A 72,089-nucleotide genomic window follows, 5' to 3' on the forward strand; every position below is an offset into this window, starting at 1 on the left:
ATATGAACAACGAGACCTTCTTTCAACATCTAAACAAAATTCAGAACTTGCTAACATCTAAATAAAATTCAGAACTTGGTATTGAACCCATTGAATTTGAATTATCGTATGCTGAATACTTTTGCAGATAGAACAAAAACAAAACAAAATGAGATAAAAAAAAAGGTTACTGAGAACAAGACATAATTAACAGATCAAAATATTCTGCTTAAACTTTGTTTAGTTTGACTTTGAGGGAAGGAATCTGATTTTAAATTGTGGTTTCTATTGTCGTTTGGTCATAATCCTTGATATTGCAAAAAACAGTGGACAAATGTAGTTGATGGGCGAACATAACTGTGATTGAAATATGATTGTGGCAATCGTAGCAGTAGATCGTTTATCAAACCTAGTGAATATCCCTCTATTTACAAATTTCTTCCCCCTCCTTTCATTCCCTCTTTAATTTGTTCCTAAAACTATTAAGAATTGTTAGGAACCTACAAATCCTAACACCACCTACTCTGCTATCAAAACAAAGTAACAAAGAGAAGTTTGGATTCCTTCACAACTGACACTAGGGTTAACAAAATTACACCCAAAAAGTGCACTCTCCTTTTCATTCTGGAAAATCCCTGTACATCAACCTAAAATATAAGCTGAAAAAACTCCACTACGACAGAGCCTATTTATTAGGTCAAACCGCACACAAACTAACCAGATACAGCTAATTACAATTTAGCCCCTTTTACTTTTTCCTCTTCTATAATAGATCGGTGAAAGTTGTTCCACTTCATTTTGGTCCTGTCTCCATTTCTAACAATACACCCTTCCTTTGAATCAATGTTGTCCTCAAGGATGAAATAGTGAAACTAAATACACCCTTCCTTTCATTCTTATTCATTGTTCAATTATTCAATGTTTGAATAGGCTGAAAAAATTTGTTGAACTCCCCCTGTAACTCTGTGGCAGTTCTGATTCCACTAGATGGTTCCCTTCAACTTTATTAAGTTCAGAAACATGGAACACAAGGTGAATCTGAGCCTGCTCAGGTAGTTGCAAATTGAATGTGACTGCTCCAATGTGCTGAAGAACAAAATAAGGTTCATAATATCTAACTACTAGTCTAAGGTCTTTCATAAACTACCAGTAAGGAGTGCAGTGTTTGCAGCACCTTGTTAAGTACTATTATACCAATACTCAGCCCATGCAATGAATTATACCCAACCTCTACGTTGTTATGAACAAAAAGAACTCAAATAGGTTTCCACTATTCTATTTGAAACTTTTGTTTGACCATTGAATTCCATTTGATTTGCTATTAGGGAAAGCAAATAAACATATCCACACAGGTACTTTCCAAACTCGTCCCAATTTTGATAAGGATTTCTGCATTGTCCAAATCCAAGAATGGATATCGGTAATACTGAATTTTTTAAATTGGATATATGACAGAAAAGGCCATTTACATAGCTGCCCTATCCCCGTCCTCATTCCTAAAACACCCTAGTTTATTAGGTAACCTAAAAAAACTTATATTCAATATTCTCTTTCAACTATTCAATCTCGAAATTCACAAAGTTCATTTAGATCCCCAAGATATTTTTCCTCTTATTGTTTACATATTTTTCCCTTTGTGTGTAGTTTCATCCAAGAGGTATATTGTATTTCAAAACACCAACCTCAGAATAAAAAAGTTTCTAGGACACATTTGATTTCTACTCCTTTTTAATATTTTCATTTATTGTTTATTTTTTTCACATGAAAATGTTTGATTCTCAAATTCAAATGGTCAATTGCATAAACCCTTAATTTATGAGTAACATTAAAAAACTTCTATTCTCGTATCTCTTTCGACCCTAGTTTTGTTTTATTTGAAGAACCTTTGTTTCACTAAAAAAAACCATTCTCTCTATGGTTCAACATATTTGTTATCCACCAAGTTTATTTAAATCTCCTAAGTATTTCACCCCTCATCACAACCTTGATCACACATTTTTTCTTGGTGTAATTTCATTCAAATTATGTATTGCATTTCAAAAACTGCAATCCTTAATTTCATCAAATCAACAAATTCTATCATTTTCACTCTTTTCTACAATTATTTGACCTTTATCCAATTATTATATAGTACTTTGATTTGATATTTACACAATTATAATTTCTTTTTTTGATATTTGACACTGAAAATGAATATTCAATATCATATTTAGTTTGCTGTGATTTTTATTTTTTTGTAAAAAAATATTGAATTAATATTTGGAACAATAAGTGGTTGAGAACAAACACAAGTCCAGGTATACTTTACAAATTTGTGTTTTAAGTTGTACCTTGTAACCTAAGTAATCCTTTCCAAAAGTGCCTCATAAATGTATGATCTCCTTAACAAAATCCTCAATAATCATTTCTTCAAAATCCTCATATATTCTCAATTTGTCCACCACCACTAGAACCACATCAAATCCTTTTGATTTTGGGAGTCCTGTAATGAAACCCATTCTAACTTCTTCCAGCTCGTATTTGGGATGGGCAAAGGATACAGCAAGCCCATGGGAGAAGATGCTTGGTATTTACTACTTTGACCCACTGACCTTTTTCTTCTTCAGAGGATTGATCAATCAGATTCACTAAATTATCCTCTTCCACATGATTTTTCTGATTATTGTCTCAAGAGTAACTTCTTGATATATTCAAGATTTGCCTTTTAGTTCTGAGATATCAGTTCTAGCTCACTAACCAATCTCTCTAAAGTTCCCACTCAATTCTCCATCATGATCAAATGCAGCAGGTCAGATCAATTGTTAGGAACCAAGAAACCAAAATCCTAACACAACACCAACTCTGCTACAAAAACAGAGTAACAGAAAGAGTTTGTATTCACAACACACACACCAGGGTAAAATAAATTACCCTCAAAAGAGACACTCTCCTTAGAAAACAGCAGTACATCAATCTAAAAAATAAGCTGAAACCCCCCCCACGACAACAGAGAGCCTATTTATTAGGCCAAACCGCATAATAACTACCCAGTTACAACTAATTACATTTAAACCCGTTTTAAGTTATTCACACTTCCTTTCCGTTTTGTCACCATTTTTAACACGAATAAATAGACATGAAATGTGAAGTACAAATCAAAACTTTAGTAAGTTAAATCTTACTTTTGGGATCTAATGAAGTTATCAATAAAAAATCATAGAATTTATTTTAAAAGCATAGAAATGATAATTACCTCATAACAATCTCCACATATAAGGCGAGCAGGAAATGTAAACTTTTTACGTCTCTGATGATGGTCAGCATCACCATTGTAACGTGTTCGACAGTCTTTGATCTGGAAAGATTGTTGAATTCAATAAGAAAATAGTGTGGACACATACATCATAATAACAATTAGTTTGACAAGATAAGGTATACAATGTTTCACCATGTAATGGGCATGGATTTGAACAATAAAATATAATTATAAGTGATCACCTAAAGTTGGGGAAATACATAACCAAAATGACAAATTTACTACCAATAGCAAAGGGATGATCTTAGGATCTAACTGCAAGGTCCAACTAGTGGATTACATTAGGAAGTTTTGATCTGTGGCTTATGAGCTCTTGATCTCCAAACTACAATGAATAGCTTTTGTCTATGAATGAAAGAAATGGGAATAATATCAATCTCAGACCACCTTCTTGAGCATCATCCATAAAGAGCACAGCTTCCATTTTTGGTTCATCAAAAGGCGATACTTCTATGTTTCTTATTGAAGCTGCTATATCTCATATTTGGCTACAGTTTTTCATAACTTTATTTCTTTGGATACATCACAGATACATACTAATGTAGTATTTGAGAGCATAGTTATAAATCTCAGATGGCAGTGGTAAACTCTGAAAGTGTAATGTCAAGGGGCGGGATGACTTTATTTTAAATAGTAGAACACAAACTTAAAAATTTATACTACACATGATAACACTAAAAAAAAAGAAAACCAAAATTAAAGAAATTCATGATAAATAATAGGGGACAAGTTTAATACACAATTACCACCAATCTTTGAACAACAAAAGAAAATAGTGATGAGATTAAAAAAAATGAAAGATGGTGGTGAAATTAAAATAAAAAGAACATAATAAGAAAGATAAAACTAGTAGAATGTGAATTGGGAAATCTAAAGGAAGAAGAAAAAATGTAACGGAATACATTAAAAAAATGGGTTTTTGATGCCTATATTATGGTAGCGCCACTATAGCAAGTGAAAAAGCTACCAATCCAATCCACTACAGCTCCAATATACCACGCTATTGACAACCATTATAGACAGTATTGGCATTGGATACACTAAGAAAATGCAAATATTGGTGTTTAATTTGCAAGATTGTACCCCTAATTCATCCCTATAAATGATATGATTTGGTGGAAGTCAATATGGAAGCATGATAAGAAAACCAGTGCAGGCTAATACTCACCGAGCCTTCGGCAATGTCAATACCAACATAATATCCAATTTTGGCCTTGTCCCATTTGATAAGATCACCACCCTGATAAACATTCATGAAACAAAAAAGGATGCTTGGCTAAGAAACTGGGAATGACTAGTGGCATTTAAACAACGACTGAAAACCCATTAACACCTTGCCACAGGCTAGATCAAGTACTGCATCTCCTCGACGAGCATAAAGCTGAATTAAAACGCTCTTAATCTGTTGAATGGAAGAAATTAATCTGCAATCATGTAGTAATCTGTGGGTAACACATGATATATTACAGAACACAAAACATACCCAGTTATTGAGTTTCTTCAAATGAATTATTGGACTGGCCTCCCGTTCTTCCAAAGTCTGGTTGGACCTTGCACTGTAATGATCAGCTACTTTCCGAGCAAAAATCTTCGTGCTTTCATCCTCAAGAAAATTTGCACCACCTAAACACAACTCATCAAACGATAATTAACACTAGAACCACAACCCCATATAAACCTGTTACAAGAAAAACATCTGCAATCACGTTTGCATATTCATCGTGATTCTTGATATTATAGAAAATTGTTAGCAGCTGATGCAGCCGCGGTTATAGTTGTGAACTAAGTTCCAGAACCTTCCAAAAAGTGGAAACAAATCCTCTAATGCCCACGATTGAATCATACAAACTCTTCTCACAATGACACGTCGCACCTCAAATTACTGTGAAGTTCATTTATATTTAATTGAGCAAGTTCATTGCAGTATTGCTTCAATCAAAATATGCAAGCAACTTTTTTTGAGCAATATGCAGTTAACAACCAGAAAAAACTCTACTTTTAACCACAATTCTCAAACTGCAACCCAATATTTCAAAACTAGGGGGGTGCACTTTAACTTCGTTCAATTGTCAATTGTTAACTCCGTATTTCAGACCAAACCCAATACAAAAGCCACAAAATTTTCCTTTAACCCCATTCCTCCACTTGGAAATTCAACCAACCTACAGTCTCAAACCCAATCAACCCCAGATCCACAAACCTTTCAAAACGGTGAAATAAAGATGAAAGAACAAATGGGCTAGTGCCAAAACACTAAAATATTTACCTTGAGGATCATGCCTAGCTTTGGATTGAGGTGGACCTACCGAGGTCGAAGGAGATTCCTGGTACCCACGTTTCATTGGGAGCAATAAATTGAAGAACAATGACACTCACTCACTCTGCGTACCAGAAGATGCTGCAATAATCGTTGAAGGATATATCAAAACAACAACCGAAACTGTTCCCAAGTTCTTCTTTCTTTCTTTTTTGCCAAAAACTGAGAGAATTGGGTGTGGCTTTTGCGTAGGGTTGTGTTCCTGTGGTTTATGTTCGATTTGAAGAGCGAAGAGTGGGAGTAAAAGTGAAAGATACTCAAAAAGCAACAAAATTTCTGGTCTGTGGAAGGATATATAGCGGTATGTTAATCGTGGTTCTGAAGGAGGCTGGGTTTCCTTCCCAACATGCTATTCAATTTGTGAATAAATTAATTAGAACCAAACCCTCAAATAAAGAAGTCAATTAAATAAAGATTAGTACTGAAGAAAATACCTAAATAACACAATTTATTAATTTTCTTATTTCCCCAATTTATCCATCATTTTTTTATAATAAAATAGTGCAATTTTATCGAAATTATTAAAATAGGTAAAATTTAAAAGAATATTAGAATTGGTATACTATGTTTTGGAAATTGTCTTTTTGTGGGCTCTATTTTCCTCTTATGATGTAAAATTAAACCAAAAAAAACATGTTTGAAAAAACTAAAGTGAAGTTGTTACGGACACACTATTTTAATTTTACTATTGCAATAAATTAAATTAATACGAAGAAAAATTGTTTGAATTTAAAGAATTATGACTTCAATTTTGTTATAATAATAAATATTATTACTAATTATAATAATATGATCAATTATAATAAAAATAATAATAAATATTACTGATAATTACTAATAATATTCATAATAATCTAATTATTATAAAATGTTTTATTATGTATAGCTATATATAGATAGATGTTCTTTTTAGATTTTACTTTCTAATATACAGAAAATTACCTTATTTATTTTTTCTTATTCTCTATGAAATGATTTAAAAGTGATTCTTTCTGTTGACTATTTCATTTGATTTCATCACTTTCGAAGTTTTCTTTTTTCTCACGTTCAAATTATTTTCTTTGATGGTTTCAAATTTTTCTAATTTTAAATTTAAATTGCTTAAATAATATCTTAAACTTAAATAAAACAACATAAAAATACATATATTACATAAATGGATATATTAAATTTAAAATTAATAAAAATAATATTCTTTTATACATATGCATAAATCTCTTTGTTTTCAGTAGTTATTATAAAAAGAATAATATTATTAATATTTTCTGTAATTAGTGATAATATTACTATAATAACTAATATTATTATTGTAATAAAACTGAAATTTTATGAAGATTATAGTTAAATTGAAATCCTACATGACTTCATGTAAGTTTTATAAAAATAAAAATAAAAATCTTTGAAATATTTATGAAGATTTTAGTTAAATTGAAATCTTATTAACCATGACTTCATATAAGCTTTATAAAACTAAAAGTAAAGATTTTTTTTATCGAAACATAATTTACATTTGGTAATATAAATATAGTTGATGAAAAATGTCAATCCTAAAATGTAGACTCTATGCTTGTTATATGTCGTTACTATTCACTAACCAAAGACTAAATAACTAGTTTAATCTCTAGCCTCTTCCCATAAAACAAATCTTCAACAAGAATTATGAGATGTCTTTTTCCCAAACCATTTTGGTTGATTTTATATTAGTTTTAAAAGGTTGTCTCTTTTATTTGACACTAATGTGATTAGACTTACCATAGTCAAATCACATGAACATTATCTTTTTCAAAAACTTTCTTACTCTTCAAATCATACATAAGACTAGACGTATCATATGCATATATTTGAAAATATAATGTTTAGAGCTTTAGAGATCTTAATAAACTTTTCAAATATAATGTTTAGAGCTTTAGAGATCTTAATAAACTTTTCAAATCGGCATGTGAATTGTCCTTTAAAACACTTAATTTTCTTAATGTTTGATAATTAAGTCTATTTTAAGGTTGACAATATTTTATCAATTGCAAGTTTATCTTTCTTGATGTTTTCATTTTCTAGAACCAAGATTTTAAATCTTTTCTTGAGTTTTAAGTATTGCTCAAAGATAAAGTTGTAACTATGGAAAAGATCCTCATAAGAGAGATAGAGTTGAACATTTCCTTTTATATTTGTCCTCACACTTAGGTCGCATGTTCATATGATACTAAGTCTCATCTCAAGTCTAAGTCTTCCCAAGTGATTATTAAACTCTTCTTTCTAAACTTGGGCTTTCTTTATAGCTTAGGACATTCAATTCACATGTGCCTAGGTTTCACTCATTTATAGTAGATGATATCTTGTAAATATTCATCTTTCCTTTGTCAAATGAAGCCTTCCTTTATCTTGTGAAAAATTTGCTGAAACTTTTAAGACATGAGTGATATTTCCTCATTGGTTGAGTTTTTAGACTCAACTTTAGATGCATCCACTTCTTACTCTAGAATTTTAAAGGCTCATTTCTTCGAACAGATGGTAAATTGACTCTAACTTAAAGGCTAATGTTGGATGAAGTTTATGTTTCCTTTTGACTTCAATCTTGTAGGCGCACTTCATGCATTCTTAGAATTCCCAAAATCTCATTCTAGGTGAGTTTCTTTACAACTCGAGCCTCTTGGTGGTTAGTGTTTTGGGTTGTCATACCTTAGTTATGTTATCTAGCAGCTTCAAGTTTATTTAAGCTTTAGAGAAGTAATTGTTGTCATTTTTACAATCAAATAAAAATTCAATCGGCTAATGCATTATACTAATCATTTGGAGTACAAAACTTGGTATTCTAATACATTGTAAATATAATAACAATATACTATAATAGGTTAGTCAATTCAAGTAATCTCCTAGCGAATTTAATTAATAGTTTCACATAAAACAACATTTATAAGAATTTTAAACAATGTTAGAAGCATAAAACAATAAAAATGAGGTTTATGGAAATAATAAACGATATAAAGAAAAAATATATATAAAGATAGGTTGATTTTCCAACTCTTCCACAGAAAAAATCTTCATTGGTTATCATATGATTACCATTCATTTAATTTATCAATGAAAATCTCAAATTCACTAAATAAGCATAAACTAATTCATTAAAACTCTCCGTTATTCCATCGTCTACTATGAGACTCCATCCAGATATCACTTGTTCCATCGGTCACATTTTCACGACAAGATTTATCAAACGAATGACTAACGTTGATATTTCTAATTATTAACAATTGTTTAACATTAAAATAATTTTTTGTATTATGTTGTAATTAAAATATTTTATTCTAACAAGACAACTTAAATTCAATAAATTTAAATTATTTTATTTAAACAAAACATTTAAAATATAAAATAATTTAAAATGAGATGAATTTAAATTTAATGGATTTGAATGTATAAAAAAACATAAAGTTTTCTATCTAAATATAAAGTGAGAATTTCCATTTCAAACATAAATTGAAACACTTAATCACGTAGGGTTGAATCGAATTGGGCACACCTCGAGTTAAAACGAATTGGATGCACCTCACACCAAGTAGGATCCACTCAAGTCCAATCAAATCAACTCAAGTAAAGTTGGATCAATGTCGGGCCTAATTAGGTTAGACCCACCTCGCACTAAGTTAGGTCGGGCAATATCAGGCCGAGTAGTGTTAGGCCTACCTCAAACAGAGTCATATTAGGCCCACCTCAAGTAGAGTTGAGTTTGGCCTTAGGCCAAGTCAAGTTAGACCCACCTTGGCCTACCTTAGGTTGAACCAAATTAAGCCCACCTCAGATTGAATCGATTCAAGTCCACCTCATATAAAGTCGAGTTGATCCCACCTTTACCAAGTCATGTCATGCCCACTTGTGGCCAAGTCAAGTTGGTCCCATCTTCGATTGAGTCAAGTTGTGCCCACGTTCTGTAGAGATAAGTTGGGTTTTCCTCGAGCTGAGTCAAGTTGAGTCTAAATCAAGCCTCGACGAGTCCATCTTAACCCTAGTTGAGTCAACTCTATGTTAGATTAAGTAGATCCATGTTAGGTCGAGTAGAATTGGGTTAGGTCAGATCGAGTTGAGTTGAATCTAGTTAGACCTATATCAGATCGAATTGATTTAACTCCCCATAGGCTAAGTTGAGTTAGAGTCAAAACTTTGGTTAAGTCAAGTTGGACCCACTTCGAGTTGAGTTAAGTAAATTGATATCGAACAAAGTGGAGTTGAACCCATGTCAAGTCAATGCCAGGCCAAGTTTAGATCGTGTCATGTTAATTCATCCTAAGGCAAGGTCAACCAAGTTTAGAACCACTAATGAGTGCATATTTATGCCCCCATGTAAGCTTTAAGTTGATTTACATTAGCTTTTATTTTCTCCATCCTCTCATTCATGCCCTCCATCATTTTCTTCGTTTCAACATTTTGTTCAACCATCATCTTCATAAATTTTTCTATCATCAAATCATCATATGTAACATTTGGTAAAGGTTGTTGTCTCATTTGGGGTGGAACATAAGTTTATTTGTGTTGTTGATTTTGCTGTAATGACTATTGATTAACCCATATCAGAATTGGATTATTTCTCAAACTTGGATCATACCTATTGGAGTTATCTGAGATGTTTTATTTCCTTCAAGCATGTTAGCAGCAAACACTTGAGATGGTTTCTCCATATTAGTTTATGTTAAGTTTAAACATGCATCAATATAATTGTTTGTTGAAATACAAATTCCACACACCCTTGTAACTTATGGAGTTGAAGTCTTGAACAAGTTTAAAGGATCATCTATCTTCTTCTCTATTTGATGCCTTCCATTATATCAGTTCTCTAGCATCTTGTGGCAATTTGTCTAGGAAATATCCTCTACTTGCAACATATGCCCATTACTTGTCTAACGATTTCAAGCCTTCATAAAAGTATTGAATGAGGGCATGTTCTTGTGTTTAATGTTGAGGACAAGATGCACATAGTTTATTGAATCTTTCTCAATATTCACTAAGGGTTTCTCTATCTCATTACTTAATTCTAAGAATCTCTCTATGAATGGCAGCCACGCACGATGCAGGAAAATATTTCTTAAAGAAAAATATTTCCATAGTTTCCCTTGATGATTCTTGTTAAAAGGTAGTACCACCAATCTTGAGTTGTTCATTGAAAAGTAAAAGGGAAAGCTCTCATTTTTAGATTTTTTAATGCGATCCTAGGAGATCTAAAATTTTCACACAACATTTGGAGTTGTCTCAAGTAATTTATGTGGATTTTCCCCTGATAACCCATTGAATTTTGGCAAGGCATTTAGTAGGTCAGCTTTGAGCTCACACTCCTCATTTGGATACTCTATGTTGGCGTTTGTGATGGTATTGTTAGATGTGGCTAGTTGTCTGATGATTTTTTGAGCCATTATGTTTGGGTTTGGGTCAAGTGAAGGATCAAAATATATGTTTATGAATGGAGGGAATGAAGGTGTTATGGTTTCAGATGTCGAAGATGTTACCTCAATATAACACCCAAATTGCAATCTTTTGCAAGTTTACACAAGTTTTGTTGAACTTTTGGATCAATTTGATAAAAGTCACTCGAGTTGACTCGAGTCATGACTACGCAGTCCGCCTGAAAGTGTTCCTTTGTTTTTGACATGTTTTTTTGTCCTATTCCTACTTTAGAGAAAGATTTCGAGAAAGAAATAAGTTAAGATGTTGTTGGGTTCACTCCTAGGAAAGAAAGGTGTGTCACAACAAACAACTTAAAAACCAAGTCTTTCCTAGCTAGAGTATTCTCCAATTAATCTAAAAAATTTCTCAAAAAAAAATTATTAATCAAAACAAAATCAAAGACTTTGCTAGCAATTCAAAAATAACTAAAAACTAAAACATCACAAACTAAATTAAATGTATATGTGTTAAACACAAAAAAAAATAAAAATTAGAAAATAAATAAGAATCAAAATATTAAAAATACTAATCATACTCTCCGACAACGATGCCAAATTTAATATGTTGTCGTTGATGATACCAAATTATCACTACTTGACCAAGACAACTTTTGTATTAAGTTAGTGACAAACTAGATAACGTTAAGTTAACCCTCAGTCATATACCAACAAATACAAAATTGATTTTCAACAATTGATTCTTATAAAATCTTAAACAAAAAGTTAATAAAACACAATGCAAATAATAAAAAATAAAAGCAAAAATCTAAACTTAATGGAATTAGTAAATAATATTGATATGAAAAAATATAAGTGTAATTTGATAATAATAAATGAAATAACAAATTAATAAAATACTTTAAAATTATTTTAGTAAAATAGATTAATTCCACTATTTTTTTAAAATAAATTCATCATGAGTTATTTATATATTATTGTTCAATTGATTATTATTATTATTTTCAAATTAATTAAAGTAAATTCTTAATTAACTTCTTGACATTCTCATTATCAATCAAAGTAGGTTCTCAATAAAAAACAAGAATTTTTTAGATTATTCATAATAAATTAAACAAAAGTACATTCTAAATTAAATTGTATTATGCTTTTGATCATGTCTATTCTTTTACCTCTTACCAAATAAATAGTTAATTAATCAAATTACATTCTTGATTAATTTTTGTTAAAGTTTTTAAGACTAATCAAAGTACTCAATTGGTAGCAAAATTTCATTCAATCACGTGAAAGTTCTTAACTTTAATCAAAGTATAATATCAATCAAAATTAAGAACCATTAGATTTGTATGATCAATATATGCATATAGATTAAAACACATTGCTAATTATGTATGATGTAAAAATCATTACTTTTTACATAATTTAGAGATAAAAGACATAGATAAATGAAAATTGAAACAATAATCAAAAGAAGAAAGACATTATTTTAATCCAAGATAAAAAAATGAATGTTTTGGTGAGGTGTAAAAAAAAGTGAGGATTGGAGTGGATGAGAGCTATATACTAAGGGGTGTGGGAGTAGATTTTGTGTGACTCATTAAAAAAGGAGAGTCTATAAGTAAATTATGTTGTACAACAAATTTTTCCATAATTTGCATTGTCTTATTTTGTAGCATGAAACAATTTATTTTCATATTTTCAATAAACCAAATTTAACTTTAATTGCATCAACAAACATTAAAATAACCAAAAAATAATTTATATGCAACTAAAAATAATTTTTTAAAACATTTTTATTTCACAAATTCAATAAGTCAAATTATCACAAATCCTATTTAAATCAGTATTTTAAACACAAAAATTTAATTAAAATTAAAATAAGAACATAAATATCCATTCACTACTTACTCCGATAAAGTCGAGTCGTGTTAAAAATATGAACCTTAATTTTTTCTAATAAGTTGCAAATAAAAATAAATATTAAGAACTAATTTATAATAATATAACATATTTGATGATGAATTTCCAATTTAAAATATTTAGAATTTAATTAAAATAGTGCAGAGTGGAGTTAAATCTACTTCAATCGAACCCAAGTGACTTTAAATGAAGACTTTGGAGACCAAAGCTTTTTCTATCCCTCATTTAGTAGACAAAAAAAACAAGAAAACTTATTTAGGAGTATATTAAAGTTTACTTATAGACCATGGATCAACTTAAAAGTTTTATTTACACAAGGCTTGAATCTTAAAAGTAGGAGTCAAACACCTGGTTGCTTCATTTTTTACTCTTTTTGCGTATTCATTTTCATTCATTAATTCCCGATGAACTTTTCAACTACTAAATGCTTTCTCATGTATAATGACAACAATTCAAATTTCACTACCCCTTTCTGTATCTATTCTGAGCATGTTTTTGAACCATTGCACAGAATCTTTTGGTATCCTAGTAAGATTGTTCTTGAAATCCACATAGTAAAGTCCAAACCGTACAGTGTATCCCATGTTCCACTCCCAATTGTCAAGCAATGACCATACAAAGTACCCTCGTACATTGCAATCATCTTCCCTGTATTGAATTCATATTATGTCAGAATAAGATGGCTAACAAAATAGTGTTACAAACCCTTGAGGACGAACTCAAAAGCTTCCAATAATATACCATATAGCAGCAGATAGGTTTGAAAGATAGTCTCTATGGTATCTTATCCTCTTCTCATCTTTTAAGGCCTTCTGTAAGGTCATAAAGGGTTTGCTTGGGTCATCCATTCCTGCCATCACAAACTAATAGATATTAAAAATGTCATGATTATTGAGAATTGAGATTACTTTAGTTAGATTTCATAAAAATGTCTTGTCATATTTTAGAATATCTTGTTATTCTTCTCTAATATTATTTCGTGTTTTCTCTTTATCAATAAACAATAGAACTTATGTTAGAAAGTGATTTTAAGCGTAATTCAACCTCACAAAACTAGTTTATAAAGTGATTACATTACAGTTATATATTATAATTTGACCTTATTTATATTACACCCGGGAATTCTAACAACTACTTAAAATAAATATGGTTAAAATACCTACAATTTGAAAAATATGATCCAAAGTGTTTACTCACCATTCTCTGTTATAATTACTGGTGTGTCCCCATATTTGTCTTTCACATGTTTTACCAACTTTCTGATGCCCCATGGAACAATGTGCAACCAACTTGAAGCTGCCTGAAAAAAAAAAAGACTTTTTTGATTTGGCTTGAAGTGTACTGAGTAAATGTGCATTGTGGTCTTAGGCTGTATTTAGATTCATAGCAAGGAATAGAATGAAATCGAGTAAAGTAAAATAGAATAGACTTACAATTCCACTTGTTTGTATATTGTTCAGTGGTAAAGGGTGTTTTAAATCTTTTTCTATTATTATAGAGGTGCATGAAGCAATAACCTGAATTCAACTCTGGCATATTTTAGACTACCAAACAATAGAACGTGGTGTCATTGCACTATATTTTAGTCCATTTTATGTTTTTCAAATTACAAAACACTGCAGTCTGAGCATACCTTTTCTCCAATTGCAGCTCCTCTTCGGTATGCTAGGATGAAGAACAAGAGAAAATATCAGAAACTTCCAATGAACTTCAGCTATGCTTGTTTTAGGCAAAGAAGATAAAAGAAAGTCAAGTTAAAAAACAGGGTCAGAATTAGCATTAATAGCTTACCGGTTGTAATAACTGCAGCATCAGAAACAGCATCTTGCATAACCAGTTTTTGAATCCTGGTCCTATCGTTACGAGTATATAATGAGGTGTAATGGTTTATGCCAATAAAATCCAAAGATCCCACAAGAAACTTTGAGGTTGCAGAAGAAATCTCTGGTAATCTCTCACCTACAAGTTTCTTCATCCAGAGAGGGTATTTTCCAAAGAAAAGTGGATCAAGGAACCTGATTCACATTGGTGTTTCTGGAAGATGAGTTCTTAGTTGTTTTCACTGAGCTATAAATTTTTTTGATAATCATTGTGCCACACGAAAGTTTACCATCCAAGTGAGAAGTCCATAGCTCTTGATGCTGCATCTCTGTCTTCATCAAGTTCTGTTATTGGTTCATACCATATAACATCTAGTGCTATTCCTATTTGTCCTCCTTGTTCTTCCTGAATTCTCCATCCAATTAAAAAAATATATATATATTATTGACATTTTTAGCTTCTCTGTAGACTTTTAATGATAGTATTATCAAGTAAACCTGCATCCTGATATGTAAATCTCAATCATAGTTGGCAGGAAAGATTGCACTTATCAGTAATGATGATACTAATGATATTTATATCCTCTAATTTTAAAAAAACATTTATGTCTATTATATTTTCAATAAAAATAATATTTACATTTTTCTAATTTTTAAATAAACACTTATATCCTTATGTTTTAATACCAGATATCCACTTTTGTTATTTTAATTAAAAATGTCATATTAACTAAAGAAAATAAAAAATTATGAAAATTAAAAAGTTAAAATATAAAAATGTAGAAAGTAAGTTTCTTTTAAAGAAAATTATTTTTTATAAAAATATAAGTGAATGACATTTATTTAGAAAATGAAAAAGAGTGAATGACATTTACTAGTTAATGACATTTATTTAAGAGACATAAATAGAATTTATCCCAAATCCTTGAAATTCAAAACTTTCCCTTTAATCTTTGATTTCTCCTCATGTTCCAAAATATAATTTATTTGCATGGTTAGTGTCATTTACCAGTTATTAAAGTGAAAGTCGTGTAAAATTAAGGACTAAAATTAACCTAACTTACAATCTCAAGAATCTAAGAATAGTTTCAGTTTATTTTTTGAAAAAAAAATGTTTTTTTTTAAAATGACTAGTGTGAGAAGGGTCTGTTTGGTACCTTGAAATGTAGTTGGTAGCTTCTGTAGGCAGCAGCATGAGATAAGAGAATGTTATGAGCAACAATGTATGGCTCAGTGGATGATTTTCCCTTCTTGCATAGAAGATGACCTAACAAGGAACATCTTCCTGGTGCTTGAATTCCTAAATCATAACCATGGAGTGCAAAATTATGAGGCTCATTGAAGGTAATCCAGTGCTTAACTCTGTCTCCAAAAGCTTTGAAGCATGTATATGCATAATGCTCAAAATCTTTTCTGCAAGTAAGTACAAGTGAATATGAAATTCAACCATAATTTCAAAACATCAAAACAACTACAGGTATGAGTATACACTCTGAGAAAAGAAAAATAGAAACAAAGATTTTTCATCAACTGACATTAGTTTATGCAGTTCATTCACATTTTTTCATCAACCTAATTTCTTACATGATTTGTGTGCTTAACCATCCTTCATATTCATCTTCAAGCATTTGTGGAAGATCCCAGTGATACAGTGTAACAAAAGGCTGAATTCCTGATTGAAAAAAAGAGCTAAAACTTCAATACTATTTTCTTTTATATGTTTGCAGATCAAATGCCTGAATAAATTCTTGAGTAACCTTTTTCAAGCAAAGCATCAATGAGGCTGTTGTAATATTTTATTCCTTCTCTATTGGGTTCCCCTGTTCCTTCTGTTCACAAATTTAGTTAGCTTTTGAATCAAACCACACAAAAACTAAATGGTTTTGAACAAAAAAAACTTACTTGGGAAAATTCTCGTCCATGATATGGAAAATCTGTAAGAATCCATTCCCAAATCCTTCATCAGGTTTACATCATTCTGTACGAAATGGAATTTGTGCAACCATCAATCAGTGTGAAATTTTCTTTCTCTTTTACTTTTGAGTATAGCTATTCGAAATTATTAAACAAAAGAAAAAACAACAGTTTAATTTTATTTCATACAGTCTCGATATAAAAAAATTACTAGCCAATAAAGGTCTATAATTTGTCAAAAATTGTTAATATGAATGTAAGGAAAGTTAATGTTCAAAAGTAAAATCTTGAGTTTAAAATTTATAAATAGAAAGAAAGTTCTTGTAAAGATTAATGATGGATAAAGAGGTGGTGAATAGTCTTCAGCGATAACATAATATAAACAAACAAAAGTATATAACTTCAGTATATACATGATATAATCAATGAGGGTATAGTTTTTATATTATCAATACATTGTAACAGATTAAAAGAAAAACAAATAAAAACAGAAGTCGCATCAACATGAATAACAGTTTTATAAAAGAATAAGTGGATTAACTGTGCAGTGGTATGTTCTATATTCATAAATGTATTAATATATAGTAAAAAGATCTTTTGCAACACTTTACACGCTTTTGGAACTTTATGTAATGTGTTACTTTTACGCTGATTTTCTATTCGGCGAGGTTGGTAAAACGTTGTCATCGTCATAAACATGGCGGTGATCGTTCGAATTGTTTACCATTTATACAATATTCTAATCCTAGGCATTTCAACATGGATAATGACCACATGCACCAAAAGGGGTAGAGAAAGAAAAATTGAAGCAACTAATGTGGGTAGAGTGAAGCTGAAGTCAACAAATGTTTTTTCTTAGTTCACCTGAAATCTGTGGTATTGATCCACTGCCATGTCTGCATTACTGAAATCCACAATTCTCCCTATCATCATAATGCAAAACAAGAAAAATCAGAATCTTCAAGTTCAAATCTTACCTTTATTGATTTTGATTTTGATGTGTTCTTATTTTCTGCAGTTTGAAATTTCATCACTACCTGGTATCCTTGAGAAAGTATCCCATATGCTATCTCCTTTGTTTCCTTCATCAGCTGCTCCCTCAAACTGTGACAGAAAACGTTTAATTTCTCTGTTAGACTGTCATTTCAATCAGAATTCGAAGTAGAAGTTTGTATTAAGGTTTAACATGAATTATGCAGATGAAACTAGAATTTTGGAAAACAGATAAATAGAAATGAAAAAGGTTTGTACAACTCTGTCTGAGTTTTGTGAGTTGAATAACAGAAGAAAAACTGAAATGCATACCTGGTGAGCTGAAGAAGCAGTTCCAAATATAAACCCTTTTGGAAAATCTGCTCTGCTTATTGATTCTGCTTTCTCAATTGTTACGAGGACAAGAGTTAGAGAAAAAACAATAAGCCTCATGAGGGTTGTTGATGTTGAAAAGTTTTCTCTAGTTGGATAATGAATCTTTGGTGGTTACAGTCTAAAATGCTTCGGTTATATATTTATATACACAAAAAATGTAGCTATCTTTGTTGTAAAGGTGAAGGTTGTGGCAGAAGAAGAAATAGACTAAATAAACAGGGTGAGTTTCTGCAGCAATTTTTTGTTCTTGGTATTCAACTTCTCTGAGGGACCATGCTCATGAATCAGACACAGATGAATTTGGATGGCATGATTGGCATGTAGTATCAGATTAGCAAGAGATCTTCCTATGTTCTTCTTATCTCAAAAGGGTGTCTTCAAATAATGTTGATGAGGAAACTTGAACCTGAGGGAATGGTGCAGTGTGCTTGAATAACAAGGTTACAGTTGCGGGGAAGACATTATAACTGATGTTGTTTTCTTAATACCACACTCAATGTGCCTTTCCCCTTTTATACTTCTCCATTTCTTCAGTATCTTTATGTTATTCGGGTGAGTGGGGTAAGTATTTCAACAAGAGCATTGAATTAGGCCACAATTATCTTAATACATTTTCTTGTCGTCTAGTTCATCTTCTTTCTCTCTCTAATCCACTTTTCTCTTCACGCAATGATATAAAATGTGAGTAAAAAATTGCAAATAAATTATTCAAACTTCTTTGTACTAAGTGGTCTTAGTGGATCACAATTTTTATACAAGTTGAATAATGATTTGAACATTTGTGTCACACTTTATGTTATGTACTAAAAGTTTCCATTTCTCGTATGGTTTGGAAAAAGTAATGGTGTTTTGACATTCCAACCTTTTTTATATGCACATTCTATATGCATCGGTAAAACCTCCAATTTCTTTTATATTTCTTTTCCTGTTACATTACATTCCTTATTGTAATTATATTTTTTTGGTTCTTCCTCTTTGTGGAATTAAATAAGTTGTTAGGTGTTGAACAATATCTTCTTTCTCAAAAATTTAGAGTACGACAACATTGTGGTACAAAAGGAGACAAGCCATTGAAAATTTTAATCGTTAAAATTTATATATATATATATATATATATATATATATATATATATATATATATATATATATATATATATATATATGCTATATTATTTTCATTTACTAAAATGAAAACAACACTCTGCCCTACGTAATTTGTAGGTTCATTTTAAGTCAGCTGGAAATGGAAGTAGAAGAAGTATTGTAAGAGATGATTGATCATTGACACGTATATTCTTGTCAATATTAGATAAACACAATTGTAAAAAAGAGACCAAATACGTTACGTGGTAGACAGAAACAAATCACACCGATTGATTTATGTAAACTTTACTCAAATAAATTATTGCAAAATTGCTCACCAAACAAAAGTAGTTTTATTAATATAAAACAAATCCCTAAGTTAATACCACATCATGAATAATAATAATAATATTTATGTCTAACTATTTATTTATCCAAAACTATATATATATATATATATATATATATATATATAATAATTTGTTTAATTTATTGAAGCTACTTTATTTATTTCGTTATATCTAATCATCTTTGTAACATCCCAAAATTATACAGTCATCAACCATATATTTAGAATAATTACACGTATCAATAACTCAAACAGTCTTAAAATATAAAGGGAACAGATTTAATAAATGGCCGAACGGCCTTTCATGCATTAATTAGCGAGCGTTTACAAAAGAAACAGGACGAACAATTTACAAAAGTTGATCGAACGTCCAATCTATTTACAAACAAGATAAGAGCGATCGCTCACGGTCGCTCGCTACTCTAATATACTAACTAAAATAACCGAACACCTCACTGTTCGGCCTTCACCTCAACTTCTACTAAATTTTCTTCAGCAACGAGTTCCTCTTCAATAGTTTGCTCCAGAGACGCATCTCCCTCTGCTCACATCCACACGGATGATCATTGCAATTGACAAGAAGGATATACATAGACAAGACAACACGAAGGAAATGCAAGGGTAAGCTTATTGAATTTAATTCAAGTCAAACATACAGTTTATACATATCAACATATACTTTTATTCACGAAACAATCATTCAAATCATACATTAATTCAACCAAAATCCTGATACTAGACCGACCGTCCGGACATGTATGAATTCTGTGTAGCTACGACGTCCATGCACCCAGGTGGAAGAGCTGGAATACTCGTCAGCTGCCACCTGAGGTTAGTCCGTTCTGTCCAAGTTACAGTTATGGACTAAGACCTCCTGCCATTCCCACGCATGACATGCTCCTCTCTACGTGAGAACGAGCACTCACGGAATATCAGGATGACCCGCCAGCTAAGCTTACCACATTCATACTTTACAAATCTCAATCTTTCAACCAAGAGTCGTTCCTCCATGGAACGCTCGTTCAATTTTCACAATCACAATTTCATTTCTCATAGTGTTCGCACATCTTAATTCATCCTCTTAAACACATTTTCATTCTTTGTTCCACTTTCGTAAAAAGACGAACGTTCACTCCCCTTCATAACGAGGACGAACGTCAAGAGCTAAACCAAGAAAGACTCCTTTGAATCAGTTAAATGAACTGACTTTAGTACGACACGAATAACACTTAGAATAATTTAAATTCAATAATTCTGGGACGAATCAAATGGATAGATATATCACAAATTGTTTAGATAAATAAACTGGACAAGAATTAATTCAGGAGACAAACTGCCAGTCAATGACCGAGCGCTAAAAATGGAAATTTTGGACGAACGTCACTGAAGTCTTTGGACGAACGTTATTAGAGATATTTGGACGAACGCTATTTAGATTGATGGACGAACGATACGTCTATTCAGGGCGAACGCTATTACCGTTCGTTGATAATTAATGAAGGAACGAACGTTCGGTATATGACCGAGCGTTCTTTTACCACATACACATTTGGACGAGCGTTCGGTATCAGACCGAGCGCTACTTATCATTTACTCTTTTGAGGACGAGCGTTCGGTCTAAGACCGAGCGCCACTTCAGGACGTACGCGCCCAAAATCAAAGAAGTTTTGGGATCTCTATTAAGATAAAATACTTAAATTTAAGTCTTACAATTTGACTAAGTGATAAAAAAGGATGATATCAAGCTTCTCAATTCTCACGCAACACTCATGAAGTGTACGTCTGGCCAAATGCTCAACGTAAAGCTATATATATAAGAGGGCGTTCGTCCTCAAAGGGAGTCCTTTCCAAATGAAAGGGTTCAACTACTTCAAGGAAATTACCAAGACTACCGAACGGTAAATGACCGTATCGATACGAACGTTCATTTTCATAGTCTTTACATATTCAAAATCATCTCACAGTATACTCTATACTTCTAAATCTTTGAATCAAAATCATATACCAACATCAAATATCAAGATCACATTACATACAAATTTACAGGACATTCATACCCACAAACGTACAGTTCCCAGTACATACATGCAACACTTTCATATATCATCTCAGAATCATATTCATATACTCAAAAGTCAGATATCAGAAATCATATTTTCAAGCATCACATACGCGCATGCAGTACAGACATCACATAAATTAAACCAATAAGCTTCCCTTACCCGGATTCAGAAATGTGCGTTCGTTCTTCAGAGAAAGAAAACAAGACTCCAGTACCCTCTTTTCTACCCTTTACGTTTCAACCCAAGATTTCCTTAAACTAAAATTTCAAAAACCCAAATAACGGTTCAGAGAGGACTCGTGCAGATTCAAAAGGACGTTTGCATGTTGAAATGGAGGGTGGTTGAGGACGTGAAACTTACCCGTTTCAGAATCCAAAACCAATCGGTTTGCTGGAAAGCTCACGGTGCAGGGACGCTTCTCACGGTGCTGAAATGCGAACGGAGCAAAGGATGGTGAGTTACCAAAGAGAGAAGAAAGAAAGGTTTTAGAGAGAGAATGGAGAATTTAGGAATTCAGAATTTGAGGAAGAAGGTGAAATGCACAGAGAAAGGGAAAGAGTTTTCCAGAGAATCATTTCTTTCCCCACGCAGGACGATCGTCCAACCGCCTGCTGCCACTTGGATTCCATTAACGTTTTTAGAACGTTCCAAAATGACACTTGTCAGCATGCATGCATTGTGAACGTGAGTGCGTTTTAAATGAAGGGGGTGGCCGTGTCAATGAAGGTGTAAGCGTGGCAAGGTGCATTTATGAAAGTAGAGAGGTGAGTCAGCAGAAAAATTAATGGGGCGCGACAATCTTTCTATTATATAATCGTTAAAATTGATTTTTCTCTTACTATAATATAATATTTATGTAAAATTTACTCAAAATAAAAGTTTTACATAACAAGAATAAAATAGATATATAACTTAATTTAAAAACAAAATAAGTTTTGGAAATAACTTTAAAATATAAATCATATTTAACCTATTACCATTAACTAATATTTAAGAATCAAAAGTAAAAGTTTAATTTTTTCTTTCAAAAATAAAAAAGTATTAAAAAAACTAAAATCAAAAGAGTCATCGTTTAACCACCACTAAAATAATATTTTGAAGCAACGAGGTTCAATATTTTGGGAGGAGCCAAGGTTCTGATAGTCAACTAGATCCATCTATCTAATCTTGCTTTATTTTAATCACATATGAGAAATAAAAAATCAGCGTTACGTGGAAAGCATACAAATGATTAGACAACAAAGACGTTTGAGAAATATTTTATGTATAAAGAAATATAAAGATAAGAATAACAATTAGCCATTGAGTATGGCAACTTCGTGATAAACTTCACAACAAACTTCCTCATTCTACTTTCTAAACAAACCCAAGAACTTTGGTTGGGTTCATACTCCAAACTATTTCCAAACACATGAGTGAGTGTTTTGGATAAACTTTTGGAGTTTTCTGTCTTTGATCATTAAATAATTTAAATTCAAGATTTATATACCTCGTGGAATCTCTTCCACCATGTATTCTTTATTGCTTATTGATGAATTCAATCATAACTAGTAACTTGTTTGTCTAAGATTTTAATAAAAAAAGAACTATCTTCTTCCCATGTTTATATATACTACAATAGATATACTTTCACTTTCCCTTTTTCTTTTTAGTATATATTTCTAATTTCATCTTCTCGTACTTTTATAAGTAAAAAATTATCCTTCAACCATCATAACAAACCTCCTTTATATATATATATATATATATATATGCCTAATCTTTATATTCACGTACTTATTCTTAAAATTTAATCATTTTAAAATTTAACTATTTAGAGATATTATATTATAATTTGTAAATAATTCATTGTAGAGTTAACATGTTATACATGTGACTTCATTCAAGCAAACTTAAATTCAACCAGTAGAAGTTGAAAATATGAAAGGTTTTATGGTATTTAATTCAATTATGAAGAGTTTCTTAAAGAGAAAAGTAAGGTCAACTCCTAAGAAAAGTAGTTATATTTATAGAGTTAACATGTTATACATGTGACCTTCCTTCAAGCAAACTTAAATTTAACATGTAGAAGTTGAAAATATAAAAGGTTTGATGGTATTTAGTTCAATTATAAAGAGTTTCTTAAAGAGAAAAGTAAGGTCAACTCCTAAGAAAAGTAGTTATATTTGTATAGTTAACATGTTATACATGTGACCTTCCTTCAAGCAAACTTAAATTTAACGTGTAGAAGTTGAAAATATGAAAGATTTGATGGTATTTAGTTCAATTATGAAGAATTTCTTAAAGAGAAAAATAAGGTCAACTCCTAAGAAAAGTAGTTTTATTGGTCTAGAAGAGGAGGTTAATTTAGAGAGAACTTCAAGGTAAGTAAAAGACAATTTTTACAATATTTTATTATTAATCTTAAAGTTAAAATACAAGAGGTGGATACCTTTATTTATAGGCCAAGAAACCCTAAAGTTGTCTAGAAAAAGAAGAGGGAAAATTCAAATTCAAACTTTCAAATTTAAGAGCCAAAAGAGTCATGCTTCTAATGTGACTTGTCAAGTGACAATGTCATGCTTTTCTTATGCATGTGCACATCAGGAGAAGCCTAACCCTCCCTGGGTAAAAGCTAGCTCATATTAGGGTTACTTGAGACCCAAACTAGTCTAAGTAAACCCTAATTCACATCTCACACATAAATCCCAACCCTTAGGCCATTATTACAAAGCCCAACACAAGGCCCACAAACTCTACACCACTTGATTCAAAAGTACAAGTCCCAAAAGAAACATATTCTACTATATACAAACAATGTTGGCCTACGAGAATAAGAGTTTGGGCTCACTCAACTTAGATGAGGCCCACTCTTCCTGTATGCCATTGGCCATGACTAGGGTGTTTGTCATCATCTTCCCTTTTGAGAAGGATTTGTCCTCAGATCTTCATGACTCTCCTTGACGACAACCATTTTCATTGGTCATGTCATGTCTCCTTCCTCCAAGATTAAAGACCATTCTACTACAAACACCAAACAACAAAGTAAGTGTTGTGTTGACAAACATCCAAAGAACGTAGCTCATAATGTTCATACACCTTTAATCAAATGAATGACAAAGATATTTTTTTTAGGAGCATTTTTATTTAGTTCCTTGTTTGTCTTATGTTGTGTCCATGTAATCTTGAAGTAACTTCCTTTTTCAACACAAGGTTTATTTTGGTCTTGTCTTTCTTCTTTAAAGGAAGAATTAATACTGACTCTATCTTGATTGACACATATAAGTCTTTGTCCCTTAAGATTATGAATTGTTTGCTAGGGCACTCTAAAGTTTTGTGTCTTCTACTTGAACACTTGGAACATGTTATTTTACTAGTATGAATGTAGGTAGAATTTTTGTTTCCTTCTCTTCTTTATTTTTCTCTTCATCTCTTTGTTTTTCATTTGTACTTGGTCTTTTATCACCTAGGTCGGTGTTAAAGGATAAAGTACAAACTTTATCTCCTTCGAAGGTTATTTTATTAGTGAAGCCATTATGCATGATTTTCTTGTCAAATTTTCAAGGTCTTCCCAATAAAATATGACAAGCTTACCTAAGGACTATATCACATAACACAACATCATCATATCTTAATGGAAAACTTGACCTTCGCCTACTAGTCAACTATCATGTCCTCATCTTAATTAAGCTAATGAAGTTTATTAGGTTTAGGATTAGGCAAGATAGTTAAAGTCAACTTATCAACTAGGCTAATGCTACAATAGTTGCAATAAGACCCACTATCTACAATGAGAAAACATGTGTTTTCTTAACTTTACATATTGTACAAAAGATGATATCTCTTTGTGAAAATTATAGTAGCCTAGGTTGATTATGAAGAATCCTTCTAATCATAAAAAGGTTCCCAAAATAAGGGTAGGTATCCTTATTTTTGTCCTCATATGGATCCTCACTCTCAGTAGAACTCTCTTCTTCTTGGCTACCATAGGTGTCAATGCTCTTAAAGGTTACAGTCTTTTTGGTAGGACATTATGATGCAATGTGACCTCTACCAAGAAATTTGAAATACTTGATATCACTAGTGTGAGTGTGTGATGATGATCCTTCCTTGGTTTTTCCTTTTCTTTTTCTATGTTCCAAGATTGGTCTTCTTTGACTTGTTTCCCCTCTCTCTTGTAGTCCTTCTTCACATAGGAGTTAGAGTGGCTGTCTTTCAATCCTTTTCTAAAATTTTGTTACTCTACCTTTATACAAAAATGTACCAAGTCATTCAAATCTTGGTAGGAAAAAAATTCCACTTTGTCTCTTATGTCAAGACTTATACACCTTAAGAACATAGAAATGGTGGTATCCTCATGCTCCTTAATTCACGACCCTCATCATATATAACTTCATCTTTTGCCTATATTCTCTCAATCCCAAGAAGCATGACACCATCTTGACTATGAATCAGAGAAGGGTGACTAGGGGCAGGACACAAAGCAACATTTTCACTTGTGTTGTTCACACATAGGTGCCTAACAAAGAGGATTGTACGTCCATCGATAGGTTGGTCTTAGAATGAACAATTTTTCAGCCACACTTGAGGGAAGCTTGCACTGTAGCATCTGAACTTGAGACAACTGTGACATGGAATGCACATTTGACCTTTTAGCTTCCCTTATATGCTTGTTAATAGATAGTTTTCTTCATACTCTTTTAATCATAGCTTAATACATGATTAATTGTTGATTAGGATCGCCTTTCGTGCTATAAATAGATAACAACACTAATATCATGACAACTTTAGAGCATAATAGTAGCAAAACTATGTTTGAGTGCATTTTGAACTTGTGTGTTGTGATGCAAAACTTTTTAACTTGAGCTTGTAGCCAAGTAGTAATTTTGCAGTTATCTTAATCCACTGAGTGGCGTGTACTTGCATCCAGTCTTCAATGTCTCAGTGATGTTCACCTACTTCGTGAGGAGTGTGATAAACAAATATGTTCGAATCCCTAGGACAATGAGGATTCTCTTCATGTTCATTGTTAAGCATGGATGCTACAAGTGGATACATTTTTCTCTCTTTTGTTTCTTTAATTCTTATGTTGAGTCTGAATCTGGTTTGCGTTGCAACCTATTTCACCAATTGTTTCTTTGTGACTATTTTTTCCATATGTTTTCGTAACATTTCATCGAACAATAACTCGTATAACTCAATAATTCATAAAAATGAATTGGAATAACAAGTTGAGAGTCGTATTGAAAAAGGTTGGATTCAAGACAATGAGTCCTTGTGTTATGCCGATCATTCTTGTCCCCCAAAAGGATGGGAGTTGGCGAATTTGTACTAATTGTTAAGCCATCAATAATATCACCATTAAATATAGGCACATCATCCCTCGGATGATCTCTTGGATGAATTGGATGAGTCATACATATTTTTCAAAATTGATCTTAAAAGCAATTATAGCTAAATTTTCATCAAACAAGGTGATGAATGGAAGATCGTTTTTAAAACCAAATTGATCTTAAAAGCAATTATATGAATTTTCATAGTGAAAGTTTCCATAGAAAATTATGAAAGAAGAAACCACTTTTAATTACTGTTTTCACCAAAACTTTCTCCAATTTTTTATTTTAAAAAAAGTGAAATTTCACATTAATAATTTGTTCAATGAGCTAATTCATTTGGAAAATTCACACCACCATGTTATGCCACTGTTTTTTTAAACCTTATAAGTATATTTAAATAACATAATTAATATTTATATGATTAAGTAAATATAAATATAATTAAACTTAGTCTTGTTAAAAATATTTAGGTTTAAACCCTCCCTTGGTCCTCAAGTTTGTATGGAAATCTCAGTTTGGTCATCATCTTTTTTTCTGTCTCAATTGGATCATATTTTTTGTAAAAATGAGCACATTGTACCATAACCGTTAAGTGGTGTGAGACGGCGTTAAATTGATGTGAGCTGGATTTTTTCATTTACTGACGTGGCATTGTGCACTAAAATTAAAAGGCCACGTGGTGATGTTTTGACTAGAACCAGATCTTCTCCTCCCTCCCCCTCTACTTCCTTCCATCGGCGCCACCCACCAAAGCCTCTGCTTGAATCAAAGTCAAACAGATCGAAATCATTCACATGCCAGAGAGGGATTAGAGAGTACCAAAAAAATTGCCAAGTTAGAATTAGAATGTCAGAGGCTGCGGCTTCTGGTCCGGAAACGGTTACCAGGTCCTGCTGCCCTGGCAAAATTGAAAAATGAAGTTGAAATGTTGGGACGGGATTCATTTGAAATAAGGAGGAGCAAATTGAGCACCAACAGTTTACTGGTTGAATCTTCAGTTGACACTTCTCCTGAGACTCCCATTACAAAAATCAATACTTTGATAGAGCAGTTATGTGCTGTGGAAGAAGAAAACAAGGTTTTAAAAGAATCCCTAAATAGGAAATTGAATGAGCTTCAATTCTCGAGAGTAATGCTTACTCGAACAGCTTCCAAACTTTTGCATCTTGAGTCGCATATTGAAGATTTACATAAAGGGCATTTAAGTGTACAACATCATATAAGTAACGATGCATCATATAAGCTTCCAATGTCTGATCACATTTCAGACCTCTCAAAGTCAAAGAGGGATATCCCTCTCCTCATTCCGGATCTCAAGTTCCTTCTCAAGCACACGAACCTCATATGTCAGAGAGGGATATCTTTTCCTACAAGAATCTAGGAATGCCAACTGGCTACATGGTCCGTGTTTTCCAGTGGTCTGTGATTGTGTTGTAGATGGTGGGTGGCGCCGATGGAAGGAAGCAGAGGGGGAGGGAGGAGAAGATCTGGTTCTAGTCAAGACATCACCACGTGGCCTTTCAATTTTAGTGCACAATGCCACGTCGGTAAATGAAAAAATCCAGCTCACATGAATTTAACGCCGTCTCACACCACTTAACGGTTATGATACAATGTGCTCATTTTTACAAAAAAATATGATCCAATTGAGACAGAAAAAAAGATGATGACCAAACTGAGATTTCCATACAAACTTGAGGACCAAGGGAGGGTTTAAACCAAATATTTAATAAAAATATCAATTTTAATAAAAATATCTTTTAAAATTTATATACAATTTAAATTTTGTTTGAATTTGAAGAGGGACAAAATTGTTTAAGTTTTAAAATTAAGACTAAATTGAGACAAAATAAAAATACATGGATCAAATTGAGACTAATGCAACGACACGTGGCCTGACAATGACACGTGGCACTGTTAGTGCCATGTCACACTATCATTGCCACGTGGCACAATATCAATTTGACATGTGGCATTTTTTTTTTATGGGTTAAATATGTTTTTAGTCTCTAAACTATTGGCCGTTTCTGGTTTTCGTCCCTCTTTCAAAGTAAGGTACAATTTGGTCCTCATTCTTTTCGAAACGTTCGTTTTAGTCCTCGAAATTTTGATTTTAGTCCTCATTTGTTAGAGCCGTCAAAATGGGTTGAAACCCGTGAGCCAACCCGACTCACCACGGGTTTGAACCGGGTTGGGTTGGAAAAAATGTCAAATTTTTTATGCGAGCCAATTTTAACCCGGCTCACTAAGAACCCGGCTCACATGGGTTGAACCCGAGGTGGGTTGGGTTAGCTCACCAACCCACATATTTTTTTTTAATTAAATCAAATTAATTAAATTAATTATTTAAATTCTATTTTTTTTATTAAAATTAAATTAATTAAATTAATTATTCAAAATATATAACTTTTACTTAGTAATATATAGTTTTTTCACAAGTTCTCCTCTGCAAATAAAACCCTAAGTTCCCCTACCCTTACGCTTCCTTCACTCGACGCAGCCTTTCCCCTTAGTGCAGCAAAAAATTCGTCTTAGTAGAGCCGTGCAGCAGACTCTCCTTCCCCTTCGTGAAACCCTTGCTGTCCTCTCAAATATCTCAGGTAAGAAACGATTTATATTTTTATAGCTTTCAAATTTCGTTTGCTCATGTTTTTGCCATAATAAAGTGTAATGTGAGGGGTGCTTTATTTTGAGAGTGAACCGTGCATTGATTCCAGGAACTTAGTGCTTGAGATATTTTGATTTTGGAGCAATGATAACCATACGGTCATAGCAGTCCAATCCTAAGTCTAAAAGGTCACAATTTCATTTTTTATTTGGTTTCATTCTTTGAATGAAATATCCTCCCTGCCCTTTGTTACGTAAGACCCCTCCATCATGCATAAAAAAAATGAAACAATAAAACCCTTTTGCCCCCACACATCCAATCAACTACCAAAGAATCATTATTGGCCCCACATGAATATTTCTTTTCCTTTTCTCATTCCAAACCCGCAGACCCCTAAACTAAGGGTTTTTAAACCCTTTTGTTTATTTACCTATTTGATCATTGAATTTAATGTGGAATAAATTGTTGTTTAAAAATATTGTGTGTATCTTTTGTTGTGATCATTATATTAATAATATTGTATAATTATTACAGAACAAAATGAAATCTGAAACAGTAAATGATGAAAGTGTTCATGATCATTTGAAAGATGGTTTGCCACCTAACATAGAAGACATTGAGAATGAGGATAAAGATTTTGATAGAGAAACTAAGAGACCTAGGTTAAGTACTTCAAAAGTTTGGGATCATTTTACGAAAATTGGTATTAAAGATGGTAAAGAAAAGGCAAAATGCAATGCATGTGGAACAGAGTATGTTGCTGGTGGTATGAAAATAGGGACCTCAACAATGTTGCGTCATTTGTCAAAGTGTTCGGTCCTAAAGAAATTAAAAGACAATGACATAGGGAAAATGATAATTGATCATGCTGGGAAATTAAGATCTAGAGAAATTGACCAAAAAGTTGTAAATGACCTTATTTCAATAGCTATTATTCAACATGGACTTCCATATAATTTTGTTGAATATAAATGGATTAAAGAATTACTTCTATATCTAAATCCAGAAGTAAGAGTTCCAAGTAGGAATATAGCTGTGTCTAATATTTCAAAGAAATTTCATGAACACAAAGAGAGGGTTAAACTTGCGATGTGTAAATCTCATAGTAGAATTTGTTTGACATCTGATTGTTGGACTTCTATAAATCAAGAAGGGTTTATTTGTTTGACTGCTCATTTTGTTGATGCTAGTTGGAGGTTGAATAGTAAGATTATTGCCTTTTGTAAAATGGAACCTCCACATACAGGTCATGATTTGGCACAAAAAATATTTGCTCTCTTGCTTGATTGGGAAATAGATAGGAAGATTTTTTCTATTACACTCGACAATGCTAGTGCCAATGAGGTGTTGCAAAAAATTTTGAGTGAGCAATTGAAATTGCAAAATAGTTTGATATGTAATGGTGATTACTTTCATATAAGGTGTAGTGCACATGTCTTGAATATTATTGTGCAAGAGGGATTAAAGGTGGCTTTTGATGCTTTGCAAAAGATTAGAGAGAGCATAAAATATGTGAGAGGATCAGAGGCAAGAAAAATTGCATTTAAAGAATGTGTTATGCAAGTGAGGGGTATTGATACCAAAGTAGGTTTGAAAATGGATGTTCCTACTAGATGGAATTCTACCTATCTTATGCTTGAGAGTGCAATTCGATATCGACGCGCCTTTGGAAGTTTGGCTATCCGTGATAGAAATTATTTTCATTGTCCGTCAAATGATGAGTGGAAAAAGGCTGAAAAAATGTGTGAGTTCTTGAAGCCGTTTTATGTAATGACTAATTTGATTTCAGGTTCTTCTTATCCAACATCTAATCGTTACTTCATGCAAGTTTGGAAAATTGAATGTTTGTTACGAGAAAATGTAAAAAGTGATGATATGACGATTAAAGATATGTCATTGAGTATGATGAACAAGTTTAGTAAGTATTGGGATCAAATTGTGACATTCTTGCTATTGGGGCTATTCTTGATCCACGAATGAAGTTTGAAGCCATTCGATTTTGTTATAGAAAGATTAATCCTTCTACTTGTGAAGAAAAAATTAATGTTTTAAAGGATAACATGTATAAGTTGTTTGAAGAATATGTCAAATTAAATTCAAATGAGTCAAATACTTCAAGTTCTCAAGTTGCTCCTCCAACACAACAACCTTCTTTTACTAATGATGAGCCAATGATGGATGCATTTGATGTAAGTCTTTATTCTTATATTTTCTTTATTTTATTATGTATATTTTATTTATTACTTGTGACTAATGACATATTAACTTTGTTTGATGTCTTAGGAATATGTTGATTATTTGAGCCAACATGTAAATGACACTGGAAGGTCTGAATTAGATCTTTATTTAGAGGAAGGGAATCTTGATCCAAAGTTTTTTGATAAGTTGGATGTATTAAGTTATTGGAGGGATCGTCAAGATCGTTATCCAAATTTGTCTAAGATGGCTTGTGATGTTCTTAGCATTCCAATCACTACAGTTGCTAGTGAATCTGCCTTTAGTCTCGGTTCTCGTGTGCTAACTAAATATCGTTCATCCATTCTTCCAGAGAATGTTGAGGCACTTATTTTAACTCAAAACTGGTTGCATGGTTTTGAACTAACAGGTAACATTATTGTTATTCTCATATGTCTTTAATTATTTATTACTTTGTGTTTCAATATTATTAGTTAACACTATTTTTTATTGTGTTGTAGATGGAGATAAAGAAGAAGATGCTTTAAGAGAGCATAATCCTATGGATTTATTCATTCAGGACTCAAATTTAATAGATGGATAATATTATAGATTGAATAATTTAGGAATATATCATTTGTTTTATCTTGTTTTTAGATCTATCTACAAGCATAACAGTTTTATCTTGTGTTATATATTTTTGTTAATGGCTATATGTAATTACGTATGTCTCATTAAACTAAATTGGCAAAATTGTATGCTTTATAGCTTAAAATATATATATATAACAATATATTTATTTTGTTTCATTTTCTTTTATATTAATTGATCATATTATTACTGTTTCAATTTGATCGATCAAAGTAACATGTTATAAGAATCTCGGTAGAAGAGAGTGAAAAAGAAGTTAATTAAGTGAGCCAATGAGCCAACCCGTTTAACCCACCAACCCGTGGTGGGTCGGGTCGGGTTCAAATTTTTTCGGCTCGCTAATAAATGAGCCGGGTTGGGTTGGCTCACTAAGTGACCAACCCGTGGTGGGTCGGGTTGGGTCGGGCCGGGTTACCCGTTTTGACAGCTCTATCATTTGTTGCTAAATGAGGACAAAATTCTTAAATAATGTTTAGTTTTCGAGGACTAAAACGAACGTTTCGAAAAGAATAAGGACCAAATTGTACCTTACTTTGAAACAGGGACGAAAACCAGAAACGACCAATAGTTTAGGGACTAAAAACATATTTAACCCTTTTTTTATTTTATTTTTTTAAAAAAATTAAAAATAAATAAAAAATAATTCAAAAATTCAAAAAAATCATGAACTGACACATGTCACCTCCTTTAACGATGTTAGTACGAAACTAAAAATTGATTCAATTTTTCATAATAAGAAACCTAATCGAGGACATTTACGATATGATGACCTATTTGAGAAAATCCTATATAAATAGGAATGTCCGAAATGATTAAACCTATTTTTAATTAAGTTACTATTAATTTTATTTTTTGGTATATTGACTTCTAAAATTTGTTATGTTTTTTTAATGATTTAAATATGTTTTTTTATTCTGAAACTATTTTAAAAAATTGTGTTTCATCATTAAGCTAACTTAATATATTATTTTGTCCCAGAATGATATGAAATTCGTGTAAAATATTTTCAGTAAACAAAACATGTAATACGTTTTTCATTGATAAACAAAATTCCACGTTGAACTTTCACATGTTATTTGTTTAAGGTGGATGTTTTGCGTAACTTTTATAAATTAAGGGGACGAAATATGTATACAGTGTAAAATATGAACGAAACAATTTTTTAAAATAGTGTGAAGACGAAAAATGTATTTAATTATTTTTAATTTAATTTTTATTAGTTTAATTTTTTTGTTAATATGTGACAATAATTTTATCTTCTATTTTGCTACTAGTTTTCATCTATTAAAAAAAATAAATATTTTGTAACTAATATAAAAATAATATTATGGTTAATGTAAGACTGTTATTATTTTTATTGAAACGTATTAATAACATAACACTTCGTGATATTTTCCACGTGTTGAGAAATTGTCTCGGTCACCACTTAAGGTGAAGTTGTTCTTATTATTTAACATTTGAAAACAATAAAAAATATTCATTAATTTACATTAACCACATAATTCAAAATATTAAATAATAGAAATTCAATTGCAAAATATAATAATCTTTTTTTGAATGATGAATATATCAAAATAATTTATTAAAGTCTCAACGGAGTAGAAGAATGCGGGAGTGCAAACAGCAATTGCCTCGTACCTATTTTTCTTATAAATAAACGCCTTGGCTTCGCCCTACTCACACTCCATTCTCTCTTCAATTCTCAACGAGGGTTTTACTTCTAAGCTTAAACCCGCGGCCATGGCGACGAGAGCAGCAGTGGCGGCGCCACGCGTTTTGCGACGCTTTTTCTGCTCAAACTCTGCTTCTTCTACTTTCCCTTTCGTTCCTACGCCGCCTGCGGGCGCTGTCGCCACTCCTGCACGACCCACGGCGGAGCCCAACACCAATCTCTTTGTCTCTGGTTTGTCTCTCAATTTTCCTCTACTTTTATTTATATTTATTTCATGTTTTTTATTGTCATTGTTATCGGTTATTGATTTGACTGCAGCAGAAAGTTCTAGAGTCATTCGTTGCTAAATAATTTGATATAGTGTGAATTGTGAATTGGATGTACGTGTTTTGATGTAGTTCGAGTTTTAGGTTTGACGTGGTTAAAGGTTGATTCTTTATCGTGTTCTTTGGTTTTGTTATTCGTATGTGCGATTTTGAATTTTCAATGACATAGACTCCATATTAGAAGGAGTTAGATTTTTGTGCTTTGTAAATCTTATGCGTTTGGTAAATATGATTTAGATGTGCCGCGTCAATTAGTAAGATGGCTAAACAGGTCTATATTAGGGTGTTGGATATCTCATATTGAATACTTAATATGATCAAATTAGATGGATACAAGTGGAGACGGTTTTGTAAGATAAGTATTATACTTTCTAAATATATTTTCCTTTATTAATTGCTATTAGACGCCTTATTACGGGTGAGTTGCTGTCTTGCTATATTTGGTTTGTGTGCCTTTTCTTGTTCCTGTAACATTGTGGTGAACTCTTTCTATCCCCACAAGACCCTGGGACTGCGGAAGTTTAGTAGGCTTATCTGCTGTTTCTGATAGATAGTCTGTAAGAAAGGAAGAAGCAGAGAAAAGAGAAGAGAGAAAGCTATATTGATTGCACAATAATCTGTCTTACAAAAGATAAGGAAAACCGTAATTATATAGGAAAAACCAAAGAAATAAGATTGACTGATAAAACAATCAGTTAATCTTGTGATGTGTTATCATATTGTCATATATGAGCCGATTTTGGTCAAGAGACAATGCTAGATGTATCGTTATATCAATCTAAAAAAAATGCAATTTTTAGTAATCTTTTCAACCACCGAGTAAACTAATTTACCTTGGAAAGCTCCTCCCTAATGTGTTTGTGAAGAAGAAAGATTAGGTATTTAGAATAGTGAGAAACTGAATGAATGTTTAAATACAAAATACACTGGGGGAGTTGAAATACTCTTATAGCTCGTTAACTGATGGGGATAAGTAGTAACTTGAAGGGCTGTACTTCTTTAACTTTTAATTGTCAAGAGAGAGTTGTGTAGATATTAGAGAGATGATATAAGCTAGACAAAGCCTCTTGGAAGGAACTTCCAAAATCCCTGTCCACTAACCAACCCAAATCAAAGAAATGTATTCCATACAAACAAACACTACCAGCACTGAAGGAATTTCATTGGTTGCTGTGATGGCATCCCCTACCTATTTTGATTTAATCTACACTTGCTCTAACTGTTTTGTTTGCTCAGATTAAAATAACACGTAAAGCACTGGTAGTGTAAAACCAGCATGTCATTGCTATTAAATTTTGATACACCATATTCCAGGACTAAAGGACACGTCATTGTTTCTCTTTGGAAATGCCATACTATTAGAGTTGTATCTTTTAATTTTTATTCCCTGAAAATTGTTAGGTCAAAGCCTTTCTTCATGCAATGTGTCATAAATGTGGCTAAGTCCCTGTTTCATGTAATATTTGGTTGACTCTGTTGATTTTTAATGTATCTTTCTTTTAGGGCTTAGCAAACGGACTACAACAGAAAAGCTTCGGGAAGAATTTTCAAAGTTTGGTGAAGTCGTTTATGGTTTTCTTCTGCCCCTCCTAGATATTTTAATGCAGCTATATATTATGCTTTTATAATTTGTGATTATATCTTCAAAATGTACCTGAAACACAATGGTTTTATGTTTTCAGCAAGGGTGGTAGCTGATCGAGTCTCAGGCTACTCTAAGGGGTTTGGTTTTGTGCAATATGCAACAATAGAAGATGCTGCAAAGGGCATTGAAGGAATGGATGGCAAGGTAAGCTAGATCTGTATGGGGCGACTCTAATTTCTTTCATAACATTGTTTGTCTTCAATTTGTGTTTGCTTGTGCTTGTTCATTCAAAATATGACTTCAACATATAAACCTTTGATAATTATGCTTAAATGCCAATGAAACAGTATAGTCACACATTAGAAGATAAAATGTTATTTTTTAATAGTGCTAGCCATGATAGTCAAAACCACCTTTTGGAGTGTAAGATCAGAAATGTCTACAATTTTCTTCATTCTTAATTGCATCTGGGTCATATTTTGGATGATAACAATGGATCATCGATGGATCCTCACGAGCCAGTTTCTATGGGCTGAGCAGCTAGGATTGTGACCCAGTCTAAAGCTGAACTGACTCAGTCCCTTAAAAGCCTAACTCTGATGCCCAAATCCAGCTTCCTTACTCCCTCTGTTGCCTAACCCCATGTCTCTTTGGACCTAAAAAATGAAAGTCCTACTCTTCATTTGTTAAATAACTGAAAAGTTACGCCCCTTTCTCACCTAAAATCACTGCTCTTTGTTTGGCAAAAGCGAAAAATAACTGCCACCCTTTTTATCTTTAAGAAAACCTCAACTGCATTTTTCTCTTTCTCCCTTGAGACAAAGCCCACTGTCTTAATTGTTTTTACTGCAGTCTTCTCTCATATTTGTGATTCTGCCCCTTTCTCTGTTTTCACTGTGGTCTTCCCTCGTCTTTGTGATTCTGTCCCCAACACACTATTTCTTCATGTTTCTTTTTTCAGCCCGCAGACCTCTGTTCTACACCATTAAAATGACTTTCAACTTCAACTCCATGTTGGAGAGGATGAAACTACACCACTGCCTTAGGATTATTTGGACATTATTCATTTGAAATGTGAAACATCTGGAATTGATGATCTCATGGCTGGTCATGATTTCAACTTGCAAGGTTATTTACTTTAGATGAGTTGAAGATAATACAAAGGATTTAGAATTAATTTGAAAGTGTATATTTCCCTCTCTTAGGATTTCATACTTCTAATCACTTTGGTTACATTAGATTAGATACAATATGAGAGGGAAGGCAAGAAAATGAAAAAAGATACATCCAGGGATTAGGTCCAGCTCAAGCACACAACTCCTTACAATAAATCTTATTTATTCTAACAAGATGGATTGGTGTTTTGTAACTAGATTGGATGGGGTTCCAACATACTAGCTTGGTGTTCTGTAACTATTAAACTAGGATGGGATTGGTATACTATTTTGTAAATTAGTGCAATATTACATATCATACATGATATTATATAAGCACATTGTACTGATTTTTGTTTATGATGTTTAGAATAGAATTTTAATTATGTCTTTCAAGTGTCATATTCTAATTTGTTACTTTATTTGTGCATATGTATGATCCTTCTAAGTTTCATAGGATCATGATCCCCTGATTTATGATTTGTAATTCCCTTTGCGAGATCTTGGGTAAGATCTTGATTTTGACTACCACGGTGTTAGCTATGCATTCACAATTCTTGAAACACAAGTTTACTTACAATTTCTCTCGACTGTACACAAACTCATCATTATTCTCTGAACACAGTTTTTCTCATTCCCCCTACTTCACGTGGAAACTAGTGATCATTCAACTCTCTAATATGCCTTTTACCCATCCTAAACATGAAATCTTGCGTGGATTTCTAAACTGGTTTAAATGTGCATAGTTACATACAACTATAAATGCGTGTTTCATTAACAGTTTTCTGTTGGTTTAATGATAATTATCGCTTTCTACATCTTAATGTGTTCCAGAAACCGTTGTCTGTATTATTCATCCAAAGATTGCTGTTACCTTAAGTTTTGGCATTTTTGTGGCTGTTCCTGTAATGGTGACTGATAATTCACCTACCCAATGCAGTTTTTGGACGGTTGGGTTATATTTGCAGAGTATGCTAGACCAAGACCACCTCCAGCACATCTAAATAACAACAGTCCTCCGTTTGGCCGGCAGTGATTCTTGTTGTTTGTCTGAAAACATTATTATGCCTCCTTGAGCTCATTGTCTCAAGTAGCAATTGAAAATCATAAATTTTTATTTAGATGCGTATGTATGATGAGGTGGTCGTTAATTATCTATAAATGTTTTAGATTATTGTAATGCAAGGATAACCTATAACGTCGTAATGCCAGATTTCCCTTCGATAGCCTTTTAGTAGTTTGTGGTTATGTTGGGTAGTCCAAAGTAGCTTCATTTTTGTACCAGAGTATCGAAGCAGATGTCTGTACTGCATGGATTTACTATTACTTCAAAAGAGATGAAAACGGGTATTTGTCTACGATATATACTTTATAATCATGTCTTTATATTCTTCTCTGGGAATTTATTTGTGGAGTTTATGCTTTTTGCATAATAGCTGCAGTATTACTATTCCTTAACCGTAAACGGTGAAATTGCATGGTAGCAGGTGCTACCGTCTTGAAGAGTTGAAATAGTTGTCGTGTTATGAGGATTGTCTGACTCAACTATAGAAACCTTCTTTAAAAAAATTTAGGAGTAATCTAAAGAATGTGTTTTTTTTCTTTTTTATATTTTTGTTATATCTAAGGAAAAACGAAAGACATACTTTGTTAATGATCCTTTTATATTCCCGTGTTTTCCCGAAACTTGAAATGCATTTATTTATATCTTCCATGATGTTGAACACATGGAAGATTTTGTATAAGGTCTTTGAAAAATAAAAGGAAACTGAAACTAGAACAGAGTCAGAGGACGAAAGAGGTCACGGGAGGTAGAAAAACGCAAACTGCATAATTGGTCCTTCAAAATTTGTAATTGCTGTTTAAATAAATTGAATTGTGCCAGAGATTAATAGAAGTGTTATTTCGTTCATCTGAGCCGAGTCTGAGATTTCAGGCTAATACTATGGCTAGTATCAAACCATGTCTAAAATTCTTGCTGATAGACTTGCTTTAATAGTCAGCAAAATTATTTCTCCATATTAGAATGATTTTACGTGGAGATGGCAAATTAAAGATTCTATCCGTATCATTTACGAAAGTATAAACATGTTATCCAAAAAAGTGAAGGGTGGTATCCTTGCCTTTAAAATTGGCATTAAGAAAGCTTTTGATTGTCATCAAACTTTCAATGCTTGGATTTTCAGACATTTTGTAGTCAACTCATCTTTTTTTAAGGGTGGATGACAACAATCTTACGAGGTATTTGTCTTGTAATGAGGAGTTAGACAAGGATTTAATAAGGGAGTAAGACAAGGATGATGAGTCTCTTGAGAAAGAATTGTGAGAGAGATATACTATCAAATGAGATATGAGTCTAATTCACATATAAATGATTGACATCATCTCTACCTTAAAACATTAAGTCAATATGTTTATGAGTTAATGATGTTCAATTTATTTACTTTTAATCAATGTGAAACTTAGACTTACTCATCAAGCTAATCATGAGTACCTTTATTTATAGTGTCATTCATCATAATGGAACATCTTTACCTAATTTTTTATTAGAAAAACTTTTGATACAAAGACTTGTCTAAGCTGACGACAAATATTCAATTTTGATACCACTAATGAGTCTTTTGAGGAAGGATAAGCAGAGAGACAAACACCAGACATGAGCCCAATCTACGCATAAAGGATTAACACCACCTCCAACTCAAAATCTTAAGACGATGGGTTTATGGATCTTTATCCTTATATGTGATAATAGTTGAAAAATTGTTATTTTCATGCTTAAAATTGACACAAAAAGCAACCTTTACACTTATAAACTAGCTTGAAATCATGCTTTTATCCATATTTTCAGAAATAAGAGAGCTGGACAGGTTTATGCTTGATTTCAGTGTTTTTGTGCAGGTTTTAAGGTGAATTTAGTGAAAGAAGTGAAGAAGGAGAGAGATGGAATCAGAAAAGTCAACCAGAAACCAGAAAAGTCAACTAGTCAACCAGAAAAGTCAACCAGTCAACCAAAAAGTCAACCAGTCAACCAGTCAACCAAAATACGAAAAAAAGTCAACCAGACGAGTTTTGGGCCAGTTTTATGCGATTTTATGATCTGTTTGGGCCTGGACCCATTTTCTATTATTTTTATGTCCTATTTAAAGACCTAGATGTCTTAGGGTTGGTATCTTTGGCAGAAATAAAGCAAACACTCTCTTCTCCACCCCTTTGAAGGAGGATCTTGGATGCTCAGGCTACCTCTTCACCTTTCTAAGGTTTTATCTTTCATTCTTTCATTATTGTTCATCTAGGTTCACCATGAATATGGTGAACTAAACCTTGTATGTTTGTTGGGGAATCAATGTAATCTTTTGAAGCTCTCATATATGGAATTTGGGCTTGCATCTTAATATAAGATTTATGCTTTCTTTCATCATTAGTTAGAGTTTTTCCTCTTTGCTTAATGCTTGCTTTGTTTAACTCATTCAATGCATGATTATTGATTTTGTCGATACGGGAACGTAGGGGAAGTCTAGATCCGGGGAATTTCTCCCAATAGTATATTGGTTGCCTTAAGCTCCTGTGCTAAAAAAACTAATTATTAGGAATGCTAGGAATTGTATGAACTCGTAATTAGGGAGAAGCCTTCTTGAAAGGTAATTTAGAGAGTGGCATTAACAATGATGACTTGAATGTTGAATTCCTAAAATATATGAGAGTGAATAAGATGAAATTGACCCCCAACAACATACTCATCAATATATTTCATTAAAAGTGCTTGTCTTTTGTTTTAGCCATTGATCAACCTCATGCATACATGTTTATTTTCGTCTTTTGCATATTAAACTCCAATTATTTTGTTCTTAAGTCTTAGCTAATCAACAAATCACATAACTAAACTAGGCCGTGAGTCCTTTGGGAGAACGATACTTGGTCTTACCGAGTTTATTACTTGAAACGATTCGGTCATACTTGCCGATTGTTAAACAAGTTTGTGACATCATATTTTGGTGATCATAAATTTGTCCATCAAGTTTTTGGCGCCGTTGCCGGGGACTCTGGTTTAACTGGTTAATTTGTGTGATTATTGATTATCTTTGACTTTAATTTTGAATTTCTGTTTTTATTTTCGGTTTTTATTTGATTTGGTTTTATTTTATTTGATTTTATTTTATTTTATCTCATTTGATTTGATTTTATTTGATTTGATTTGATTTGATTTTATCTTATTTGATTTGATTTGATTTGATTTGATTTTATTTGATTAGATTAGATTAGATTTTATTTGATTTGATTATATTAGATTTTATTTCATTTGATTTGATTTGATTAGATTAGATTTTATTTTATTTTATATTATTTTATCTTATCCTCTGAATCTTTTATCTTCTGAATCTATATCTTCTCCTATATCTTTTTGTGCGAACAAATCTTTTCTAGGGTTTTGTTTTCTTGTGCATGCAGGAAGCAATTAGAACAAGGAGCAAGAAAACAACAGAACCTTTGCTTCAAGGTCTAGACGAGAGTAGACGGAGGAGAAGAATTCGAACATCTAGAGAACTTTTCCCTTCTCCAGAAACTCTCTTACAATCATCACCACAAGGTTCTGTTCATAGCACAGAAAATATGGAGAACAACAATGTTAGAAGAACTCTTGCTGACTACACCAATATAGCTGGACCTCAGCACTTTAACAGTATAGCTAGACCTAGAGTCAATGCAGCTAATATGGAGGTCAAACCAGCACTGATTCAACTGGTGAAAAGCAACCAATTTAATGGGTTATCTCATGAAAGCCCATATGAGCACCTCACTACCTTCAATGAGATTTGCAACACAGTCAAAATTAATGGGGTGCCAGACGAAGCTATCAAACTTAATTTTGACTGTGTTGCAAATCTCATTGAAGGTAGTGAGGTGCTCATATGGGCTTTCATGAGATAACCCATTAAATTGGTTGCTTTTCACCAGTTGAATCAGTGCTGGTTTGACCTCCATATTAGCTGCATTGACTCTAGGTCTAGCTATACTGTTAAAGTGCTGAGGTCCAGCTATATTGGTGTAGTCAGCAAGAGTTCTTCTAACATTGTTGTTCTCCATATTTTCTGTGTTATGAACAGAACCTTGTGGTGATGATTGTAAGAGAGTTTTTGGAGAAGGGAAAAGTTCTCTAGATGTTCGGATTCTTCTCCTCCGTCTACTCTCGTCTAGACCTTGAAGCAGAGGTTCTGTTGTTTTCTTGCTCCTTGTTCTAATTGCTTCTTGCATGCACAAGAAAACAAAATCCTAAAAAAGATTTGTTAGCACAAAAAGATATAGGAGAAGATATAGATTCAGAAGATAAAAGATTCAGAGGATAAGATAAAATAATATAAAATAAAATAAAATAAAATAAAATCTAATATAATCAAATCAAATAAAATAAAATCTAATCTAATCAAATCAAATAAAATCTAATCTAATCTAATCAAATAAAATAAAATAAAATAAAATCAAATCAAATAAGATAAAATAAAATAAAATCAAATCAAATAAAATAAAATAAAATAAAATAAAATCAAATCAAATAAGATAAAAGAAAATAAAATCAAATAAAATAAAACCAAATCAAATAAAAACCGAAAATAAAAACAGAAATTCAAAATTAAAGTCAAAGATAATCAATAATCACACAAATTAACCAGTTAAACCAGAGTCCCCGGCAACGGCGCCAAAAACTTGATGAACTAATTTATGATCACCAAAATATGATGTCACAAACTTGTTTAACAATCGGCAAGTATGACCGAATCGTTTCAAGTAATAAACTCGGTAAGACCAAGTATCGTTCTCCCAAAGGACTCACGGCCTAGTTTAGTTATGTGATTTGTTGATTAGCTAAGACTTAAGAACAAAATAATTGGAGTTTAATATGCAAAAGACGAAAATAAACATGTATGCATGAGGTTGATCAATGGCTAAAACAAAAGACAAGCACTTTCAATGAAATATATTGATGAATATGTTGTTGGGGGTCAATTTCATCTTATCCACTCTCATATATTTTAGGAATTCAACATTCAAGTCATCATTGTTAATGCCACTCTCTAAATTACCTTTCAAGAAGGCTTCTCCCTAATTACGAGTTCATACAATTCCTAGCATTCCTAATAATTAGTTTTTTTAGCACAGGAGCTTAAGGCAACCAATATACTATTGGGAGAAATTCCCCGGATCTAGACTTCCCCGTACGTTCCCGTATCGACAAAATCAATAATCATGCATTGAATGAGTTAAACAAAGCAAGCATTAAGCAAAGAGGAAAAACTCTAACTAATGATGAAAGAAAGCATAAATCTTAGATTAAGATGCAAGCACAAATTCCATATATGAGAGCTTCAAAAGATTACATTGATTCCCCAACAAACATACAAGGTTTAGTTCACCATATTCATGGTGAACCTAGATGAACAATAATGAAAGAATGAAAGATAAAACCCTAGAAAGGTGAAGAGGTAGCCTGAGCATCCAAGATCCTCCTTCAAAGGGGTGGAGAAGAGAGTGTTTGCTTTGTTTCTGCCAAAGATACCAACTCTAAGACATCTAGGTCTTTAAATAGGACATAAAAATAATAGAAAACGGGTCCAGGCCCAAACAGATCATAAAATTGCATAAAACTAGCCCAAAACTCGTCTGGTTGACTTTTTTCGTATTCTGGTTGACTGGTTGACTTTTTGGTTGACTGGTTGACTTTTCTGGTTGACTGGTTGACTTTTCTGGTTTCTGGTTGACTTTTCTGATTCCATCTCTCTCCTTCTTCACTTCTTTCACTAAATTCACCTTAAAACCTGCACAAAAACACTGAAATCAAGCATAAACCTGTCCAGCTCTCTTATTTATGAAAATATGGATAAAAGCATGATTTCAAGCTAGTTTATAAGTGTAAAGGTTGCTTTTTGTGTCAATTTTAAGCATGACAATAACAATTTTTCAACTGTTATCACAACCCCAAACTTAGAACTTTGCTTGTCCTCAAGCAAACAAGATGTAACTCAATCTTCAACCAATTCATATGATGGTTCACTCATTCAAAAATCCTCTTTTTCAAGATAAGTAACAACTTCACTCAAACTTATGACCAAGAGTTCAATCAAGATGTGCACATGCTTTAGTGTTCACAAAGTCATTTAAATTCCAACAAATGCTATTTTTCATGAATGATCAATCAATTAAGCATGGATGTTCATGTGCTTATGGAATATTTCCTCACTAGGTAAAGTGTTTCACTCAACATACAAGTGTATAAGAGGTAAAGTGTTTCACTCATTCACTCCACTATCACAATGTTACATGAATCAACTTTGCCTTTCATTTTACCACAATCAAAAACATTCACAAGCATGCATCATCACAAGGACTTTTCAATGGCTTATAATGTGGCTTGGCTAACAAGAAAATTGGTTTTTCTGGATCACAAAATCCTTGAGTTAAAAGAGTCATAACAACACAATTATTCTTATTCTTCCCAACTTGCCTTTGCATTTGCATTGAGCTTTGCTTCTTTTTCTTTTCTTTTCTTTTTTTTCTTCTTTGCATATTCTTACTTTTTAGCTCTTAGCTCAATGCTTTTCCTTTTTCATGTTTTCCCAACAACCCCAAACTTGAACAGTTAACAATACCACACAAGATCTTCTACTTAACTCAAGGTAAAGATTTTCAATCAAGGGTTTTCAGTGTATGTTCAAGGCTAAGGGTTCAAAGGATAGAACACAAAGTGTTCTCTTTTAGTGGGCTAACTTTATGAATTTGGCCAATAAAAAGGGTTCCAACAAACGACCTTGATCATATGATGCAAAACAAGCAATTGATTCAATCATAGAAAACCTGGGCAAAATCATTCATGTTTCCAAAGTAATAGCATTCAAAAACTCTGGAGCTCAAAACCTCACATATAAGCTCATTCACATTTGACATACACATCCTGCTTAATTTCACAATCACAATCATGATATCCTGCATTTGTTCACAAAGCTTGTGAATCACCTGTATAAGCATTTTAACGTGCACATCATCTCAACATTAATCAATTAATAAGCATCATCAAGCATTACTTATCAAACAATCACAGTTAATAGCAAACCATCACACAAACCAGGTTTCCAATAAAGTACATCAAACTCTAATCTAAAACGAAAAATAAATAAGTTCAGAAAACTTAAACCAAACAAAAGCATAAGTCCTGCTCTAGTTATGATAGCATTCATCATTAAATGCTATCTCAACTCCTCCTCAATCTGAGCTGTCCTCTGTATCCTCCTTCTTCTTGGATCTTATAGTCTTGATTCTTTTTGCCCGATGAGGAGGCCATCCCTGCATCAAACATAATTCACAAAACCAAAAGATACATTGTTAAGCATTAGTAAACCATAATGAAGAAATCAGCCCCTTCAATGATGCTCTCTCCCAACCCCAAACTTAGATGGAAAACTAGTGAGCAAGTGAGTGGAAGGGAGATTTTCTTAAGAGGGAAGAGTGAAAAGATGTGGAAAACCTTGAAGAAGGTATGTGGGAGTGTTTGTGCAGAGAGGAGTCTGAAAGTATGAGCAAATGCGCAGCTTAGGGTATAAAAATACCCTAATGGGCTCGGGTCCCGCTAAGGGGAACTAAAGCCCATTCTGCGAGAGTACCGCTCAGCAGTAAGTTGCCGCTCAGCGGCACTTTCGTGAAGTGCTCTTCTCCTTCTTTTCTTAACCTACGTGCCTCCTAGACATGCCCCTCACTGGTTCCCTGCAATTCAATGTTTAAAATACTTATGCAAACCCCAACTAAAATAAAACAAACAAAAACAATCAATCAACTGGGTTGCCTCCCAGGTAGCGCTTGTTTAACGTCACGAGCCTGACCCAAAATCCACCAACACCCATCAGTAGGTGTTACAACTTACCAACACCCATCAGTAGGTGCTAAATTTTCTCACCAACACCCATCAGTAGGTGTTACAACTTAGCATCCTTCAGTAGATGCTATGTCAAACTAGCATCCTTCAGTAGATGCTATCTCCAAAAATAATGACAAAGGAATGTTCAACAGATTAAAAATTTACAAACCAAAGAAAACTTAAAAAGTTCTTAAATCCACTGGGTTGCCTCCCAGCAAGCGCTCTTTTAACGTCATTAGCTTGACCCAGTAAAGCTCAAGTTCCTTCTTTATAGTTGATGTTGTCATCCCACCAACTCCTCAGCTGTTTCCTGTGAACTATTTTGGTCCTTCTAGAATGTGGAGACTCTATCTCTATCATCTCCTTCTCTTTAAAGCCCTTCACAACCCACAACTTGTTTTTGATTCTCACAGGTGTACCAAGTTGGGGTCTTCTTTTCTCCCAGTCATCAGGAATTTCTCCTCCTCTTCCAATCTTTTCTTCCTTGTGTACCTGAAACAACAAACAATGGTTACCTGCAACCTTGGGATTTTCATCTTTATGGCTAGTCATGTGTGCATCTTGAAATGCAGCTTTATAACTAGCTTCCTCCTCCTGTGCTTGCGTCTCATTTTTGAAGACGTCTACAACCACTCTCTCCTCTCTGTCCTGGAGCACTACTATACCTTCATTTACATCAATGATAGCTCTGGCCGTTTTCATAAACGGTCTTCCAAGTATGATAGGTATCTTCTCTGTCTCCATCTTCATCACCACAAAGTCTACCAAGAACTGAAGTTTGCCAACACAAACTATAATGTCCTCTGCAATCCCACATGGCTCCTTTGAAGATCCATCGGCCATTGCTAGATTAACCTTTTCAGGTTTCACTTTAACGTTGCCGATTTGCTCCAGTAAAGAATAAGGTATCAAGTTAACACTTGAACCTAAATCAAGGAGAGCTTTCTTCACCTTTTTCTTCCCTATGGTACAAGGGATAGAAAAACTGCCTGGATCTGTTGCTTTAGGAGGGAATGACTCTTTTTTAACAGTTATACACTCCTTTGCCTCATCATCTCTACGTCTTTTCTTTGTAGAGATTTCTTCATTAGATTTAGTGTAAACCGTAATCTGTTGTAGAATCTGTTCCCAAGGTGCATCATTATCCACCATTTTGAATAATTCTGTGAAGTCTAGTTGTTTCCCTTGATGGATTGGAAAGGGAAAAGTGCTTTTGCTCTCTATTTTTCTCCTTTCTTCTGTATCTGACTCAACTTTCTCATCATCAACACTCTCTACCACCTTGCACTCTTCTCTGGGGTTAACCTCAGTATTAGCCCCAAAATTTCTATTTGGCCTTTCTTCCACCTGTTTGGTGATCTGCCCCATCTGAGTCTCCAAATTTTTTATAGCAGCTTCAGTGCTCTTTTGGGTAGACTCAGTTTTCTGTATGAAATTGTTGAGAGTTTCCTCCATCCTCATGGACCTTTCATTAAGCATAGATAATTGTTGCCATAAGGTGGGTTGCTGCTGCTGCTTATTATATTGACCAGCTTGCCTAGTTTGCCCTTGACCAATACTTGGGTGTGGTTTCCACCCCTGATTGTAGCTCCCTTGACGATACTGATTGGTCATGTAGTTTACATCCTCTACGGCTTCAACTGGAAAGGCACATTGACCATTGATATGGTCGCCTCCACACAATTCGCACAACTGGGTTTGTACCTGTGCAACAGTTTTCAACTCTTTGGGTAATTGTGCAAGAGTTTTGGTCAGAGTCTCCAGCTGTTGAGTTAGAATTTTGTTTTGAGCTAGTAGGGCATCATGTGTCGTTAATTTGAGGACTCCTTTTTGCATAGGAGCTCCTCTCTCATTGTGTAGCTCATTATCACTAGTAGCCATGTTTTCTTTAATCTCTGTTGCTTCCTCTGGAGTTTTCCATTTAATATTGCCTCCTGCTGAGGCGTCCAGCATCATCTTGGTTTGTGAACCAAGCCCTCCAAGGAAAGTTAAGACTACTTCCTGATCTTCAAAGCCATGCGTGCGTGTTTTTCTTAGCAAGCTTTTGTATCTGTCCCATGTGTCAACACCCAATTTCGTCCGGGTGACTAATAAAATTTATTTTATTTTATTATATGTTATTCTAATTATTTTACTTTGTTATTTTGAGTTATTGTATTTTTGTCTATTTTATTATATTGTATTTTATTTATTTTATTTTAATCTTATTTCAAAAAGAAACAAAAATAATGGCAAAGTTCAACTCTCCCGTCTGTTTCTTTTTTCCATGCTATCTCCCATTCTTGTGCAAATTCTCTGTTGCGCCATGCATGCGTCTACACTGCCTTTAGCTAGCTTACCTTAAGGGGAAACGCAGTAGAGCAGAGTAGGGGTGGTGGCAGGAAGCAACCATTGAACAGGCACGCTTTTGACTTTGGTTTGATCGAACCCGTGAAGATGGCTAAGGGGGAGAGTCGTTTAGGGGGATAGGAATTCTTTTTTTTTTGACTGGATCCTATCAGTCTCACAGCAGATACCAGGGCCGAACTCCAAACTCTGGAGGCCCCCTCGCTTCCAACACCATTATCATTCACTCTCACACGGCTCTGAGAAGGGAATTCTCCACCAAGCAGGAAAAGGCCCAGAAACATTTTCACAGAAAAAAAAGAAAAATTGACCCCTCCCCATTCACACAATAGGACCCTCACTGTCCACTGTCGTTAGTATCTTCATCTATCCCATCTCGTTAGCGTCTTCATGGTCGTAGCTCGCAGGCACTTACGAAGAAGGAAAGCTAGAACACGCAAGGTAAGTCTTCACTCTTAAACTGCTCATATACTATGAATGTTTGGGATATTGATGGTTGTTATGTGCTTATTGGGTTGATATCTGTTTCCATTTGACTTGATAATGCCTGGCTTTGTCTGCTCGTATTGAACTTGCAATTATATTGAGTATACATGATTTGCTTCTGCACATTGTTTGTTATTCATTCATCCCAACAAACAGAAACCCAAATTTGCTTAAGCTGATTCTTCCATTCTCTGTCAACCCCCACGGTCCATATCCATCCACCAACCACCAAGAATCCAAGAGCCAAACCAGATATTGATACTAAGCCTTCAAGCCTCTGTTCATCTCCAATCATCAATACTGAAATTGAAACAGTAAACACAAAACGCACAACAGAAAAATCATGTAACAGAGACCATAGAACCGTGTCTTCATCCTCACTGAACCTCCAACACCCATCATCATCAACCCTAAATTAATACACAGAGCCTGAAATATCAGACAACACTGAAACCAATCAAAAATTAAAAAAAAAAAAGAAGAAGAGTGGGAGGAGGATAGTGACGCCGCGGCAGCTCGCGGTGGTTGGCCTCACCGGGGTGGCGTCGGCGTGGTGCGGAGAGGCGAAAGTTTCTCTCTCGCGCGCGAAGAAGCGGAGAAGAAAGGGAGGGGAGAAGCTTGGCACGGCAACCGGCAGGGTCTGTGGTGGCAATCGACGCACTGGTGGTGTCCTGGTTTTGCGGTTGGCGGCGGCCGTGTTGGCGGAGGCGGTGGCGCGTGTGCGCGAACGGGCGGAGGTCCACTTTTAGCTGCCTCGTTTGGGAGAGGGGCTCTAGGTCTCTAGGTTTTCTGAATGTTTGAATGGGAAGAAGAGTGGCAGAACCCCTAATGCTTCTGCTTGGAAAAATAACCTTGGGCCGATCCAAATATTTTTAGAAACAAAAAAAAAAAGAAGACTCTTTTCTTTCCTAGGCGCACCCCCATCTCTCACCCTTACACCCATACGTCCATCCCCTGCCTTGGGCTCAGGCCCGTTCTGTTCCTAACAAACAAAAACACTGTCTCCTTCACGCAGCCCCCGTTTCTCACCCACGCACCCCCATACGTTCTCTGGGCCTGGGTTTAGGCCCATCCTGTTCTTAAAAAATAATAACAAAAGAAATAAAATTATTTTTCTTGCCTGTACCCCCTATTCTCACTTTCTCACCCCTTTCAGTTTGGGTTTAGGCTTCATCCATTTATAAAAGGAAAAGTAGTTTAGACACCCCAGTTTCTCATTTAGGCACCCCCACTTTTTGTTTTATTTTTATTACTTATTTATTTATTTGCTTTTCTTTGTTTATTCTATTTTGTTCCCTTATTTATCTTATTCTATTTATTTTTTTATTTTATTATTTTTATTGTTGTTATTGTTTTTTTTGTTTTTTTATTTTATTTTATTTATTTATTCTAAATATCTATTTATTTTAAAATGCATATTTAATAATACATAAAAAAAATAAAATATTTATATATATATATATACAAAATACAAAAACATTTTAAAAGGTTTAGGCACACGTGTGATCGCACGCATCGTCCTTGTGCTAAAACCTTTTCTTCTTCTTTTCTCTTTCTTTTATAAAAAATACAAAAATACGTCTAAAGGTTAAGGCACACGTGTGACCGCTCGCGTCGTCCTTGTGCTAAAAACCTTTTCTTCTTTTTTATAAAAAATACAAAAAATACGTCTAAAGGTTAAGGCACACGTGTGACCGCTCGCGTCGTCCTTGTGCTAAAAACCTTTTCTTCTTTCTTATAAAAATTACAAAAAATACGTTTAAAGGTTTAAGCACACGTGTGACCGCTCGCGTCGTCCTTGTGCTAATAACCTTTTCTTCTTCCTTATAAAATTACAAAAAATGCGTTTTAAAGGTTAAGCACACGTGTGACCGCTCGCGTCGTCCTTGTGCTAAAACCTTTTCTTCTTTCTTAAATAAAATTACAAAAAAAAATATTTTAAAGGTTGAGCACACGTGTGATCGCACGCATCGTCCTTGTGCTAAATACCTTTTCCGTTTATTTTATAAAAATATCAAAAAATATAAAATTTTCAAAAAAACTAAAAACATCAACAATTTCAAAGCAACAGACAATTTCCAGCCAGAACTACGTGATCCTTGATTCTCCATCAAAAGTGGAGATACGTAGGAGCAAGGCTAGACCTTGTCAGGTTCACTTTCCCAAAAATTCAAATTTATCCATAATCATTTTCCAAACAAATTTTCTAAACAATTTCTCAAACAAGCTTTCCAATCTCCAAAAGAACTACGTAACCCTGATTTCTCATTCTGAATGAGAATACGTAGGAGCAAGGTCAATCCTTGTCGGGCCCAAAAAACTAAAAAATATATTTTGTTTATTTAGAGTTTTATTTTAGGGGATAGTTAAACATATTGAAAACCACATCATATTCGCGTATTTAGTTAAAGGTACTGCCTTAGGGCAGGCGTTGTAGGGTGCCAATACCTTCCCTACGCGTAACCGACTCCCGAACCAAGAATCTCATTTTCGCAGATCATGCCTTATCATTTTATGGTTTTTCCGTAGTTTTCCAGAATAAACTATGGTGGCGACTCCAAATCTCTTTTCGAAACCCGTTTCTTTTTGGATCGTCGTCCCGTCGCGATTCCGGTTGCGACAGATGGCGACTCCACTGGGGACCCTTTTTAGAGAGTCAAGCCATTTAACTATATGCGCGAATTCAATGTGGTTTTTCTTTATGTTTTTCTTCCCTTTTTCTTTATCTATATTTGATATTCGAATAATCGCATGTGAATAAATTTGTTGGTTGGATATTGAACCCTAGGGTAGAAACCATGTTTATATCTGCCTTGGAATTTTTCTGGTTGTTTTGCAGGTGAGGGTTTGGGTATGCATTGCATTCTCCCTTCACACACGCACCTTATGCATATCATGAGTGAGGCCCTATACCCGGGTCTGAGCGCAACTTAGAATTAGAGGGGTTGTGTAGCGGTGTCACTCTGGGATGTACTTCCTGTTTGGCTATCGTGAGAACCCCAGCTAGAGTCTGTTCTCTTCATTTGTGTTTTTACATCTAGTTGATTACTCGACTGTTGTGGAGATGCTGTGAAGGGGGCCATAGCTCTAGTGACCATTGACCTTTAGGCTCAGGGAACCATCCTTGTGAGATTGCATATACTTAACCTTGAATCTTAAGTGTCGGACCTTCTATAGGGCACAAAGGGAGATGTGTGCAATTTTCATAACCCTCATGTTTGCTTAAAAAAATCACGCACATTGAATATATCATCATATCTCTTTATACAGTTTTTTCTTCTTTCTTCTTTTTGCCTTCTTTCTTTTTAGCTCGTGCTTTTTATGGTCTTGTCACACTTTGTGGATTATAGTCGAGAAATTATAAATTTGTGACTAAGCCTTTAAGATAAAATGGAAATTAACATGAGATCTGAAGTCAAGGGGGGTTCAAGTTCAGACATTTTAAAGGAAATGTTAGCCATTGAAGTAAAGGAGGGTAATATGGATGGCCTGAGAGAACTGCTGAAGAAAATGAAGACAACCCCAAAAGGATGCATTCAGGAAGGAGTATGGGAATCTGTTGAGCCTGTTAAAGGTGAAAGTTCAAACACGGCCATTACTATTTTAGCCCAGTACTACGAATCACCACTGAGATGTTTCACTTTCTGGGATTTCCAATTGGTGCCTATGGTAGAAGAATTCGAGCAAATTTTAGATATACCTCTCAAGGGAAAAATTCCCTACAACTACCTGGGGCAGTATACCCCTATCTTGCAGCAAGTGAGAATCATAAGAGTGCATCCAATGAAGTTGGAAAGAAGATTCATGCTTAAGGGTAAAGCGAGGAACCTTCCTCAGGGTTACCTAGAGTGGTACCTGTATCGTTCAGACAAGGGGGAAGAATGGGAAACAATTACGAATGTGCTAGCTCTTGTCCTCTATGGTGTCACGCTCTTTGCTAATATCTCGGATTTTATCGGCTATGTCACCATGAACGCATTTTGTGGGATACAAAGTTTTCTCTAAAGAATCCACTCACTATTGTCTTAACTGAAGTTTCCAAGACCCTTAGTCAAGTTTATGATCCATGTAGAAAGAAGATCTCTCGCATGAGTAAGGTCATTTTGAATGCCACATGTCACGTGGAGGAGTTGTTGCGGTGTAAACCAAAGATGAAAGAGGCAAATGAATGAGCGCAACTCTGTGCGGGCTTAGAGGAGGAAAGGTTTAAATGACGTGTTTTCTGGGCAGCAAGGACCACACATCATATATCATTGCGGGAAGTACCCTAATGTACCCCTCATGGGTATTCGATGTTGTACTAATCACAATGTTGTGTTAGCACAAAAGCAATCTGGGTAGCGCCCATGCCTGCATCTCTGGCCATATCGCAGATCTTAAGAGGAAGGAACCTTTGCTGAATTGCTTCATCAGGTTAGAGACACTTGGGGTAATGGTCGGAGGGAGGCTCAAGATTATGGATTATTAATGAAAGTTTTCCTTAGGAAAGGGAACGTAGAAAGGGTTAAGACAATCAAGTTGTAATTCACGTTAATTTCACCTACCCAAATTGTGAAAAACAATTTCAAAATGACGAGCAGTGGATAAAAGCAGTAGTGACAAAACTGAAGAAGGAACGTTGGCATCGGGCTGGATCAGAGAAGAAACATAAAGAATTGATAATTCAGATGAAGAAGCATATTGTTGAGCAAGGGGGAATTGAAAGAAAGTCTCTCATAACTAGCTTCCCTCGCCAATGAAGCCATTGAAGGTCTTCTAAAGTTATTAGCTGATGATGAGTCTGCAATACCGATCTCTAACCCACCCAAGGGGATTGAAAATTTCCTCAGTTGTTGCAAGAATCTGATGGATGAGGCCCGAGTCAGTTGACCAAGACTTCCTATGACTCACTTTTTTGGAACTTCTGAACGATGAGCCATCCTATTGCTTTTGTTTCATGTTAATTTCCAGATTATACATTTGGCAATGTTTTCACATCTTTATAATTTCTTACTATAGTAATTGCGTTACTTTGTCTTTTCTCTTTTTCTTCTCGTTTTTATTTTCGTTTTCTTAATTTATTTCATCTAATGAAATTCAGATTTAAAAATAATAATACGGCTAAATCTCCAAAACACCCTAAGGGACACGAACCAGTGAAAAAATCATGGAGAACCAAGGAGAAGTTCAAGAGGGGATGAAAGCCGATATCCAAGAGCTGAAGGGACAAATGAGTCAAATCTTAGAGGCCCTGAACGCCTTACAAAGCCCTGGAGATTCGTGCGCACAACGACCACAACAAAGAGTTCCAGAGGCACAAACTTTCCCTTCCTATGGTCTTCCCCCGAATTACACTCCACCCTCAGGAGTGGACTTGGAAGATCTTGACGCTCAAAAGGCCGAAGATAATGCAGTTGAAGTAGAAGACGAGCCTGGGGCAACCACTTTCACAATTCCAGGGAAGACGATCCAACCAGGTATTGAGAGCGTGATAATGAAAGAACAACCTGAGATGAAGTCAACATCTTATGTCGTTACACCAGCAGATTTTAAGGACGACAAGGGTAAATTAGAAATGCTCGAGAAGAGGTTGAGAGCCATAGAGGGCGAAGGAAGTTTTGAATTTGGAGATGCTAGAAAACTATGTTTAGTTCCTGATGTGGTGATACCTCCAAAGTTCAAGTTGCCAGAGTTTGAGAAATATCGAGGAAATACTTGCCCAAAGAGCCACATAACCATGTACTGCAGAAAAATGGCAGCTTATGTCCATGATGAAAAACTTTTGATTCATTGCTTCCAAGAAAGTTTAACTGGTGTGGCTCTAACTTGGTACGTGCGCTTAGAAACTACTCACATCTACTCATGGAAAGATCTGGTTGATGCATTCCTAAGGCAATATGAATATAGTAAAGATCTAACACCTGATAGAGTACAACTGCAGAACATGGTGAAGAAAGAGTCTGAATCATTCAGAGAATATGCCCAAAGGTGGAGAGAAATTGCTGCTCAAGTAGAACCGCCTTTGAGCGACAAGGAGATGACTACCATACTTTTGAATACTCTACAACCACCATTTTATGAACTCATGATAAGCAGTGTCTCCTCGAGTTTTGCTGATATAGTAGTGATTGGAGAGAGGGTTGAGGGTGGCATAAGAAATGGAAAAATTGCACTAGGCCCAAAGCTAGTAGCAAGTTTAAATGAGTATGGTCCTAGACATGAAGAACGAAGAGCTAATTCACATTTTACTGCCTATCCTCAAGTGTCACATTCCTATGGGTCCAATCAAGCCATTCAGCGAATGAATTACAATCGTGATGAAAAGGTCGCCAACTTTACTCCTATCCCCATGACCTATACAGAGCTACTGCCAGATCTTCTCCGCAACAACCTCATAGAGGTTTGTCCCACCAGGCCTGTGCGACCTCCTTACCCAAAGAACTATGACATAAATGCCAGGTGTGATTATCATGAAGGAGCGCGTGGACATTCAACAGAGGCATGCAAGGCTTTAAAGCATAAAGTGCAATCTTTGATCGATTCAGGATGTTTAAAGTTTGAAGAAAGTCAATCCAGCACTTTGACAAGGCGTGAGCTCGCCTCTACAAATGCCATGAACAAATGAAGAGGACTCTAGGACTATGTGGGAAAGCATAGGTTATTGTAAAAGGCGAAATTGATGTTGTTTTGCTCGTGTTTTGAATTGTCTTGCTATGAGGGCAATGCCCGTTGATATCATGTTTCCATCCATGACTTTTAATGTGAACTTTCATCACGAGGTATCTCCAAGGTTTACTGGAAATCATGTCCTAATAGGGTGTCGTGGAGAACGAAAGCCGCAAAGAACAAATTGAAAAAACAAAAATGATGAAGGCAATCTTGAGTCACTCGTCTTTCTTGTAAATCATCAAACTCTTGTTTTTTTTCAAAAATAGCAAAAAAGGAATAAAAAATGATAATCGAAAACAAAAGTTGCAGTGTCAGATTATTCCGAGGTCAAATGTTGAATCAAAAATAACAATTTGACGTTTTTTGTCGAGACGTTTGTACGCATATTGCTTAAAAACCTTCACCATTTACCTTTTCCAAAATAAAGGATTTTCCCCAACAAACACTATCACTGCCCTCACTAACAAAGTGAACCTTTACACTGGGGCAGATTGGTTTGACCAAAATTACTCTCGCTTGTGCTAGTTGGGTGATCCCTGAATCCATTGAGAGAAATAAAAGAACTTCCAAAAAGAAAATAAGCCCACTAGATTGAAAAACCGAAAGGGCAGTCTAGAAAGGAAAAAAGAACTCATGTTGAGGTCATCTAGTCGTAGAATTAATCTTTTGAAAATAAAGCAATCAGAATTTGAAATGATGTGTGGCCATCTTTCTTTATCTAAAAAGCAAAAAATATATATCCATTGTCACCCTGTTTGAGCCAAAAATAAACTCTTTTTCAAAATTATCCCCAAGCAAGGGTTGTCATCAGGTAGGAGTGAACTCATGATGCAAATGAAGAACACTCAATGATCAAACGAAGAAATTTCATCCAGAAGAGTGAACAAAAAAAAGAACAAAAAAAATCACAAAGTGATGATGAAAAAGAAAAAAACGAAAAATGGAGATTCAAGAAAACCAAAATGCTCAAAAGGTCAAATAGTTGACGCAATGCCAGATGATAACCCTTGTTTCAAAAAAAAAAAAACCGACAAGCATTCATTTGGGCCTTATACCCTTTCTTCCAATACCTTTTAGACCTTAGCCACATTACAAGCCTAATAAAGTCCACACAAATTGAATAATGTTTGCTCAAATTTTCATAAAGTTTAATTTTGCGATAAGACGAAATGACTTGCAATGTGTCCAAGAAAAAACAAACAAAAAAATTTGAAAATGAATGAAAAAAAAAAGAGAAAAAACTAATGTCTCAAGAAGAGGGGATCTCCCTGCCAACTAGCCAGAAGCATGCAAAGGAAAATCAAAGCAATTGGGGTCATCCTTTTAGCCAGTCCTTTTCATGCCCACCACCTCTTCCAAACAAAACCCCATGCAAAAAAAGAAAACAACAACAAAAATTGGGGCAGCTTGGTGGACCTCACCACACATTTTTTTCTTGAAATTCATCAACCCATAATCTCAAGATTGGGGCAACTTTGCGGATCTTACTTGAATTTTTCACCCGAATTATCATGGATTCATCATCATACTCATTACACCAAACCGGGGCAACTTTTGGGTATCTCATGTTTCCCCTTTACATTTCCATATTGCATCTCCTTTGAGGAGTGTAGGAGGTGACTTGCCCGCATGGCTATCTCATTCTCTTCCAAACTGTCTAAACAGCTCCCATTTTTTCACTTGCCCGTAAATTCAAGCATGTGTGCATTGATGTCTCGAAAGAAAAAGTCAAAAATGTAATAATCTCAAAGTTAGATCTCGGACGTATGACATTCCTCACTTTTAGAAGCATTGAAAATAATGACCAGTTTGATGATTGCAAGTAAGACGTTTGACTCAAGCAAAAAAAAAACACACAAAACAAAACAATCGTTTTCATATGTGGCGTCGATCCACTCAAAAAGAAAGTCCTTCTGATCGAAACCTTCTTCATTCATATGAATGGTTATCGAATCTCTCTTAAAAAACACAAAAAGAGTAACATTCAGATTTTCTCTCTCAAGCCATATTATTTCAGGTCGATCAAGCTTTTTCTCTCATATTAGGGTCTTGACATCCTGATCTTGCATCAAGATTTTAACAATTTGTAATGAAGGGTTTCAACACCTTGACGTCTTTTCAAAAATCAAATTTCTATCAAAATTACAAAACATTTCACAAAATTACAGCTTTCAAGAATTCCGAAAATATCAAAGCCCAATTTTCACATTGGCCCCCAAAGCCCAGTTTCTACACTGGCCCCCAAAGCCCAGTTTCAACACTGGCCCCCAAAGCCCAGTTTCAACACTGGCCCTCAAGCCCAGTTTCTACACTGGCCCCAAAGCCCAGTTTCTACACTGGCCCCCAAAGCCCAGTTTCAACACTGGCCCCCAAAGCCCAGTTTCAACACTGGCCCTCAAGCCCAGTTTCTACACTGGCCCCAAAGCCCAGTTTCACCTGGCCCCCAAAGCCCAGTTTCTACACTGGCCCACAAAGCCCAGTTTCCACTCTGGCCCACAAAGCCCAGTTTCTGCACTGGCCCACAAAGCCCAGTTTCTACACTGGCCCCCAAAGCCCAGTTTCAACACTGGCCCACAAAGCCCAGTTTCTACACTGGCCCCCAAAGCCCAGTTTCAACACTGGCCGCCAAAGCCCAGTTTCAACACTGGCCCCCAAGCCCAGTTTCTACACTGGCCCCCAAAGCCCAGTTTCAACACTGGCCCCCAAGCCCAGTTTCTACACTGGCCCCAAAGCCCAATTTTCACATTGGCCCACAAAGCCCAGTTTCAACACTGGCCCCCAAAGCCCAGTTTCCACACTGGCCCCCAAAGCCCAGTTTCAACACTGGCCCCCAAGCCCAGTTTCTACACTGGCCCCAAAGCCCAATTTTCACATTGGCCCCCAAAGCCCAGTTTCTACACTGGCCCCCAAAGCCCAGTTTCAACACTGGCCCCCAAAGCCCAGTTTCAACACTGGCCCTCAAGCCCAGTTTCTACACTGGCCCCAAAGCCCAGTTTCACCTGGCCCCCAAAGCCCAGTTTCTACACTGGCCCACAAAGCCCAGTTTCCACTCTGGCCCACAAAGCCCAGTTTCTGCACTGGCCCACAAAGCCCAGTTTCTACACTGGCCCCCAAAGCCCAGTTTCAACACTGGCCCACAAAGCCCAGTTTCTACACTGGCCCCCAAAGCCCAGTTTCAACACTGGCCGCCAAAGCCCAGTTTCAACACTGGCCCCCAAGCCCAGTTTCTACACTGGCCCCCAAAGCCCAGTTTCAACACTGGCCCCCAAAGCCCAGTTTCAACACTGGCCCCCAAGCCCAGTTTCTACACTGGCCCCCAAAGCCCAGTTTCAACACTGGCCCCCAAGCCCAGTTTCCATACTGGCCCACAAAGCCCAGTTTCCACACTGGCCCACAAAGCCCAATCTCCGCACTGGCCCCCAAAGCCCAGTTTCCACACTGGCTCATAAAGCCCAGCTCGCCTGGCCCCCACAGCCCAGTTTTCTTTGGCACCCTAAGTTCAAGTGTTCTTTTTGTATTCCAGCCTTCTGCTAGGCAATGGTCGAACCCAATGATCACGCTCGTAACATTCATCCAGAGGGTTGTTACACCCTCCACGAGGTTGTTACACCTCATTCCTTTATCCATAGGGTTGTTACACCCTCCACGAGGTTGTTACACCTCATTCCTTTATCCATAGGGTTGTTACACCCTCCACGAGGTTGTTACACCTCATTCCTTTATCCATAGGGTTGTTACACCCTCCACGAGGTTGTTACACCTCATTCCTTTATCCATAGGGTTGTTACACCCTCCACGAGGTTGTTACACCTCATTCCTTTATCCATAGGGTTGTTACACCCTCCACGAGGTTGTTACACCTCATTCCTTCATCCATAAGGTTGTTACACCCTCCACGAGGTTGTTACACCTCACTCCTTTATCCATAGGGTTGTTACACCCTCCACGAGGTTGTTACACCTCATTCCTTCATCCATAAGGTTGTTACACCCTCCACGAGGTTGTTACACCTCATTCCTTTATCCATAGGGTTGTTACACCCTCCACGAGGTTGTTACACCTCATTCCTTTATCCAGAGGGTTGTTACACCCTCCACGAGGTTGTTACACCTCATTCCTTTATCCATAGGGTTGTTACACCCTCCACGAGGTTGTTACACCTCATTCCTTTATCCATAGGGTTGTTACACCCTCCACGAGGTTGTTACACCTCTTACATTTATCCATAGGGTTGTTACACCCTCCACGAGGTTGTTACGCCTCATTCATTCATCCATAGGGTTGTTACACCCTCCACCAGGTTGTTACACCCTCCACGAGGTTGTTACACCTCATGCATTCATCCATAGAGTTGTTACACCCTCCACGAGGTTGTTACACCTCATGCGTTCATCCATAGAGTTGTTACACCCTCTACAAGGTTGTTGCACCGCTTTTCTTTTATGCATAAGGTTATGACGCCCTCCATGAGGTTTACACACCTTAATTTCTCTTGGCCCTGTTCATTTTTTGTTTAAATTCCCCTTTGTTCCTTGTTCATTTTGAAATCCGGACGAAATTAGTGTTTGTTTCTTTACTTAGCTTTTACTCCAATAATACGAAAATATAAATTTTCATATTATTCAGTAATATCTAAGTAAAGAGGGGCAGCTGTCAACACCCAATTTCGTCCGGGTGACTAATAAAATTTATTTTATTTTATTATATGTTATTCTAATTATTTTACTTTGTTATTTTGAGTTATTGTATTTTTGTCTATTTTATTATATTGTATTTTATTTATTTTATTTTAATCTTATTTCAAAAAGAAACAAAAATAATGGCAAAGTTCAACTCTCCCGTCTGTTTCTTTTTTCCATGCTATCTCCCATTCTTGTGCAAATTCTCTGTTGCGCCATGCATGCGTCTACACTGCCTTTAGCTAGCTTACCTTAAGGGGAAACGCAGTAGAGCAGAGTAGGGGTGGTGGCAGGAAGCAACCATTGAACAGGCACGCTTTTGACTTTGGTTTGATCGAACCCGTGAAGATGGCTAAGGGGGAGAGTCGTTTAGGGGGATAGGAATTCTTTTTTTTTTGACTGGATCCTATCAGTCTCACAGCAGATACCAGGGCCGAACTCCAAACTCTGGAGGCCCCCTCGCTTCCAACACCATTATCATTCACTCTCACACGGCTCTGAGAAGGGAATTCTCCACCAAGCAGGAAAAGGCCCAGAAACATTTTCACAGAAAAAAAAGAAAAATTGACCCCTCCCCATTCACACAATAGGACCCTCACTGTCCACTGTCGTTAGTATCTTCATCTATCCCATCTCGTTAGCGTCTTCATGGTCGTAGCTCGCAGGCACTTACGAAGAAGGAAAGCTAGAACACGCAAGGTAAGTCTTCACTCTTAAACTGCTCATATACTATGAATGTTTGGGATATTGATGGTTGTTATGTGCTTATTGGGTTGATATCTGTTTCCATTTGACTTGATAATGCCTGGCTTTGTCTGCTCGTATTGAACTTGCAATTATATTGAGTATACATGATTTGCTTCTGCACATTGTTTGTTATTCATTCATCCCAACAAACAGAAACCCAAATTTGCTTAAGCTGATTCTTCCATTCTCTGTCAACCCCCACGGTCCATATCCATCCACCAACCACCAAGAATCCAAGAGCCAAACCAGATATTGATACTAAGCCTTCAAGCCTCTGTTCATCTCCAATCATCAATACTGAAATTGAAACAGTAAACACAAAACGCACAACAGAAAAATCATGTAACAGAGACCATAGAACCGTGTCTTCATCCTCACTGAACCTCCAACACCCATCATCATCAACCCTAAATTAATACACAGAGCCTGAAATATCAGACAACACTGAAACCAATCAAAAATTAAAAAAAAAAAAGAAGAAGAGTGGGAGGAGGATAGTGACGCCGCGGCAGCTCGCGGTGGTTGGCCTCACCGGGGTGGCGTCGGCGTGGTGCGGAGAGGCGAAAGTTTCTCTCTCGCGCGCGAAGAAGCGGAGAAGAAAGGGAGGGGAGAAGCTTGGCACGGCAACCGGCAGGGTCTGTGGTGGCAATCGACGCACTGGTGGTGTCCTGGTTTTGCGGTTGGCGGCGGCCGTGTTGGCGGAGGCGGTGGCGCGTGTGCGCGAACGGGCGGAGGTCCACTTTTAGCTGCCTCGTTTGGGAGAGGGGCTCTAGGTCTCTAGGTTTTCTGAATGTTTGAATGGGAAGAAGAGTGGCAGAACCCCTAATGCTTCTGCTTGGAAAAATAACCTTGGGCCGATCCAAATATTTTTAGAAACAAAAAAAAAAAGAAGACTCTTTTCTTTCCTAGGCGCACCCCCATCTCTCACCCTTACACCCATACGTCCATCCCCTGCCTTGGGCTCAGGCCCGTTCTGTTCCTAACAAACAAAAACACTGTCTCCTTCACGCAGCCCCCGTTTCTCACCCACGCACCCCCATACGTTCTCTGGGCCTGGGTTTAGGCCCATCCTGTTCTTAAAAAATAATAACAAAAGAAATAAAATTATTTTTCTTGCCTGTACCCCCTATTCTCACTTTCTCACCCCTTTCAGTTTGGGTTTAGGCTTCATCCATTTATAAAAGGAAAAGTAGTTTAGACACCCCAGTTTCTCATTTAGGCACCCCCACTTTTTGTTTTATTTTTATTACTTATTTATTTATTTGCTTTTCTTTGTTTATTCTATTTTGTTCCCTTATTTATCTTATTCTATTTATTTTTTTATTTTATTATTTTTATTGTTGTTATTGTTTTTTTTGTTTTTTTATTTTATTTTATTTATTTATTCTAAATATCTATTTATTTTAAAATGCATATTTAATAATACATAAAAAAAATAAAATATTTATATATATATATATACAAAATACAAAAACATTTTAAAAGGTTTAGGCACACGTGTGATCGCACGCATCGTCCTTGTGCTAAAACCTTTTCTTCTTCTTTTCTCTTTCTTTTATAAAAAATACAAAAATACGTCTAAAGGTTAAGGCACACGTGTGACCGCTCGCGTCGTCCTTGTGCTAAAAACCTTTTCTTCTTTTTTATAAAAAATACAAAAAATACGTCTAAAGGTTAAGGCACACGTGTGACCGCTCGCGTCGTCCTTGTGCTAAAAACCTTTTCTTCTTTCTTATAAAAATTACAAAAAATACGTTTAAAGGTTTAAGCACACGTGTGACCGCTCGCGTCGTCCTTGTGCTAATAACCTTTTCTTCTTCCTTATAAAATTACAAAAAATGCGTTTTAAAGGTTAAGCACACGTGTGACCGCTCGCGTCGTCCTTGTGCTAAAACCTTTTCTTCTTTCTTAAATAAAATTACAAAAAAAAATATTTTAAAGGTTGAGCACACGTGTGATCGCACGCATCGTCCTTGTGCTAAATACCTTTTCCGTTTATTTTATAAAAATATCAAAAAATATAAAATTTTCAAAAAAACTAAAAACATCAACAATTTCAAAGCAACAGACAATTTCCAGCCAGAACTACGTGATCCTTGATTCTCCATCAAAAGTGGAGATACGTAGGAGCAAGGCTAGACCTTGTCAGGTTCACTTTCCCAAAAATTCAAATTTATCCATAATCATTTTCCAAACAAATTTTCTAAACAATTTCTCAAACAAGCTTTCCAATCTCCAAAAGAACTACGTAACCCTGATTTCTCATTCTGAATGAGAATACGTAGGAGCAAGGTCAATCCTTGTCGGGCCCAAAAAACTAAAAAATATATTTTGTTTATTTAGAGTTTTATTTTAGGGGATAGTTAAACATATTGAAAACCACATCATATTCGCGTATTTAGTTAAAGGTACTGCCTTAGGGCAGGCGTTGTAGGGTGCCAATACCTTCCCTACGCGTAACCGACTCCCGAACCAAGAATCTCATTTTCGCAGATCATGCCTTATCATTTTATGGTTTTTCCGTAGTTTTCCAGAATAAACTATGGTGGCGACTCCAAATCTCTTTTCGAAACCCGTTTCTTTTTGGATCGTCGTCCCGTCGCGATTCCGGTTGCGACACCATGCATGCCCCAGTGATTATTCCATACCCTGCTTAAATGAAGAAATCTCTTGCTTGCCTTTTGTCACCTTAGATTGTGGGAAGTACTTGTTTAAAAATTTTGTGACCACTGCTTCCCACTCTGTGAAACTTTCTTCTGGGAAAGAATTCAACCAAAGCTTAGCATTGCCTCCCAATGAGAAAGGAAACAAGCTAAGTTTGATAGCTTCGTCTGGCACCCCATTAATTTTGACTGTGTTGCAAATCTCATTGGAGGTAGTGAGGTGCTCATATGGGCTTTCATGAGATAACCCATTGAATTGGTTGCTTTTCACCAGTTGAATCAGTGCTGGTTTGACCTCCATATTAGCTGCATTGACTCTAGGTCTAGCTATACTGTTAAAGTGCTGAGGTCCAGCTATATTGGTGTAGTCAGCAAGAGTTCTTCTAACATTGTTGTTCTCCATATTTTCTGTGCTATGAACAGAACCTTGTGGTGATGATTGTAAGAGAGTTTCTGGAGAAGGGAAAAGTTCTCTAGATGTTCGGATTCTTCTCCTCCGTCTACTCTCGTCTAGACCTTGAAGCAGAGGTTCTGTTGTTTTCTTGCTCCTTGTTCTAATTGCTTCCTGCATGCACAAGAAAACAAAATCCTAGAAAAGATTTGTTAGCACAAAAAGATATAGGAGAAGATATAGATTCAGAAGATAAAAGATTCAGAGATAAGATAAAATAATATAAAATAAAATAAAATAAAATAAAATCTAATCTAATCAAATCAAATCAAATAAAATAAAATCTAATCTAATCAAATCAAATAAAATTTAATCTAATCAAATAAAATAAAATAAAATAAAATCTAATCTAATCAAATCAAATAAAATCTAATTTAATCAAATAAAATAAAATCAAATCAAATCAAATCAAATAAGATAAAATAAAATAAAATAAAATCAAATCAAATAAAATAAAAAATAAAATAAAATAAAATAAAATAAAATCAAATAAAATAAAACCAAATCAAATAAAAACCGAAAAAATAAAAACAGAAAATAAAAATAGAAATTCAAAATTAAAGTCAAAGATAATCAATAATCACACAAATTAACCAGTTAAACCAGAGTCCCCAGCAACGGCGCCAAAAACTTGATGGACAAATTTATGATCACCAAAATATGATGTCACAAACTTGTTGAACAATCGGTAAGTATGACCGAATCGTTTCAAGTAATAAACTCGGTAAGACCAAGTATCGTTCTCCCAAAGGACTCACGGCCTAGTTTAGTTGTGTGGTTCGTTGATTAGCTAAGACTTAAGAACGAAATATTTGGAGTTTAATATGCAAGACAGAAAATAAACATGTATGCATGAGTTTTGATCAATGGCAAAAGCAAAAGACAAGCACTTTCAATGAAATATATATATGAATATGTTGTTGGGGGTCAATTTCATCTTATCCACTCTCATATATTTTAGGAATTCAACATTCAAGTCATCATTGTTAATGCCACTCTCTAAATTACCTTTCAAGAAGGCTTTTCCCTAATTACGAGTTCATACAATTCCTAGCATTCTTAATAATTAGTTTTTTTAGCACAGGAGCTTAAGGCAACCAATATACTATTGGGAGAAATTCCCCGGATCTAGACTTCCCCGTACGTTCCCGTATCGACAAAATCAATAATCATGCATTGAATGAGTTAAACAAAGCAAGCATTAAGCAAAGAGGAAAAACCCTAACTAATGATGAAAGAAAGCATAAATCTTAGATTAAGATGCAAGCACAAATTCCATATATGAGAGCTTCAAAAGATTACATTGATTCCCCAACAAACATACAAGGTTTAGTTCACCATATTCATGGTGAACCTAGATGAACAATAATGAAAGAATGAAGGATAAAACCCTAGAAAGGTGAAGAGGTAGCCTGAGCATCCAAGATCCTCCTTCAAAGGGGTGAAAGAGAGAGTGTTTGCTTCGTTTCTGCCAAAGATACCAACCCTAAGACATCTAGGTCTTTAAATAGGACATAAAAATAATAGAAAACAGGTCCAGGCCCAAACATATCATAAAATCGCATAAAACTGGCCCAAAACTCGTCTGGTTGACTTTTTTCGTATTCTGGTTGACTGGTTGACTTTTCTGGTTGACTGGTTGACTTTTCTGGTTTCTGGTTGACTTTTCTGATTCCGTCTCTCTCCTTCTTCACTTCTTTCACTAAATTCACCTTAAAACCTGCACAAAAACACTGAAATCAAGCATAAACCTGTCCAGCTCTCTTATTTCTGAAAATATGGATAAAAGCATGATTTCAAGCTAGTTTCTAAGTGTAAAGGTTGCTTTTTGTGTCAATTTTAAGCATGAAAATAACAGTTTTTCAACTGTTATCAATATGGTGCTAAACTTTCTCACTTTTGTTGAATGTGAGACTTAGACTTACACTTGGATTCTTAACAAAGAAGATTTTCTTTCTCTCATTCTTTTTTGTGTTGTTGAGGAAGTTTTGAGTAAGGGGATATCAACTTTAGTGGATGCATAGAAAATGCTCCTTATGGTTAGTCCTAGAGGTTATTATTTTTCATCTCATGTTTTGTATAGTGATGATATATTTGTTTTCTATAAAGCAAATAAAAGCACTATTGGTAATCTTATGAAATTCCTTCACTCTTATAGAATGGCTTATGGGCAATGGTTGAATTATGCTAAAAGTAATTTTGTATTACATATGATTATACATTTTATACATTTTTCAATAGGAGAATTAAATGTTTGCTTGGTTGTCATAAAGGCTCCATTCCCTTTTCTTATTTAGGTGTTCCCATCTTTTTCGAGATCTTTATAATTTGGTATTTTCAGTCGTTTGTTGATAAAATTGGCTTAAAGCTTGTTTCTTGAAAAAGGTAAAGCTCTTAGTATGAAAAGTAGAATACAATTGGTGAATGAATCATTGTTGGTGCTCTTTCTTATGGTTTTTGGAGGATATATGAATTATAAATTTCATATGGACTTTGGATATTAATAAGTAAGATTTGGTTATTGTTAAATGAACTTTATTGTGCACTAGTAAACTTGAAGGTAGTATGTAGGTTGTGAATATTCATGTGAAAAACAAAGTTTACTTACTTAGATTGACTTTGGACTTCTCTTATAGCTTTATGCCTTGGGCCTTACTATTGAGTGTTAGATTCTTAAAATCTAAATATGAGAGATTGCTTTGAATAAGTTCTCTTTGATCTAGTTTGATATGCATAAGTTACATGCACCACACGATCGATGAGAACCTCTTTCTCGCATCGCACGACTGAAAAAGTCACCAATACTTGAATTCATCCTCTTCCTACATTGCACGATTGAAAATAACCCTTTTTCCGTATCGCACGATTGAAAGAGTCATTAACACCTAAACCCATCCGCTTCTCACATCGCACGACTAAAGAGAATCTCTTTCGCGTATCACACGATCAAACATAACCTTTTTCCCGCATCACATGGTTGAAAGAGTCATCTTTAGATTTACTAGTTATGGTGAGACAACCCCACAACAACCTCTCTTTATTAACTTGCACATATCACCTCACAAACCTCATATAACCTCGTCATCTTTCTCAAATTATATTGTCCAACAACCTTGTTCACATATTAATTTTTTCATATAAGCATTTCCAAAACAATTTTCACTTAAATATCAACACAACCAAAGTCAAACTAAAACATAAACATTTAATTTTATACTAGGCGCACCCTCCCTTTCTTCTTAGTTCACCTTGTTGCCAAAGAAAATAAACACACCAACTTCACTTTTCAAGCAAGGAAATGGGCCCATATATGTACTTGAAATAGTCTATCTTTTTCCATCAATAAATCCCACAAGCCCCATCCCAAATGGTCATTTCACAAGGCACCAACCCATACATCACACCTTGCTATCAATCACGTAAACAAAGAGGTTTAACCTCTTCACTTCTTATTTTGCCAATAAAAAAATAATTACAAAGTACAACGAAAATATCATAACCTTAAGCGCCGCGAGTTGCACTCAAAATATAACTTATAAACATAAAACCACGCACCATATCTTTACCATGCAACACGTAAAACCATGTGGTCCTCACCTCTGCACACACTATTGCCACACAAAAAAAAAAATACTATCTCATTACATAAATATTTTATCACCTAAACTAGACAAAACAGAGACCATCAAAGACGTATACCAAGAAGGAAAAAAAACGCAATGATATGATCCTGTTCAGGAAAGAGTATATCTTTTCAAAGTTTGAATCTTCAAGAGGCACAACAAAAATAAACCAAAGAATAATGCAGAATAAGACAGAGATGAGGATTTCATAATCTAACAGCTTGATAAGTCAAGTGAAGATTCGTCACAAAAATGTTAATTTTTGATAAAAAAATCAGAGTTCTAATTCAAGAATCATGAGAATCCTCTTTAAAAAATGCAAATGCATAATATATTATGACATAAAAGTGTCTACATATGTATTTGGTACTGCTATATATAGACACAAATGTTTAAGGTATCTAAGAAACCCTAAAAGAAAGTCCAAAGACCTTGGACCCAAAAATAACTTGAAAATTAATGCAAAAACAAATGTTTGCAATTAAAAGAAATTTACAAATTATTGAATTTCCAATTCAAAGAATGAACTTTACCTACCTGTAAATGATAACTAAACATGAGCATGGCAAACACAACACAATGAACTTTACCTACCTGTAAATGATAACTGTTGGACACTTGAGTGCAACCCTTTTGCAACCAGCTTTAACCCACTGTGTTGGAACCTTCCACACGTTTTGTGACTCAGTCCCTTATCAAAACCCTAAAACCTTGTAGAATAATGGACAAATTACATTAGAAAAACGTAACACCAATAAATATTAATCATCAAACACCCTCTTACGAAGAATAGGGGCTCAGCACATTCAGGTTCAATAAGAAACCTACTTACCTTGATGGTAGGGGAAGTAACGCAACACAAAACCTCCACCGTAGGGATTGTCCACACCCTCCCTCCAACATAGCCTCCTCGACAGCGAAACAAAAGGCAACAAGTAAGCCTCTACCGTAGAATAGCCGTCAACGAAAACCCCTAACGAAGATGAGAGAAACGCACCACCCAGCCTCTCGTAGCGACAACACCAAACCAGCTCCAAGCCTCACCTCACCACCACCAACCGAAGAAGGAAGCCAATGTTGATTGGGAGCAAAGGCGAAACAATTTTCTCGGACTCAAATGGATTGGGGAATGAAGAAAGGGAGTAGTGTTCAAAGAAAGAAAGTTTAGGTAAAGGGAGAAAGAAATACTTGCGTGAAAACAATTTGGGACAATGGGAGAGGGAAATCCCAAATTCGCATTTCATTAAGTCGATGCTTATACCGACGGTCGTAAGCCTTCGGTAAAATCACTCAGCCATTATCAACGGTCACAATTCTTCGGTAATTACCACCTCACATGCCCTTCGGTAAAGCCTTCGGTAAATCAATATTACCGACGGTCAAAAAGCCTTCGGTATTTATCCTTCGGTAATTACTGCATTTCTTGTAGTGATTAAGATATGAGAGGAAAAGTTGAATTAAACACAAGAACCCAAGGATTTGAACTAAAAAACCAATAACAACATAGATAATAGTAGAGTTAAAAGGAAAAACTATAATTGCAAATTAAAACTGGAATTAATCTAGAAAAATTTGAAAAAAACTTGTATTAAACTGGAAATATTAAATGGAAGTTACAATTATCGAAGAAATCGGACTTTCCTCTCACCAAAGCTCTTGATCTTCAAGCACACAACTAGATAAGAGAAAAAACTAACCTAAGTAATATGAAAAACTTGTAGAATAATCCTAAATTCCCCCTTTTCTCCAAGTTATTATGCTTATATACAGTGATTAGCCTTGATTAAACTATCTCAACTCACTTAGAGTTACCTAAATAACTTCCTAAAGTTAGAAAACCAACTAACTAGTCTAGTAACTAAACATGATAGAGACAATCAAGTGCATCAACTTTTTCAATAGCTCTCCAATCCTTAAGCTTCCATAATGTGTAATCAAGTGATATTTAGGGTTTCCAACAGCCAAAACTTGATTTGGAACTTTCACTTGAAAAGTCAAGCTATGGGTCAATTATGCATCTTTAATCCTTTTGAGCGCTGTTTCAAATAGACATCCTTATTGGATGTTTTATTGGTCAACCTCTAATCACCTTTAACTCACTGAATTAGAGTTTTTGAACTGCACCAAAGTCACACTATATGAGTTAGTATATTAGTTTCTTAAAAAAAACCAAAACTAGACTAAACCATGCTAACTAGTTATTATACTATGTTCTAAACTATGCTAGACTAATGCAAACTATAAACTAAGAACATTGAGCTGATATTATCCTTCAATTACTAACTATAATAACCTCTAATTCAAAAGCTAGCTATGTTTTTCTATTATGGCTAAACTAATTAACCAGTCAAGGTTAACTATAACTAGCTAACCTTAATGAAACTAAACTAAAACAAGTAAGCTACTGATTTTAGAAATTAAATTCTAGAACTAAAGACCAAAACCTACATTAAATCCTATTTCTAATACTATATATGCTATATTATCTTATCTAAAACTAGAATCTATAAAACTAACAATCTACAAGCTATAATTAACTAAGAATTAGATAAACCAGAAATTATGAGTAAAAATATCTTATAAATACAAATTCCTATTGAGAAAAGAAAATAGAAGAAAAGAGGAATCTAACATAACATATATTTGGACCAAAAAAATCCTTAAAGAAGGCCGTTAACACCTAGATTTATGTAAAAAAAAAGCCGTAATAATCAACAGGATAAATGTGAGAACCTGATTTAATTAACACACAAACCCATTCTCTGATCATCATTTATTGCACCGTGCCACGTCAAAACCCACTCACTTCCACTCTGCATGCGCCTGCCAAGTGTCAAGGCTGGAACCTTGGGAAATTTGTAGTGGAAGACAAGTGGCATCCGTGAATTGGATACTCGTCCTACGAGAGAAGGGAATTGATTTTCTGAAAAAAAAAACCTTCTCCCCATTCACGCATACACCTTTCTTCTTCCTCTGAACCAAACGTTTCAAATTCTCCAGCTTCTCTCTAAACCATTTTCATCTTCTCTCTAAGATAACTCACCGTCATTCTCTCCAATCTCATTTCAGACACCGTAGACACACTCCCTGCACCGTGAGCATCATTTTGATCCGAACAGAACTGAGAACTGAACTGGTAAGTTCTCGTCTCTGCACCTTCGTTCATTTAGTTCATGCGAACCAAAGTTCTGGTTGCATGCATGGGTTAGAAGTCTGATCTGTTTATGATTTTGGTGTATTAGATTAAGTGGAAGTGGTTGAGTGAATTTCTGGATAGAAAGCCGTGAGAGCACTAGAGAAACCATAAGCATTTGGAAGTGCACTACTAGACCAGGTAAGGGAAGCTTTAGTAATTTAATTTAATACTGGTTTGATGTCTATGACAGTAATGAAGTGTACTGGTTGTCTAAAATGTATGAAATATATGAATTTTGATTGTGCCTGAATAAGCATGGTTGCCCTGGATGTATATTATGAATGTTGTTTGAACCGTATGCAGAGAATGAGATGCATGATTTGGAATATGATTGAATTTCTGTATGATTTGGAATGATAATACTTGGAACTGGATGTTGATGATGATACGTTTGAAACTGGAAAATGGAAGATTCTGTATTGATGAAATGATAATATGAATTCTGTAATGTATGAGATTTGTGTTAAAGATAAATTCTAAGTTATGGATCGTATGAAAATTTTGAAGTTAATGTGAATAAAAAATCTGGAAATCTGATCTTTTCTGATTGATGATGTACGCTCGTCATCGAACGGTCTTATACCGTTCGGTTTCCCTGGAAAATAACTTAGAATAAGAATTCTTTCATTTGGAGAGGATTCTGATTGAGAACGAGCGTAAATTGTGTGAATGGTTAGGTCTGAGCGTTCGGCTCAGCCTAGTGTGTCCAACGATTGAAAATAAATTGAAGTGTATTAAGAACGCTCGGTTTTGTTTACCAGCGTTCGTCATAAGCAGCGCTTAGTATTAGACTGAGCGTTCGTCCAAATGAGCTCTCGGTCTTAGATTGAGCGTTCGTCCTAAGTTAGTGTTCGGTCCAATACCGAACGTCCGTTATAAATGCACGTCCGTGATAAATGTACGTCCGTTCTATTTAGTGCTCGGTCATTGACTTAGCGTTCGTTCTAAGCAGGGTTCGGTTCTATAACTGAACGCTCGTCCTTATCATTGCTTCGTGAGCGAACGTAGCTAGCGTTCGTCCAAATTCTTAATTTACGTTCGGTCATTGACTGGCAGTGTTTGTTTCCGAATTTAATAATACTCTGATTCTTTATTTAAATATATTTAAAATCTATGTATCCTTCTGATTCAACCTCAAGTCTTTATACTTAGAATTTTCCTAAGTATTATTCTGATCTTTTAGTCTTAATCTCAATTAAATTATTAAGTGTTCTTAACGTCCGTGAAAGGATAAGGGTTCGTTTCTTTTGTTCAGGAACGAGATTGCAGTGTACTGTAATTCGTTCGTCTTTGTTTATTAAAAGATGGACGTTCTTTAAATTAAGAGAGTGGAACATAGAATGAAAATGTGAATAAGAGAACTGGTTAAT

The 72,089-nt window shown here is 34.8% G+C and overlaps 5 protein-coding genes across 6 annotated transcripts in view; 3 read left to right on the forward strand and 2 right to left on the reverse strand.

Moving 5' to 3' along the window:
• LOC124821384 (mRNA capping enzyme family protein) overlaps positions 1-5,948 on the reverse strand; it is a 10,744-nt gene extending 4,796 nt beyond the window's left edge. For both annotated transcript variants that reach the window (XR_015780288.1, XM_088092982.1), the window contains exons 1-5: positions 5,541-5,948; positions 4,758-4,897; positions 4,608-4,676; positions 4,443-4,514; positions 3,212-3,313 (exon numbers count right to left, since the gene is read on the reverse strand). Coding sequence is in view for 1 of the 2 variants with exons in the window: in XM_088092982.1 (XP_087949108.1) it covers positions 3,212-3,313; positions 4,443-4,514; positions 4,608-4,676; positions 4,758-4,897; positions 5,541-5,616 (459 nt within the window). In the remaining variant the exon portion in view is untranslated. The remainder of the gene's footprint in view (positions 1-3,211; positions 3,314-4,442; positions 4,515-4,607; positions 4,677-4,757; positions 4,898-5,540) is intronic.
• A 7,038-nt stretch (positions 5,949-12,986) lies between these two features.
• Positions 12,987-18,514, reverse strand: BGLU41 (beta glucosidase 41). Its single transcript, XM_088092238.1, has 13 exons — positions 17,938-18,514; positions 17,670-17,736; positions 17,497-17,555; positions 16,621-16,696; positions 16,476-16,547; positions 16,303-16,390; positions 15,876-16,131; positions 15,009-15,124; positions 14,690-14,913; positions 14,532-14,563; positions 14,096-14,198; positions 13,640-13,748; positions 12,987-13,546 (listed from the first exon to the last, which is right to left on the reverse strand). The coding sequence occupies exons 1-13, from the start codon at positions 18,055-18,057 to the stop codon at positions 13,351-13,353; spliced, it is 1,518 nt and encodes a 505-aa protein (XP_087948364.1). The 5' UTR covers positions 18,058-18,514; the 3' UTR covers positions 12,987-13,350.
• An 11,558-nt stretch (positions 18,515-30,072) lies between these two features.
• LOC148196885 (zinc finger BED domain-containing protein DAYSLEEPER-like) lies at positions 30,073-32,055 on the forward strand. The gene is made up of 2 exons (XM_088093532.1): positions 30,073-31,607; positions 31,702-32,055. Exons 1-2 carry the CDS (start codon positions 31,395-31,397, stop codon positions 32,053-32,055), a joined length of 567 nt encoding a protein of 188 aa, XP_087949658.1. The 5' UTR covers positions 30,073-31,394.
• A 1,849-nt stretch (positions 32,056-33,904) lies between these two features.
• Positions 33,905-38,339, forward strand: LOC124848162 (RNA-binding (RRM/RBD/RNP motifs) family protein). Its single transcript, XM_047325809.2, has 4 exons — positions 33,905-34,147; positions 35,746-35,814; positions 35,925-36,031; positions 37,922-38,339. Exons 1-4 carry the CDS (start codon positions 33,985-33,987, stop codon positions 38,015-38,017), a joined length of 435 nt encoding a protein of 144 aa, XP_047181765.1. The 5' UTR covers positions 33,905-33,984; the 3' UTR covers positions 38,018-38,339.
• A 15,519-nt stretch (positions 38,340-53,858) lies between these two features.
• On the forward strand, positions 53,859-55,316 carry LOC148196886 (uncharacterized). Its single transcript, XM_088093533.1, has one exon. It carries the CDS (start codon positions 53,859-53,861, stop codon positions 55,314-55,316), a length of 1,458 nt encoding a protein of 485 aa, XP_087949659.1.
• The last annotated feature ends 16,773 nt before the right edge of the window (positions 55,317-72,089 follow it).

The sequence above is a fragment of the Vigna umbellata genome, chromosome 6, assembly GCF_029865625.1.
Source record: "Vigna umbellata cultivar VRB3 chromosome 6, Vumbellata_1.0, whole genome shotgun sequence".
Classification (NCBI taxonomy): domain Eukaryota; kingdom Viridiplantae; phylum Streptophyta; class Magnoliopsida; order Fabales; family Fabaceae; genus Vigna; species Vigna umbellata.

Excerpts from the sequence above, each read along its gene's own strand:
- LOC148196885 (XM_088093532.1), top strand. The coding sequence starts at position 31,395 with ATGAAGTTTGAAGCCATTCGATTTTGTTATAGAAAGATTAATCCTTCT. Across the intron at positions 31,608-31,701 it reads CAATGATGGATGCATTTGAT|GAATATGTTGATTATTTGAG; the intron begins GTAAGTCTTTAT and ends TTGATGTCTTAG.
- LOC124848162 (XM_047325809.2), top strand. The coding sequence starts at position 33,985 with ATGGCGACGAGAGCAGCAGTGGCGGCGCCACGCGTTTTGCGACGCTTT. Across the intron at positions 34,148-35,745 it reads CACCAATCTCTTTGTCTCTG|GGCTTAGCAAACGGACTACA; the intron begins GTTTGTCTCTCA and ends TCTTTCTTTTAG. Across the intron at positions 36,032-37,921 it reads TTGAAGGAATGGATGGCAAG|TTTTTGGACGGTTGGGTTAT; the intron begins GTAAGCTAGATC and ends TACCCAATGCAG.
- LOC148196886 (XM_088093533.1), top strand. The coding sequence starts at position 53,859 with ATGGAGAACCAAGGAGAAGTTCAAGAGGGGATGAAAGCCGATATCCAA.
- BGLU41 (XM_088092238.1), bottom strand. The coding sequence starts at position 18,057 with ATGAGGCTTATTGTTTTTTCTCTAACTCTTGTCCTCGTAACAATTGAG. Across the intron at positions 14,914-15,008 it reads ATGGACTTCTCACTTGGATG|GTTCCTTGATCCACTTTTCT; the intron begins GTAAACTTTCGT and ends AATGTGAATCAG. Across the intron at positions 13,547-13,639 it reads AACCTATCTGCTGCTATATG|GGAAGATGATTGCAATGTAC; the intron begins GTATATTATTGG and ends AATTCAATACAG.